The 56,524-nt window shown below is 38.5% G+C and overlaps 3 protein-coding genes and 4 long non-coding RNA genes across 9 annotated transcripts; 4 read left to right on the top strand and 3 right to left on the bottom strand.

Moving 5' to 3' along the window:
- Positions 1-908: 908 nt before the first annotated feature.
- On the top strand, positions 909-16,508 carry LOC110863153 (homeobox protein araucan). Of its 3 annotated transcripts, XM_035851568.1 has the most exons (13): positions 914-1,519; positions 2,028-2,560; positions 3,838-3,996; positions 4,079-4,219; positions 5,632-5,732; positions 8,303-8,339; positions 8,430-8,486; positions 8,562-8,669; positions 8,756-8,782; positions 8,846-8,891; positions 9,828-10,065; positions 13,426-13,788; positions 15,804-16,508. In XM_035851568.1, exons 3-13 carry the CDS (start codon positions 3,886-3,888, stop codon positions 15,826-15,828), a joined length of 1,254 nt encoding a protein of 417 aa, XP_035707461.1. In that variant the 5' UTR covers positions 914-1,519; positions 2,028-2,560; positions 3,838-3,885; the 3' UTR covers positions 15,829-16,508. The 3 variants fall into 3 exon arrangements, with proteins under 3 accessions (XP_035707459.1, XP_021968093.1, XP_035707461.1); XM_035851566.1 differs by lacking the exon at positions 2,028-2,560 and having other exon boundaries at positions 909-1,519; positions 13,426-13,808; XM_022112401.2 differs by lacking the exon at positions 2,028-2,560 and having other exon boundaries at positions 912-1,519.
- A 2,038-nt stretch (positions 16,509-18,546) lies between these two features.
- Positions 18,547-19,232, top strand: LOC110842240. Its single transcript, XR_002547321.2, has 2 exons — positions 18,547-18,923; positions 18,993-19,232. It is a non-coding gene; the product is annotated as an uncharacterized LOC110842240 (long non-coding RNA).
- Positions 19,233-23,309: 4,077 nt separating this feature from the next.
- Positions 23,310-25,800, top strand: LOC110842499. The gene is made up of 2 exons (XM_022088252.1): positions 23,310-25,728; positions 25,790-25,800. The coding sequence occupies exons 1-2, from the start codon at positions 23,310-23,312 to the stop codon at positions 25,798-25,800; spliced, it is 2,430 nt and encodes an 809-aa protein (XP_021943944.1).
- Positions 25,801-32,754: 6,954 nt separating this feature from the next.
- On the bottom strand, positions 32,755-35,280 carry LOC118434051. The gene is made up of 3 exons (XR_004833747.1): positions 34,589-35,280; positions 33,031-34,445; positions 32,755-32,862 (listed from the first exon to the last, which is right to left on the bottom strand). It is a non-coding gene; the product is annotated as an uncharacterized LOC118434051 (long non-coding RNA).
- Positions 35,281-38,339: 3,059 nt separating this feature from the next.
- On the top strand, positions 38,340-56,279 carry LOC110841764 (homeobox protein araucan). The gene is made up of 10 exons (XM_022087457.2): positions 38,340-38,452; positions 39,050-39,790; positions 40,660-40,971; positions 48,151-48,272; positions 54,565-54,598; positions 54,665-54,721; positions 54,816-54,923; positions 54,992-55,015; positions 55,080-55,167; positions 55,810-56,279. Exons 2-10 carry the CDS (start codon positions 39,785-39,787, stop codon positions 56,121-56,123), a joined length of 1,065 nt encoding a protein of 354 aa, XP_021943149.1. The 5' UTR covers positions 38,340-38,452; positions 39,050-39,784; the 3' UTR covers positions 56,124-56,279.
- Positions 42,658-43,515, bottom strand: LOC118436087. The gene is made up of 3 exons (XR_004835192.1): positions 43,425-43,515; positions 43,075-43,157; positions 42,658-43,002 (listed from the first exon to the last, which is right to left on the bottom strand). It is a non-coding gene; the product is annotated as an uncharacterized LOC118436087 (long non-coding RNA).
- On the bottom strand, positions 54,528-54,889 carry LOC118436086. Its single transcript, XR_004835190.1, has 2 exons — positions 54,775-54,889; positions 54,528-54,630 (listed from the first exon to the last, which is right to left on the bottom strand). It is a non-coding gene; the product is annotated as an uncharacterized LOC118436086 (long non-coding RNA).
- Positions 56,280-56,524: the final 245 nt, after the last annotated feature.

Here is a 56,524-nt window from a genome sequence, read left to right as displayed (position 1 = left end):
TGTGGGAATGTTGTAATGCCAACTTGTGTGTACTTGTTAATTCTGCTCCATTAATTATACACAGGAGTCCTAACACGGTCATCAATGTTGAGATATAAAGAATGTTAACGGCATTTAAAAGTGTTGAGATAACGCTCATCTGGTTTACCTCCAAAGTTACAAGCATCCTCATTAGCTTATAGCGAAACGAGATTGCACAGCCAGCTTTTTAGTAGCTCCACTGGAGTATATAGTGGTTTGTTTGATTTGACGACGCAGTGGTCCAAATCCAAAGAAGGTGACGACGACGTCGATGATGACCGGTAATAAGCAAGTAAGTGTAGAAAGCAGTTTGTTGGTTATATGTACGAACGTATGTACGAGGTGGCTGCAATAATGATATAGATTGGCAATAAAGAGTCTGTTAATGGGGATGGCATTATGATAATTAGTGGATAAATTGGGAGTATGTATGGCCAGATAGGAGAGTGTTCTGGGGTCAGGCAGGATTGTGTACAAGTGTAGGACATGTGTTGATGTGGGTGGGTAAGTATTGTATTGATAATTATTCTCGAGATTAGAATAGAATGGGATTCTTTGGCTGGTAAGAGAAGAAATAAGGGTGCGGGGTTAATAGTCGTACATATGAGGTAATTAATGTGTATAAAAAGGGAAATCGTGTCTTGAGGGATTAGCATAATCCAATGGCTGATAGGACAGCATGTAGAAACTTGGTGTCGGACATGGCCCCAAGACAAAGTACGAACAAGCTGTCCTCGCGACCAATCCGCATTCAAGAATCTATTTGGGACCACCTATTGGCTCCAAATAGAGAGAAAAGGGAGGTTTCAAAACTTGGGCTGCAAGTTCAGCCCCACAGAGTCAGCGTTTGCGTTCCTTCTGTGCTTTCATCCAACGCCAACCAACATCGAACGCCGACAAGAACCACTTTACTTGGACGTCCTGCCTGCTTTACTTTCGGATGAAGTACAAGTGCTCATCCAAAGCCAAGCTAATCACATACACACACCATTCGTGTACAACTAGTTTCAATCCATTCCTACACCTGAGGAGAACAATTCAACACCAACCACCACGAGCAGAGCACATTTAAACTTTACACACGTTGCACCACTTAATACCGAGAAGAGCACTTGTTCCGCACAATACACACTCTCAAGCCGACTTGACCAAACCAAATTATTGGCATATGCAAAAGCAGCCAGTTATTATAAGGCCGCAGAAGCAGAAGTGGTGTGGTGAACTCCTTCTCAGCCAGTTTTACTTTACTACTATTACTACAATTACTTCTCATCGTCATCATCTCCGGCAATCATTGTAGTCAAGAGTCCACACTTGGAACAAGACCAAGAATTAAACTCTTGATCATTGTTATTAGTTCGAGTTCTTGCGGTGTGATTCTTAATTTTATATAAGTTTAACTATGGCGTACTTCGGATACTCGCCACCGACTGGTCCACCGGTTTCGGCATCTTCGCTTCCTCATCATCCCAATCCAACAGCCTTCAATAACAATCAGGTAATACCAGAAATTCCTACTTTGTAGGAGCTTTGCCACTTTGTAGTAGTAAAATTAAGTAATTATACAATCCTGTATCGACAAGACTAATTACTACTTCAGCCACTGGGACAATGTCCTCTTCTCTGTTTAAATCACTCTATCATTGTAAAAAATATTGCATGACGTCCAAGAACAACGTTTTCCCTAAGCCCCACAATTTTGGAATCGCAGGAAACTATCATTTTTCACACATTCATAGATCGTGATACTGGTTTTACAACTCATGCAATATCCAACCCACATAAACTATGTATGTGTAACTCGATCTTACTTATGCTCAGTCTCAGCTTTCCCTCCATTCCAAAATTCACCCCAAATAACCAACTATGAGATTAGACCCATTTTACGAAGATAGTCCTGTCCTGTCTCAATTTTCCTGCTTTTTCTTAATGACTTGCATACCTACCTATTTAGACACTAGAATCATTACAGATATCTTTCTAACGCCACAATTTTTCTTGCACAGTGATCATCCAACGGGAACTCTCCTAAATCGCTAACAGAACTTAATCACTTATTCCAATAAATTTTCACCAAATTAAAAATAAAAACTAATTTGCTCCGCAACGTGTGCATTGACTTATCTACAATTACGTACTTACAGTTGTCGCTTTGTAAGAAAGAAGCACCACCGCACGCATTTATCCATGTCGTGGGAACGCATACATAAACTTAAAATAACGCTATAATTCAAATTACCACACTGCATCCACACTATCGCTGTGTAGACAAAATATAGCGAATTTAGAAATTATTGAGTTATATTTAGTCATCCAAATACAACCCTGCACTTGTTTAACACCGCACCAAGTGTACATTCGAATCAACCTGTTCAAGAATAAGCAACATAAATTTTAATAAAACCCGATGACTGGACAAAAAACTGGCAACAACGCCTTGTTTGAAATCCCCATCTAATAAAGCATTAAACTACCATCGACCATAACCACCACGACGTTTCTGGATCTGGAGGATCTGTTGGCCGGCTTATAAAAAATTGTAAATACTACAAGTCTTTCTATTGATTCGTACATGTAGTAGAGTAGTAGATTTCTGATGATACGGGCTTATCGGTTATCAAGGAGAAAATTCTTAATTTGCGTACATAGTTTAAAATTAGTCGTGCTATCTGTACTTAATTATTCCTAGATTATTAGCAAGGGCATGATATGTAGCTTATTGAGACATCCTCGTAAATAGTCATCATCATCCTGCCGCTGATTGTATGACTTAAAGTAATGAGCTTGCTGCCATTATTAATGTTGTTGTAAGCAGAGTAGTTACTATTAAGATGATTATTACATGACATTGTTTTTGAATTGCATGTCCAAGTGGATAATTATTGCGTGTAGTGGGTCACTACGTACACATCATTCTTCCGTTGTTTGCTGCTGTATGTATTATTTGGTTTGCCTGCTTATCAAGGCATACATTCTGAGGCGACACTAGGATTAATATTTTGACACTCTTGAATAATTGATGAAGCTCCATATTGACAAGGTTCATCACGTTATTATTACATATTATTATTACATTCGACACATAATGTCCAAAACATTGTCCCATAATCACACTTTAATCACTCCATTCCAGGAGAGTGGGGAATATTTGGTAGTTTTGTTGAATTATTTAAGCCACAAGTAAACACTTTTAATCTCTTGATGATGATGCTTGTATCCTGCATGATTTATGACTACATGACACGCCAGTACAGTAGCATGTATGTATTACTATGTACGTAATAATAAGTCGATCAGCCATGGAGTTAAATATATATGGATAATGTACACACATACATACGTCGCCCTTATGTCCTTATGCACGGTTTGTGAGAAATTGGGTTTCGTCGAGTGATGTGTAAACTAATATTTGGTTTATTTGAAATTCTTCTTGCGTGCAAATGAACGCTGTTGATGATAAAACAATTTGAGTAAATTAATGCTCTATTTACATTGTCCACTAACACGTCTCTCTACGACACAAACTTTGCTTTGCTTGCTTACTTGCCTGACATGTCCTGCTGTCACTCTAAGATAATGCGACCGAGTGAGCGAGAGTACACACATTTGGCTTATTAATTTACCATTATCTCTCGATATTTGTTTGCTTATTGGATCTGGATGACCAGCTTGTCTGCACAGCATTCATCACTTTTATTGTTTATTTGTAGAGAAGAACAAGTATACATATTTGATTGGATCCTTTGATTTGATAGTTTCCCCATCAAGCAGACTTGTCACTAACTTGTTGGTCTTTGTTTGCTTGGCGCTGATTAGTTGCTGGGATCTCCAAACTCCTCGTCCGGAGGAGGAGGTGGGGGAGGGATGAGTGCGTCGTCGCCTTCGACGTCTCCCACCGGAATCGCCTCGTCCCCCGCAATGACGTGTTGCGAAGGAGGTCGCCCTCTGGTCACTGACCCCGTCACGGGTCACCAGGTAAGTATTTGCGGTTTACAATTTGTGGGTAATTATGGCTGTTTTTAACATGCAATTTCTCATATATATGTTTGTGTGTTAGGTGTGTTCATGCCAATATGACCCGTCCCGACTGACGCTGTCCTCCTACCCACGAATCAGCCCCTACGGACCCTCACCATACCCTCCAACAGAGCAGAATCCCTACCAAACCCTCGAGTCTTCTGCCTTTTACTCACCCTTGGTAAGTTATCAAACATGATAATATATTGCACTATTATCCCAAGCTATGCCTTTGCGTCTGGAAGTGTAGTAATCAGCGAAAGAGAGAGAATTAGCGAGTGAGGACATAAATAAATGATATCAATAAATCCATAATCATTTTCTAGCCAAAGTAAGCACAAGAAGTATTAGAATTGGCCATTGAGATCATTCTAGCGTAAATCTATCCCGTATTACTGGTCACTGAGCCATGAAATTAATATTTCAGAACAAATATATGTACATATACAAAGTAAGCAAGCAAGTAAGTAGGAAGGGGACTGTGAAACTCAATGATTTGTGTAGTGCACATTCTATGTCAGCACATGACAGAGAAATAAGTAGAATGAGTTCATAAATCTCAAAGCCAATTGGAATTTGTATTAGTTTATATTGAGTCGATGTTTTCGCGATACGTGGTCGTCGTCCTTCCAATAAGCGTGTTTTGAATGACAATAAATTTGAAGGAAATAATTCAGCGTGATGAGATTTGAGTGAAGGATAAAATAACGGTAATAATCTTTGCAACATTATCACGAGCTGCATGATAACATGATGAGATGAGATGACGGGGGACTGCAATAGAATATTTATGTAGATGCTGATCTGCTCTAAATTAAATAGAGACTCATCTGCCCCCTTGATCTTGCGTATGTTTTTAAAAATTTATTGGAAAAATACATTCTCCGTAATCATAGGTTGCACAGAACGATGTTGGATTTTTGTAAGAGTTCGTGCACCAGACATGAACAGTTAATTTTTACAAGTCAGTTAGTATTTTTACGTAGGATATGTGACACGCAGGTATGCAGTTGCATGCATGACTCTCTCTACATACTCGCTATTATTTATAGCTAGCAAGGGCACCTTAAGTACTGTCCCATCTCGATTTCCTTTCGGATAGTCTTATTTGATAGATAATTTAGTGTAACGGAAACTTTGTCATAGAACATACGGTGCAAAATCACGTTGTCGCGAAATATTTGGCGAGAGCTGCTCCAGAACGTGTCATTTTTTCAATGCTTTTAACATAGAAAACAGACTTCGGAATGATGAATGAAATGAAGTTTCTAAATTGTATACCTCGAGATCTCGGAAATCGAGATGGGACAGTACTTAAGGTTCCCTTGTGAGTGGGCATTAATACAGCGAGAATAAATAGGAATTGGCTCTTGTTTGTTGGCCGAAGTGAATGTCTGAAGAAAGTGCTGGGACACAAGATTAGTATTTTAAATGAGACGGAGAACAATGAGACGTAGAGATACACGAGCTCGCTTTAAAGAGAGAGACCACAGCCAGACGCAATGGATGCTTGGTGTTTTTGGTTTTATTAGATGTAAGAGATATGTAATTCGTGAATGGAATCTGTGTGCTGATAATGGATTTGTTTGTTAGGGTGGGGCCTATGCAGGCTTGAAGGAAACCAGCGGAACTGGCGACGTGTCATGCTGGTCCAATGGCTACTACCCTCCATACGAAACCTTCGCAGCATACGGGTCAGTCGTCTACTTATTACTACTCCCACATACGTAGTTCTTATATTTCTCTCGACGTGTATCTGCTCCTCTGACCACATACTGGCCCCATGAAATTTCATGATCCCACACACTGGCTTCCCAAATTAGATTAGGCAACCTCTGCCACTGCCACTTCTGATTTATTATGACACCGATCTACCCCCACTGCCCCATTCATTAGCCTTCGACTTAAGTACTCCATCACCACACTCGTACCCTTACATAAACCACAGGCCAACAATTTACTTAACCTCGATGTCAGCCTCAATAATCCATACTGGCGACGGTGATGAGACCCCACTTCTGCGTGCAGCCTCCTCCTCCCAAGACCTCGCTGCACTTATCTGTGTATGTATTACATGGTAAACTCTGTAAAGCGAGGAGAAAAGAAGATCCGTTTCTCTTTCCTCTTTTTCTTGAATTTGTAATTAAATTAGTGGCCAAGATCAGGACACAATGGGTTTCTCACCGGGACCTCTTTTCTTCACGTGGAGTTTATACATATGTATGTGAGCATACTTCTTCTTACCCCCCAATACTCGCCCAAAATCCAATTCCATGCTTTTTTCTGCTGTCTCGGTCGTTTGATTGTACAATCCAAACCCTTTCCATCGCTTATGAGAGGGCATCGCTCCGTTGACGTGATGTAGTAGTGATCATGCTCGTAAATAATGTCCTTGTTGCATATAAATCTCAAGATAATAATATCCGTCAGAATTGTTTAAATTGATCATAAGTCACAAATTAGCTGAACAAACATAAAATCTGTTCCAACAACTTAATACTCATCATGATTCCCGTAGTTTGTGATGTTCTTGGCAAACTTGGCAAAGCTGCATGTCTGTTTCATCGAATTAGATTTCGTAGATGGGAGAGCTGATGATGTAAAATCTGATAGGGATGGATATTTTGATAATGAGCAAGCAGAGTGAACTCAACCAGAGGAGGATGGAGCCGTGTCGAATCAAAGAATTATTTTTGGCATGAAATCAACGTTTACAGCAAAGTAGGCAGAGCAAGAAGCAGTATAGGAGCCAGCTTTTTACCCACTTTTTACCCACTAAATATACAATAAGTTATCGTGGTTTGGTTGAATAGTTTCACAATTAGATTGATCACAGCTCTACCATATCGCCACTGCACTTGGATTTAGTTATTATTCAACAGCACCCTCCAACCAAGGCCACACAATGCAGCAGACCACCACTTTATTGCCTTCGTTATGTCGTCTCTTTCTCTCTCTCTCGCGACAGTAAAAGCAGTTCATAATATTTATACTTAGGCGATGGCCATAAAATTGGGGGGATTGTCAAATCGGAAATGGCCGGGTAACCAACGGATGCGGGTTTGCAGGAAATGCATTAAGGGGAGTGATGCCAAGTCGAGGTCACAGCAGGGGGATGGAGAATCAAAGGGTTTTTGTCGCCCATGTCATCTTTTCCTACATTTGCTGCATATGTATGAACATCACGCCGAACTTGGTCTCCCAGTCCGGAACTATGTAGTTGGGATTCAGAGAATAAGTTGACAAGACATTATGAATTTACTCAAGGGGTTTAATTGGTAATCGCAGAATGAAGGCTTGTATACATGGCCATAAAATTGTACCACATGCCCCATACATAGATTAGCATTATGCGAGTATATTTATGTACATGCAATTTTTATTGTCTTGTCAAATTGTTCAATCAGATTTACTCTGTCTGAGACTTTCTGCAAAACTGAAGAGTACACGAGTACGTACATGTGTAGTACATTTGCTGTTGCCAACTCGTTTTCCATTGAGATAGGTAGTAGAAGTAGTAAATAGTAATAGTAGACCAAGTTCTACGTACACCGTGCTTTTCTACCGTCCATCCACTAATTGAATAATAAATATAAAAAGGAATGGGTGGAACTATCAGATTATCAGGGAAATCAATCGTTGACCTACCTCCTCTTATGCTCACTCGATTTTTATGAAGGTGAGCCAACTGCTGTTAACAGTGCATGAAATAAAGCTGCTCCTTCTACCACCACCACTGGTCGTATGTACAAGGTGTGAATAACGCTTGTTCAAATAAACCTGTCGTTAACAAAATAATTCCTCACTGATGATGGTTTACCAAATGCATTTGTGATTGTTACAATTATTATTGATGCAATTTGTTGTTTGGTTTTAATTAATGAGAAAATTCGCACAGTAAATATAGTTAAAACGGTACTTGTGCCAAGTGGTTATGCTGGTTGCACTGCAGTAGATGGAGAGTGCACTTAAACTGCACTCCCATAATCATCATCATCAGCATGTATAATGTTCATTGCACCCATTCGTCCAACACACAATTAATTAGGATGAACAAGGCTGTTATAATGATGAAAAATGCAAATGCATTTAAAAAAATATAGAAATGAATGGAGCAGAAATGTGGTATTAAGGTAATTGAGGACTTGATGTGTGTTGTACATTTGTACAAAGCAACTAATTAGCAAAAGCCAGAGAGATAAGAAATTAATTATATTACTTTTGCTTCTATTAATTAAAAGATGAATTTTTATATAAATTTCAGATATGGAGGTGGCTATGATCTTGCAGCTAGACGAAAGGTATTATTCATAAGAATAATTAAATAGCTGTAAAATTCATATGCCTGCAAAAATGCATCTTTGTACATGTAAAATATTTTCCTCTTTTAGAATGCAACTCGCGAAAGTACAGCTACCCTCAAAGCCTGGCTAAATGAGCATAGAAAGGTTAAAGTAATTGTCACTTGTAATTATGTGAATATTCCCAGAACCATATTTTGAACAATGTTTTACACCCTGCAGAACCCTTATCCCACGAAAGGCGAGAAGATAATGTTAGCTATAATCACAAAGATGACGCTCACCCAGGTCAGCACTTGGTTCGCCAACGCTCGCCGCAGATTGAAAAAGGTTGGTTCATTTTGTAACGTCTTAGAAATTGTAGATCCTTCATATCCGTAAAAACTGCATCTAACATGACGTTATTATAATGTTAGGAGAACAAGATGACGTGGGAGCCCAAAGTAAGATAAACCTAATATTCATAACTTTAAAAACACTACTGACTAAAATTTAATTTTATAAAGAACAATAAAAGTGAGGACGACGACGATGACATCAAGGATGACGATGGTAAGTGATCCATGCGATTTTATTATTGCACTTCTCTCTCAAGTTTGCTCCGTATATGCCGTGCGTATAAGTGACCAAAAACAATGATAACTTTACCATGGTCTTCATTTTTGTTTTCGATTCTTTCCACGCTCATCTACTCCCTTTCGTAATACTAGTGACTAGATATTCCATCTCCTATCATGTTGAGAATGCTGGACGAAGTCAATATTTGAAATCAGGTTCATAGTGTGTATGCACTTGTGTGTGTGTGATGAGCGATAAAGTGAGGCAGTGAGTTTTTAAGAAGAAGAATCAATAGTGCATAAATGGGCATTGTGAATTGATTTGTCGTCTCTTCACTCGGAGAAGTTGAGTGAGTGAATATTGAGATTTGAGAATAAGAGGGGAATAACTACCGACGTGAATAATGGAAATCCTCGAGATGTGATTGCAACCTTAGTCAAGTTGAGTAATAGCGCTGGGGGAATATAAAGGGTAAGGGTTAGCCATACAGGACTAGGGCGGATTATTATGAGATCCCCCTTTTCATAAGGATTGCTTTCAGAGACGAGACTCGACTCTCATTTCAGTGTCAGTCAAGCAGTCGCCCAATGGTGCGGACACGTACTTTTGCATACGATGTATTTATTATATGCTCACATAATATCATCATCGTCGTCATCCCCAACACCAGAGCATTATTGTGTTATCAGAATCCTGCAATGAAAAGGCACATCACTCTACATAATCCGAGCTTAATCAAAATGTTGCACTTTGCGCGACTGGCTTTGGGTTGCGCATTTGTATTTTTGTCAATTGGGATATCATTATTAAGCTATTTATTTTGACTTTATGATGATAAAAACTAGTGCTAAATTCGCTCCAATCGATACACACAAAAGACTACCTATGTATAAACTTATGTAACAAAATTGATTCCATTTTCCTGATTAGATGATGACAATTCCTCCACCGCCCCAGCCAGTTCTCCGGGTAGCAACAATAATAGGATAAAACATGATCCGTCAGACCTTGACACGACCAAGATGAACTGCGCCAATTCCAAGCCCAAGATCTGGTCGTTAGCCGAAAATTTGCCTCCAAAAGCTAGGATCTGGTCAGTGGCGGATCTCGCTGGAAGTGGTCACGGGGGTGGTGGGCGTCATTTGCCCAAGGGTGGGCAAGATACAAGGTAATGTATCTTCAAGATACTTTCTTCAAGATACTCAAAATTAAGTTTCGAGATACGATACAAAGATAAGATACTTTTAATTCTCAAGATACAAGTTACAAGATACTTGTAACTTGTATCTTGATCGAAGATCTTGTAGCGAAGATACTTAATTTTTCATCCAAGATACATTACATGTATCTTGAAGATACAAAGTCAAGATACAAAAGGAATCTAAGGTGTTTTTGTGACACCATGCTTCATTTTAGCATTTTGAATTATTATGCATTATTGACCCTAATTAAAAACTTTCTCCCATGAATTCAATCACTTATCTCTAACACTTCTGGTTCAAAGTTTCGTACAAAGTCTGTTATTTTTTTAACTGTTAAATTGACAGGTTATTTATGTGATGTAAAACTTAGACAGCAGAATTTACAGTTTTATATTGTAAATGCAGCGATAATCTGTTGCCGTGTTGACCGCAACACTAAAGTTTTGACCATCGACATTGTACGCACTGCCGTCAGGGTTTCAGATTTAAGTATCACTGTGGCACAATCACGTCTAGCGAAGCATAAACCTAGTAGAAAACATCCAAAAAATTAAAATTCAATGCATTCACCGATGACCTCGTCACCATGTCGTCATGACCTTTTATCTACATAGTCAGCTACGAATTTGTCCTTGCCATAAAAATTAAGTGTCGACATCCGAAAACACACACAAAATATTTACCACTCCATGATTTATAAACGCACATTACACACAGATACATACATACATAAATATGTATAGAGAGAGGTTTCCGGTAAAGCTGTCAGCCGTTAATAAATGTTTAGTTCCCTCATAACGAAATATTTATGCAGCATCACTAAGCTATTAACTGTCTTTATGCGACTAATTAAAATGAACACTATTTAATTGTGCGTAGCATACTGGAAATTGCTCCATTGAGGTATGCACAACGGAACAAAATTTGGTTTCGTCAGGCAAATAACTAAAAAAGTAACTTTGTATCTTGAGTCAAAATATATTCTCAAGATACAAGTTACAAGATACTTTTCAAAGTAAATATGCTCAAGATACAAGTTACAAGTTACTTGTAACTCATAATTCTCAAGATACAAGTTACAAGTTACAAAATGTATCGGAGATACTGTATCGCCGATACATGTATTTCGAAGATACAGTATCTTGCCCACCCTTGCATTTGCCCCACCACCACCCTCCCTAACCGGCACCGTTTTTACTCGACATTCCGAAGCAATCTACTATTTGTCCGACAATCCATAGTTGATCCGTATCTATCCTCCTCCCATTACCCTTTCCAATTTTCCCAAATATTGTGATTTCAGTTCATTCGCAGTATCAATTATCATTGTATCTGTACAGCAATAAATACAAACTCGTTTTATTACTAGTTTCAAATAGCCGACTCGATTTGCTGCTTTTTGTCCTTCGATAAGTTTCAGAATGGCATTTTTCATTTAACTCATATAGAATAAATATGTGCGACAGGTATACATATATACATTTGTATATAGTCCAACGATTAGTTTTTAGTTTTTAGTTTGCTGTTCCCGAATAATAGGTACACACTAATTGTACACAAGTAGCATTTCTGACAAGATATATAATAAATAAAAATAGGATACACAACCTCCCACGTATAATTAATCATTTTTATTGATAATTAAGAAATTTAAAACAAATTGAACTTGTATCTATTGGTCATTGTCTTTCTTTAACATTTCTTTGTGTTGACCAGCTTCACAATGTCTACTTATTTGGTTTGTATGCAACGTTACATAGTTACAAGGTAAACAAAAATACCAGACAAGTATTTGATCAGCGTTGTGTTTCACAGAAGCTTCATGGTTTTTCCAACCACTCATTTTATTGGTTGAGTACAAACATTTTGTACATTTAAATCTGGCTGTTTGGTCAAAATTCTGCTTATTCTGGGTACAACTTTTTCTGTGGATTTGGAATTGTTCCAAGATAGGTGTAGTAGCTGGACAATCAGGACATTGTAGCATACGGCTTTCAAAAGAACCTTTACATACACGTGCATGAATTTCAATTGCCGCTTTGTATGCAGACCTGAAACCGCAATCTCTTTCACAAACAAATGGCTTTTCTCCAGTATGAATTCGAACATGTCGGATCATCGCAGCTGGTGTCCGCGTTGTTTGTCCACAATTTGGATAAGGACATATCACATTTCTATTGACACGTAAATCCGGGACAGCGCATGTAATTTTTGTTGCTACATCAGCGGACGGGTATTCACTCGACGGTTTTTTGATCAAACAACTGATATTTGAGTGATCGCTAAGATAAAAAATTGCTTCATCATAAACAGGTTCATTTCTGTGATGAAATTGTAAGAACTTCTCTGATATTATGATATAATCCAATCGAGACGTTACCATTTTAGTTACTGGAGCTGAGTTAACTAAACATTTGCAGATTCCATGTCTAGTAAACACGTCATCCACCCACATTATTTCGGACATGTTGGAAAAATTGTGTTTTTGAAATACGGCATTCATTTTATTATACAGTTCACATCTTGGATCGGTTATTTTCATATTGGGGGCCAATGTTTGGTTATGGCGCATGGCGTTGAAATCACCCACCCAAATGGATAACTTTTTAGCTAATTTTTTGGCGACAGTTTCCATTATTTCCAAGCACTCTGATCGTTCCTTTGTTCTCTCGCCTTTTGGATCAGACATGTGATGTACGGGAAAATATAGATTTACAAAATATGCTGACCGGTTTCCCAGCATTTCATTACTTATACTAACAATCATAAGTCTTTGTGGATAATGTTTCTTTATTTCTGGAAACACATTTTCCATTTTCACGTGACTTATGTCAATTCCAATTTTGAAAAACACACTAACACCATCCCTCCAATAATCGGTGTACTTAATATTTACAGCTGCCTGAAAAATGCCGCCATATCCATACTCATTTTAATAGTTTCAGGATGTCTTTTTCCTTCGATGGGTTCAACTTGGTTTCCTGTATGAGGATAAGATCACTGTTAACCCATGTCGAAGCCATCATGCTTCTGATTTTAAATTCATCAATTCCGTTTGCATTCCAACTGTGGAAACGGAAACCTGACTCGTCTGTCATTTTATGTCTTTTAAATATGAAAAAAATATTTTAAAAAACACAAAGACTCGCTTTTACTGCACAGAGCAGTTTATATTTCGACCGCACAAAGCAAATCTAAAATTGAGATTATGTTATTTTATATTTAGTAGTCCATCAAACTCTCGTACGATCTCTACACCAGATAATGTCATGTGTATCATCACAAACATTGTCTTCTTATATGTTTATCCCAAATTCTCAAAACAGTTCCAAGACGCCCCCACCTCACCCCCCATCGCACCTTCTGGGACATCACCATCCTGGACTTTATCACAACCACCACCATGGCCATCCAATGTCACACCATCCTGGAGGACCACCCAATGGTCCTTTGCCACCCCCAGTGTCATCATCCTGGAGCTTTGCGCTCCCAGGGTACCGATATGGCAGCGGTTTTATTCCTGTGTCGAATGACGGAGTGGGAACTGATACGCCTCCAACCACTCCACCCACGAAAGTACCCTTGCTGCCTGGTAGCTTATCTCACTTCGTACCGGGAGCAGGAAACCATCCTTCAGGACTGAGCTCAGCAGACCTCGCTGCCACTGCTTTCAAACCTGTCCTCAAAAGGTGAGAAGCTACAAATTTATGTGAGCAATCAATCAAATTATTCATAATATTCGGCTTAATGAGTGTAGTAAAATAATAGTTGAAGAAATGTTGGACTTTTCATTCACGCTCATACAGCTCGCACATAAATCAGCATTATTTTTGCATTTCACAGTCGAGTTCTATTAACAGTTACTGTATATGCACATACATACGTAGCTCCAAAAACTGATGCAGCTGAACCAAAGATATGCTTGAGAAATGATGATTTGCAGCTGAGAAGAAGTCTCATCAGTCGGAACTAATTAGTAATGGAGAGTTAGAGTGCTATGTACATATATGTACAGATAAATATATTTATTTTACACGGCTGGGTTTTTCATTCATTCCATTCAATGCAAATTTTCCGTATTTGAAAATTGATGGGTAGCATAAACACCTTGTTATCTTTTGTGGAAAATTGGACGGAAAAGTGGAGAATATGGGTGTGTATACATATATGAAACCTATTTTTATTAGTAAAACTGGTTCAGCTGAAATAGAAACCTGTTTTTAATCCTAATTAATTCACACTCCCTGAGTATTAAATGCAGCATATTGGTATCGTTGATTCAGTTACAGGTGCGAACTATGCAGGATTTATTATTGTGCTTGGAATAGTTAGTTGGTAGCACTCGTGTTAATCGCGAGTAAAACAACAGTAACTGGCTGTTGCTAGATGCATACATATGTACATGCATTGCACTATTACGGGTTGTTCTTGAGCGGTTCTTAGGGTACTACATACTTCTTACATCATGATACCTAAATTTCTTGATGGACGGATGGACAACCAAAACTTATTAAAAAGGGTAGTAGTAAAGACGTCGACTTGGACAGATATCTGTGTATGCGGCGTATGTACATATGTACATTTATTCTCTTCAAACGAGTTTCAGTCTATCTCATTCATCGCTCTCTCGCTGGTGTCTTTGTGCAGACAGTTTTTTATTAATAAATATGTGCATCAAGATTGTTTAATTAGATGAGTATTACAGAGGAGCATTTCCAATAATAGAAGAGTTGACGAGGGAGATAGACAGGTAGTCCGAGTAGTTGTTTTGCAACTACTCTGGTGTGACTGATGTAATGCGAGTAATAATACAAGTTGTTAAGGCCATTGAGATTTCTTCAATTGAACATTCAGACTGTGTAAACTACTTTGTAAATGGACATAATAGTCATTCAAATCTTTGTATTACATTACTTATTATGCATATGCATCTTGCATACAATTATTTACAATTGTTCACATGATGACAGTTCAGCACAAATGAGCAAACCAACCAAACTGCACAAACTTCTTGTTATTTTTTGTTGGATAAAGTCAATTTCAAATACAAGCTGATTGCATTAGTTGCTCCATTATCCACCCCATTAAATTAAATTAAACATTATTCAATGACGACAGAGCGAGAGTCTTCATTCAGTTAAATTTCTTTGTTTGGACGTTTAATGGTTTTTATAGCTGCTATCTGCTATCCGTCCTCTTTCCCTCCTCTCCTATCTCCCTCCCTCTCTCTCCCTCTTTCAGGTTAGTTTGCCATGCATTTATTTACTCACATTGCAGGGCATTATTTGTAATGGAATGAAGAAAGCAAGTCATGCAAGCCAAGGAGTCGTATGCAATGTGTGTACAGCGCAAAAGCACACGGACAACTCAAGCAGTGATTAAATGGGAAAGCATGAAGTGGCAGATAGACACAAAGGGCTTTGACATGACATAAATTAATGTTTCAATGTTTGAAGTTTGAAGCATGAGAATCAATGATAAACACTGTCCACGTCACACGAGTGAATATTGTTGCCCGTGAACTGTTCATCATTCCATTTCCAAGCAATCACTGCATCCAGGCTCAATCTGTTTGCTCTCTTTCTCAAGTCTCATCCTCAGAGTAGGCCCTTCAAGGGCAAGCGTATATTGGTTCGAATGATAAGAGAAAGGTGACGAAATACGGAAAGAGATGATAATAAATTCTTTGCTTTGATTTTGGCAGCTCATCTGGAGGGTTCTGCATGTGATGAGATGTGTCAACCCACACTTGACGAGATGATAAGAAGGAGCAAAGTTTGCACCATTACTACGATAGAAAGTACTGCCATCATCAGTTATACTACTACCACCACCACCCCCACCACCAACAACACTTGTGACGTGCAAAACAAAGCAGCCCAGTGAAATGTGACGTGGTGACCACCCTGTGATATACAACAACAAACAAACCCGAAAAGCCATGCAGCCTCGATCATCATCATCCGACGACGACGACAATGAGTGGGAAACATACTTGAAAATGTGAAAAAAATACTTTGAGCTATCACACCACGTCAAACCATCACAAAAAACTACTAATTACTAGAGACAAAACCGATTTCTTATTAAGTTCGTCAAGTGGATGAAGCACATTACCTTATAAATAAATAACGCCACAGACATAAAGCTACAAACTAAACTAATTGTAAGATTAATATACGTTAAATAGCTTATTTAAGTATTATTATTACATTCTACTCGTTATGATAAAGATTTTTAGACAATCCTTGAAATATATACCAAACAAACCATACTACAAGCAATGAAGTAAATGTACGCGAAATGCAATGAATACTTACAAGAAAAACATAAAATGAGTATTGCTTATTATGTACTATAACGATAATAAAAGAATGGGTGTCGTGACCACCCCCTTTCAATATACATACAATATTAGGTATGCTACTCATTGACTTTCTGATAACTATTTTCCTCATGGGCATTGTGAGATTTTGTTACGAATTGGTTCATCATTGACTTCCTATACATTTTCCATCAGTGTGTAGTTGTGTACTGTTCCATTAATTCATAACTCGATGGAAATAGTGTTGGAAATAAATAGTTTGAATGAAGGGGAAGATCAACAGTTTTGGAGTAGAGTTACAAAACAACTGAGAAAAAAATTTCGTCTCACTGCACACAAACAGCATGGTCTGGCATATTTCTCTATTAACCCAAAGTAACCCAAAGATTGGGTTTGAATAGAAAAAGTCTTGAGAGCCCCCCGGATGGATTTCATCGTAAACAATCTTCTTTCGCCCGTCTCAAGTTTCATGTCCCCTTTTCTTAGATAATATGATTACAATATTAGACGATATTAAGTGTAAGACCAATGTCGACAGATTTTTATCAGATCACATGGACCAAATTAAGCGAACAACTAAACTATTTCGCCCCTTTGAAATATCATGCACGTTTTAGCATGAAAAAATACAAAGACGGATGCCATCAGGAGGTCAGAGAAAGGGACACATACGCAAAGAGGTAAACTAAACAAGTAGCTCCATACATATGTAAATACTTATCAACGTACATTTTTAGCACATTTTTAGCACAAAACTTGTCCTTAGATTTAATGTGAGATTAAACGCAAAAATTGACGTATATATCTAACATCCGAAATACCTTGTACGTAGACCTCCCTAGCCTAAATTAAGGTTAATTGTCATTCGTGATTAAAGTTTTTATTGTTCGCACAACCTCCAAGCTAGTTAACATGTTTTTTAAATTTCGATAAAAGTTTGGTTAAAAATCAAATAGCTTCCAAGTGTTGATCATGAATATATGGGTGCTAAGCTTAAATCATACATAGAAAAAATATATTATGCACAAAACTGCTCGTATTTAGCAGACGACACGGCATGCCGAAAGCAGACGCAGGTTGACAATTTAAACTTTGCAAATCATGCAAGTTATCTTCTGCTCCCATTGACAATTGATGTCAGATTTTGATGTCATGTGTGAACTTTGGAAGTGACAAATTGTATTGCAATACACACGATTCAAACATGACGAAAACAAGTGTAATTCTTATCATTCTCAACTTTACCGAATAGACGAGCCAATATCGCAATAAAATCAATCAATTTCACTGCCCGATAGTGTGTCAAGCAAACATTCAATCATACAAAAATTGATTCCTGATAAGAATGAATGCAGATTGATTCAGGTTACAACAATCAGAATTGGAAATTTGTTGTAAACAACCTAATTTATGCCGACAAAAGATGTTGGACGTCAGTTTGTCAATCAAAATGCTTAATTGATTGCCTATTCATTGATTACGTGAACCCTGACAAGGTGGTTGCGGTCGCAGTTTAAGAGGAATTTCCATTTATTTTGTTGCATTGTCTATTAATACCTATGATTAAAGCTTGGTCGGACGTATAGTTGGCTGACAAATGTAGTCGGAACTGATAACTTTGAAATTGTCAGATCTCAGATACGCTAATGGAAATAATTTGATAACCTAGTTTCATAAACACACGACGGAACTAATGTGGTAACATAACCACATCATGGTCATGATCGTCACGAACAATTTGTCAGACAACCTGTGAATAATAATGTGACATTAGTTAACGATGAAGGAAATTGACTGACGATGATGCATGTGAGTGACTATTATTATTTTTTAATTGAAAAAATACATGTACATATTACGTGAAAGTAGCTAATCAATACAGACATGTGTGCTTGTGTGTGGCGTAATTGAGGTTGTGATACGTATGTATTGTGAATGTTTGATTGGAGAGACATAATTTGGTGCTGATCATGTATTTGAAAACTGCTCACCAGTGGATTCAGTGCAGGTGATAAGTGAATGTACACATTATGAAGGGCAATAGAAATAATAACATGTACACAAGAGTGTTTGTCGGTGAGGAGTGTCATTGGTAAGTGGGATTATTCAATAATGAGGAGATAAGATGAGCAAAGGAACCGCCACGAAACTGTTTGGATAAGAGTTAGGGAGTCAATCATTGTGTGTGTTTTTGTCATTAACCGACTATGTACAGGTGTGCATTTTGTACTTTTGACTTTGCCCACTCACTTCACTACCATTGCATATTGGCTTATTGGCTGGATCACCATATCATCATGGTCATGATGATGACGAGCAAAAATCATGGCGGAGGAGACCTCTTCTGCCAACTTGAAGGTGGAAGGAGCAGAGGGAAAGAAGACAGGAGACAGACGAACGGTGGGGAACCACCCCCCAAAGGCCCCACGACATCCAACTCTTGCAGTGACAAATGCTCTTTGCGTGATAGGTTCAAGCGCTGCTTATTGGAATCAAAGAGTAAGCACATGCAAGATTAGTTTCCTTTCCTACTTGAATGGCATATCATATCGTTTGGGTCGATGATAGGATGGGATGTAATTTCAGACTGGGATATTTCGCAGCAGCAGCATTACAAATGTACGTCATCTTGTCCAACATCCTCAAACAATCTCAATACAAGTGAATACACAATCTTGAATAACTTCTTCCATTACGAGTGCATGTATTTATTTGACCTACTCAAACATTTTACTGGTATTGATTCTCTCCTTGTAAACATGACGCAAATTTAAAATATCAGTGTCATTATATCCTTACATTCCCTCCTCAATCTTGACGATGAGTTTATTAATAATTTTATACTGAGAATCAGTCTTCTTTATAGACATTAGACCACGTGCAATGTGTATGGTGAATAATGTACACGGATAATGTATGTACTTATACACATCCATAACTTCTTCCCAAAGTCTCAAATGGTGCAAGCCTCGAATCGAAGAGGCATGGATATTATGTGGGAGAGGAGAACTAATGGATGGCTTGTGTGCCATGACGAGGTTAAAATTAGTTGAACGCTAGCTGAGTGACACGGTGAACGCAGTTGACACTGTCAGTGACGAAACAGTCTCGCGCAACGTCACTTAAATAGACCCAAATTGTTCCAAGAGTCTCATTAGGTAGAGCTAGGTTGTACATTTATCAAAGTTACTCCATTTGTCTTCCCTGGTTGACATGCTGAGGGATTAAACCATCCACTGGTCACATCAAGGTTTCGCCTTTGCCCAGAAGCAGACAGTATTCTGGTCACCACCATGATTTATAACTTGGTCTCACTTGTATGGACAGCTTGGCAGACCAACCAACCAACCAAACAAACATAAAACTATACGATGTAGATCATTCTTCAACGGCTAAGGCAAATCACCAGTCACCACATTATTTCCTTCTTCGCTTATTTCCTATACTTATCATGCACATATTTGTGTATATACGCATTATTTATCGTTTGTTGTGCCGCCCTCAGGATTGCTTCCAATCTAACTGATTTGCAAATTAGATTCATTAACAACCACCTAAAATTTGTTCTCCTGGTTGCCATTTGACGACACTGCACCAGGAAGATCAGTATGTACGCTTGCCATCATTAACCCTTCTACGTAGATGCATATATTTACCTCGGGTGAATGTATTTAATTTAACTTCATTACCCTCTTTTCATCAAATCAAGCCATGCACAGTGTTTATATTAAATAACCAATCGGACCAATCTGTCTAATAATGATGAGTATATATTTAGGTGATAAGTAACATATTTGACTTGAATCTGTAACTAAAACTATCCGAAACACACGGACCTGATAAATCCACTGTAATCCATTTTTGCCAGCATGACACTACCACCTTTATTAAACGGAGAGCCAGTCTAATGTTAACTAGACATTTTACCACAGCATGACAAGAAATGCGTAGGAAGGAGACACCAAACACTTAAGTAGCAAAATATTTCTCATTTTTCTCAACCCACAAAACCAAGCTTGGTTCCATGCATACATGAAAGATGTGTAAAAGTCTGGGCGTATGGATGAACCTCCACTTGAAATGAACAACCAGGCAAAATAGGTTTCAGTCAAAGGAACATAAAATGTTTTAGAACTAAGTTGACAAACTCGGTGGCAGATTGTGAATTAGTTTTTCTTACATAAAACTTAGAATGTCAGTTATTTGGGGTTAAAAATAAATGTAGTCGAAAAGCATGGTTGACATTTGTAGTAAAACAGGTGTAAAATTAGCCTGTCACATGTGTTTTTGGTCATAAAATTCTCTTATTTATATTTGCGGTTCAAACCTTACTCACAACACAACATCAATTTTATTCAACAGTTCTTGCTATATACGCGGAGATGCTGCAATGTGATATCGTCGTCTACAGTCACAAAATGAAATGCTGAACGCAATCCCTCCCTGCTTCTCATTTTGTATTGTACTTGTTGAGATAAGATGAAAATTGAAATCGCTTTTCTGTTAAATCAAACAAAAAATAAATAAATGATCAATAGATCCGAAGATTTCTCATTGAAAAGTTATATCATGCTTGCTTTTTGACGTGAAAACCTACAATCAATCGCCAAGCCATGTTTTTCATGATATCGACAATCAATGTACATAATTGTATGTTCTGTGTTTGAACATCTTGCTACATATAAAGGCGGACAACTGATGATAGCACTTACATAAATAACTGTACATTACAATGTTATTTACAATGGTTAACAAGTCAGTCAGTTATACTCACGTAATAATTTATCGCGAAAAAGTAAGTGCAAATTTTCATTTTATTTAGAAAGAATAATTTTCCCAATTAAAACGTTGAAATATTTTCCCCAACTTTTTGAAGCACATTATTCATTTGCTCATTATATGGAAGGGTTGACATAACAGGGATCATGATGGTGCGTATTTGATTGATAAGATACAGAGGAAGTGGATGAGAGCACTCTTTGGGCAATGTATTAGCGATAATAAGCTCGTTAAAGCAGTTTCGGCAAGTCCTTTTATTACAATACTCGTAAAATCAAGGATCAAGTACCACTTTGTTTGGCAGACAACAACAAGGAAAGCAGACCTTTTTATCCGACTTTGTCTGATAAGTTGTTGAAAACTGAAATTCCCTGCAGCAGCACATTAAGTACCCTTGAAGGAAGACAGTCGAGATTATTAAGAGTCTCATCCAGTTTCATCCAAGTCCTTATTGTTGTCCTGAGTGTTGAGTGTGTATGTCTAGTGGATATAATAATTCCAACTCGTGACACTATAAATTAGGTCGTTTAGTGTGGACCCTTTGACTTTAATGTGGGGAGGAGAAAGGGTTGTTGGTTTCACTGAATAGCCGTTGTTAAAACAAAAGAAACCAATCCATGGTTGATGGTAGTGGGATGTATTTACAGATATGTAGCTGGAGATCAAACATTGATGGAGTACATGATGCTGGTCGTGGTGGTGGAACAATGGGATCCCTTGGAGCGAATGTCATATAAACAGACCAAGAAGAAGACGACGACGACGACGATTCCAGAGTCCAAAGGGGAGGCAATACAGTTGACAGCTGTAGTGTTCATTAAGAGGAACGTAATGAGGTGGCAGGAGTGGATTGTTTCTTGTAGCTATGAAGGTAATTAGCATACAAAGGTAGAGGAGGGGTCCTGGGCTCAGCCAACCTTAACAAACTTTAGTTTTAGGTCTTCTCCATCGAGAGCCTGGTCGTCCTGGTACTTTTGGTTGGCGATCCCTATCAAAGTCTCTCTCCGTCGCCGTCTCGTCGGTCACCTACCCAGTGACGAGGGTAAGAAACAATAAAAAATTGGTAGAGCTGTGAGTAAATGCTCAAATGACCCTGCAACACATGTCACCATAGTTTGGTTAGGTTTCGTTGGACAAGACAAGGACACTCTTCTTCTTCGTCTTCTTCTCATCTCATCTGCTCCCACATACTATTTATCACAGGCTGGTTGGAGAGTGATACCCTGACTGAGCTCAACGATAACTAATAATCCTTGACTTTGTCTCTTCTTGACAAGTCGTAGGGTATGTTAACCAACGTCTGAGGCGATATGTGTGTATTGCAGAGACCAAATAGAACGTTTTTGTTTTAAGGGATAACTAATAACACACTTTTTCATGCTCTAAGGCCAATTTACACAAGAAGTGCAAGCTTCCTTCACGCTCCATGCTCTATCAACTCTGGTGACAAAGATTTCTGACTTGTAAGAGAATTAGTTTGAAATTGTCCTGTTGGTCGTGGCTGCACCAGTCCTCGCAATCTACAGTGTTACTTGTTAATGTCGTAGTACTTGGAATTTGGCAAACGGGCTTCTACCACAATTTATTTATTTATGGACAGTAGAATTGTCATTTTGGTACCCAATATGTAATTCGACCAAAGAAACCACCCAGCCGTGTTAATAGCGAGTTACGTAAAGACATATGTATACATACATATTATTTTATCACACACACAGACGTGAGGTTCCTGATGTTAATCAACCCACTCATATTCTGCAAAGATAACTTTACTAACAAGGGACACTCACGACCTGTCGTTTGAGTCCAGGGTACCCACTATGTTTTTTAGAATCTACTAGGACCCCTGATGAAGGATTCATTCATATTTCCGTGTAAAACTCATATTTGGCCCAATGGCGTGGCGCCAAACTTAAAAATTTTTTTTTTTATAAATTACGTCCAGTAACCAAGTAGCAAAATGTATAACAGATTATCATATTTTTAAAAAATAAGCAATGATTGTGATTTCCAAAATCTTTGTACATGCCTGATGAAGATGACTGTGGGTCACTGAAAGCTAGCAATTTTTCAATAAATCAAGTATTATCCTCGAAAACCGCAGAGATGTCTACTAATAATTATGTCGGAGGATGGAACAAATTCTACAATATACTTAGAAGGCTTCGCGGTGAAGCAAGTGAAGAAGTCATTGGAAAGATCAAGAAATTGGAGTCACTCTACAAACAAGAAGTCCATTTAACAAACAACACTATTTTTCTACGACGTTGCAAAAAATATGACATTATCCCAACCGGACTACTACTCAAAGATTTCTCCATAAGATTCGGACCTCATGATAAGATCCAAAGTTTTCAAAAACGAACTGAGTCAAACTTATTAAACTGTCTTATCAATGTAAACTACACCAAGCAAAATAAAATTCAATCAGAAATGAAGAAATTAAGAACAACCATTCGAGAGTCAATCCCTACATTATGGAACTGGCTATGCAACTTAATGAACAATATGAGAAACTCCCTTCATCTGAAAATTTCCAGCACGCAGAAAAATAAGTTCAATAGACTTATGGAGAAAAGAGCCGAAAATGTCTGTACCACAGCATATCAAAATAATAAAGATTTACTCCAGAAACCAACAATTAAAAACTTGTCATCCCGGCCTCTTTCTGCATTGGAAGAAAAATTACTCAACCTAGGACTGAACTTTTCTCTTCCCATAAAAAATGTTGGAAACACTATGATTGACACTGCAGCGACCCTGGAACTTCGAATGATGAATATGGAACTGACAGATAATGACAAAAACAAAATCAGAACCGGAGTAGCAAGAATAATGGCCAAACACATTAAAAAAGAACAAATCCAACAAAGATGGGAAAAGTGGATAAATAATTCAATCAGATCCTTACTTCAAGACACGACAATATGTATTACTAAAGCGGACAAAGGAAATTGCGTGGTCATCATGGACAGAGAAACGTATAGAGAAAAAATGGCTGCAATGATCATGTCTGGTCCATACACCATGCTAAACCATGACCCAACCCCACTTCATGCGAAAAACGTTGCAGAAAAGTGTCAAATCTTGAAAGAAAATGAGATCCTGCCCGAAAATATTTTACCACAATTAATAGAAAAGAATCCTCGAGCTCCAATAATTTATGGTGCTCCCAAAATCCACAAGTACAACATCCCGTTAAGACCAATTGTGGATTACAGATGCTCTCCAACATATAAATTGTCCAAATATTTAGCAAATATTCTAACTCCAGTCGCCTCAAAACATGAATTCTCAATCAAAAACTCTACTGAACTCGTCAAGGATCTAAAGAAATTAAAATCAAGACCAGGTGACATCAAAGTTTCTTTCGATGTTACCTCTCTCTTCACAATGGTCCCAATACCAGAGACTATAGATTACATCAAAGAAAGATTGGAATCATATCCACAACTCGCGGAATTAACAAAACTGTCCGTGGAAGATATCATATCACTCCTAAGATTATGTACATCCGCTTCATATTTCCAATTAGAAGAGAAATATTACAAACAAAACCATGGGACGGCGATGGGGTCTCCTCTTTCCCCCGTGATGGCAGAGTTTTTCCTTCAAAAACTGGAATTAACACTTATCAGAAGCAACCCCCACATCTACTTTTGGAGACGCTTTGTGGATGACATATTGTGTATAATCAGACGAAGGAGAAAAGACCAAATATTACAAATGATCAACAATTTTCATCCATCCATCCATTTCACAATGGAGGAAGAAATTGATGAAAGAATACCATTCCTTGACATTTTAATTTATCCTAAAAATGACTTTTCTTTAGGCCATTACATTTACAGAAAACCAACTCAAACATCCCAATATCTCAATTTCCGGTCATTCCACCCTCGTGCTCACAAGATTGGTGTCATCGACACACTACTTACCAGAGCCATCCGACTTTCAGACGTGGAACACCTTAATGATGAAATCAAACTTACCAAAATCATACTAGAGAAAAATGATTATCCTTCATCTCTTATTAATAACCGTGTGACCAGGATGCGGATAAAATGTCAACAAGATCAACGGGAAAAAACGGTTGACATACAGAAAAGGATCATTCTTCAGTGGGCTGGAGATGTAACGTCAAAAATTGCATCCTACTTACGAAAAACTATGGACGTGGAAATAGCATATTATCCCGGACCGAAACTGGGTTCAATTTTATGTAATGCTAAGCAGAAGCTGAACAGACCAAGAGCTGGAGTGTACCAAATCAAATGCAACTCTTGTCCAGATGTGTACATTAGTGAGACCGAACGAGACTTTTTGATAAGAATTAATGAACACCAAAACGATATTAGAAGAGCCAGTATAACTTCTCCTGTTGCACTACACATGCTGGAAAACAATCACGAATTAGACACAACATCCTTCCGTCTCATAGTTCCTGAACACCGGAAATTCTTTCGCAAATTTAAAGAATCCCTCTACATAAAGAAAATGGACAACAAAATGAACGTTTCCAAAGGCATTAACATCAACCCGATATGGTGCGCAACACTATTAAATTTTTTATAAATTACGTCCAGTAACCAAGTAGCAAAATGTATAACAGATTATCATATTTTTAAAAAATAAGCAATGATTGTGATTTCCAAAATCTTTGTACATGCCTGATGAAGATGACTGTGGGTCACTGAAAGCTAGCAATTTTTCAATAAATCAAGTATTATCCTCGAAAACCGCAGAGATGTCTACTAATATTAAAAATTTGCATTTTCGACCAATTTCAAACCCCCATAACTTTTGCAGTTTATGTCGGATTTTTAAAATTTTATGCTTAAAATGATCAGAAAAGTCGAAATTTTAGAGAAAAAAATAAAAATAAAAAATTTTAATTTTTGAGATATTTTTTAGCATTTTTTTGACGAACCCGAAATTTCGAAATTTTGCGAAAAGTTAAAAGCGATAATTTTGGAAAAAATTTCATAGAATACGAAAGTTGAACTCCTTGTCATGATTTTTGCCAAAAATTTTGAAAATCCGTCCAGGATTTCAAAAGTTACGGCGGTTTTAAAATGAAAAACCTTCAAATTTGGCGAATTTGGCGCCACGCCATGGCGCCAAATATAAGTTTTACACGGAAATATGAATGAATCCTTCATCTGGGGTCCTAGTAGATTCTAAAAAACATAGTGGGTACCCTGGACTCAAACGACAGGTCGTGAGTGTCCCTTGTAAGTAGCATAGTTAGAAGTACGTTAAACCGGAAAACGAGTAGAAGGTGTGGATCCATTCCTCATCCAAGTTTTCAATATCTATATGAACGCAACCCCACACGGCGACGAAGACGTGGACGACTGCTTCAATGTGATTCAATTTTCCATGCCCATATAGAATCCCATTAGTCGTTGTCCGCCGACTGTCGAGTTTCATTTATAATCCTAATTCTATTTGCACCATACGTAAATATGTTCATGTTGAGACATGTTGTCCTATTATTGGAAGTGTTTAAAGAGGGCATTTCTCTGCAAAAATGTGTATTTGAGATTTACAATAATTTTGTGAAATAACAGCAGAGCTCTGGAGCCATGTCCTTTGTAAGATAAATATGTTGGGAAATGTATTCTTCAAGAAATCCAGTTGGATTATGTGTTCTTTCTGGGAGGGGAAAGTGGAATAACGATTCACTTGTTGACAAACATGTTGCACCCTTCTCCCCCTTCATTAACTGCACATTATCATTAGCTCTCTCCATGAACTCATTTATTTGTATTTACATGCACCTTATCTTTTTCTTTTTCCCCAAGAAATTTAGTTTCTCCACATTTAGAGAGCTGTGGAATTTAGTTTGGACTTGAAATGGGTGGAAAAGCGTTGACGACGATAATGAGCATTGCTTGCTCCAGTTCACCCTAAAAATCCTGATCCACAAACGTCAAACTTGTGATAATGATGTTTAGATGACAGGGAATCGATTATGAAACAGCAGGGACACATGTATATACAGCAGCATTAATGAAAAATACAAATGACCACAAGAAAGTTTCACATTGGAACACTTTCTTAATTGATCCAACATTGTGTAATATAATACAACTAAATATGTATATTTTTCTGACATATATAATATATTTATACAATGTAGTTCAGTGCATCAGAGGAGAGAGGGATTTGTGAGTTAAATAATGACGACAGAATTAGGAGAAGAGACCAATAAGTGGCTTTCGTCTGGCCCCACAAGTGAACCCAGAATTAAGTGCTGGCTGTGCGAGATGAAGGGATTAACGGCGCTGGTTGGTATTGTTTCAGAAAACGAGAGATTTACTGTTAAGTTTGCTGTTTTCTTTGGCCAGAAATCAGATTTTGATTGCAGTGTCGTATCAGATGGGCGCAATGCAAGTGAGAAAGTGCTCAACCCTGTGGGTGGAATACCATTATGTACGAACCACGGCGTTTAATGTTGACTATTGGAGTGGAACAAGTTCGAAAGAAATGTAGGCAGACCACACCCTATAGCGTCGGACACTCATTAGTCTTCCAGATTGAGACACTGATACTTCAGGGACACTTTAATGGCTAAACCTTGCTTACATCTGTCTACTTTTCATCTGTCTCAGCTCTCTCTCTCTCTCTCCGTGTCCATGCACGCTTCCCAGCCCATTTACCACTTTGACATCACCAACTAATCAGGATCCAATCAAAAAATTCAACCCTGTCTTCAACTCACGGTCCGTTGGCGTAATCAATTTCATTAACGGGCAGCCCTTCTCATTTAAACAAACTATCAACAAAACCAAGGGAAAACAACAATGGTACAAATAACAAGCTCTATTTTTCAGAGATCAGTCAAGTATCCAATTAATTTACTTCCGAACTTGCGAGCTGCTCTTCCTCCAGCGTGTATATGGTTGCAGGAAGATTCGCTCGTAGGACGACCAAAGTTTTGGAGGACTTTTCAAACCAGACAGATATTTTATGATTTTTGTACATGTACTTTTTGGGTTTGTATTCAATTATTTTTTTAAGAGAAACAACTTCTCAAAGTAGGAAACAGCATGAAGTGCATTACGCAATGCAGGGGACCGGATAGATGCCCTGTGGGTGTAGCTCTCTTGCTGTTCGTAGAATGGATAAAGTCGGAATATGATTCTCAAATCCTTTAATAAACTGCGTGCTGGATAGACTAGACTTTCACCACAACCTTTGCTCTCGTTTAATCCCAACCCTTTCCACTTGAGATACATGCATTTTTCCATTCAAGAGACCCAGTGGCAAACGTCTGCTTTCGAATTGTCTGCTTTCGAAACCAACCACAAGCTTTGGGAGGGAGTCTAATAAAATCATCAACGTTTCCGTCATCCGTCAACCAGCCGTATAGCAAACTTGCTACTCACAATCAGTGGATGTTCAGTATCGCTCAAATAGTGGGATAAATTACAACTATTGTGGAATAATTTAAATTAGCAGTAGATTAAGATTAAACATGTTTTTTAACTTCTAAATGCGTAGACTCATATTGCTGGTATCTTTTTCCAAATCAGGGTGTTTATTTCACTGATTGTTCATATTTAGACTGGGAATCAGATAAGTTTTACGCAAGTTTATCGCAAACTACGCAGACCCACACTCTGACTCGGGTTAAAAACAGAGATCACCCGATCGGAGTTTAAAGTAGAAATAATTTATCTTCTTGGTGGCTGATAAATAATGAAATATTCTACGAAACAGATATGTACATACAACCCAGAGAGCTCCTTGTTGAATAAGACAGCTTAAAAAAATGAAGCAGAAAGAAGGCAACGAGATTCTTAGCTTTGTGGGTACATGTATGTATGCATGTACGAATATGTATCTTGTTGTCTTTGGCAAACTCAAAGTTAGGTTGTCGTTCTTGTGAATTGAAAAAAAAATCAATGAAGGAAACTAAATGCTCCCAGCAGAAAGTATTTTGTGTGTAAGGCATGGTTGTCACTCGAATAAATTACCAGATAGGAATGCACAACTGTTTGTCGGCTTTGAAGCATCCCCGAAATATTGCTGGACTCATGCTGTGGCTAATGGGAAAGTAGTAAAAATTGTGATATGGAATTTAGCGATTGAGAATATAGTACATAGTCAGGTTTGCCATTTAGCAGAGTTTACTTTACAGTCATCAATGCGTGTTCCATTATGTATGTACGTACGTAAAATGAAGTTGTCTTGATAGAGAGAAAAAAATGGGAAAATTGCCTACCGGGACACACCACCCGTCTAGCACCACTAAAAGCCTACAAATAAAGATTAAATTCCAACAAGTATTCGTATAGTACAATCCGGCAATGACAGATGATCCAGTTCATGCCGGAAAGAAGAAGAGCACGAGCAAAATAAATTAAACATCTAGTCACACAAAAAATATGTGGATACACATGACGAGAAATGAAAAATGTTACTGCAAAAAAAATATTAATCAACCAATATACGAGATTAACGAACATAAATTAATAAATATTTATTAACTTTCAGTTTTTCTGAAAAAGGCTTATCTCCAATTAAAATTGTGATTTTGTAGCGGAAATTACTGCCCCTAATATCTAATAAGATAGGTAAGTATAAGGGGGACCGAATATACGATGAAAGATGAAACAAGAATCTCATTTATTTACAGTCACCCGGCGAATACCAATGCTCGTGAAGAAATCAGTTATTTGTGGGTTTGATGAAGAAGTGCAGCAGTTTCATCCGAGGATTGTGTCAATGTCAGTATTGATTGTGGGGGAAAGAAGAATAATGAAAAGATAATGAAGGTGGATGGTTGGTCTTTCGCAGTTTTGGTGAATACCACTTCAACAACCTCTCCCATTGTTCCTCCACGTCCGAATTGACTCTGAGATCTCTTTTCACTCTCGGCTGACTGTGCTCATCCCTTGGGGTTATTATTTGCAGAGTGGCTTTATCCTCTCACTTACAACCAGAAGGGAAAAGTGCATATACGGAGAGTTGACTTGTATTCCAGCCACACACGCACATAGACGATACATTTATTTCGTATTGGGAATTTGGTTCAAACGCCAATTCGAATCTCTTGAGCCGATGGCATTCGACAGAAGGAGGAGAATCATGAGCGTGTGTGTGTATCGCGGATGGAGGAATGATGAAGAGAGAGAGTGGAACACCATTGAGGAAAAAGAAGACGAAGAATGAATGTACACATTTCAGAAGAGTGTTACTCAGAGTGAAACAGCTTTTTAACTCCCCTCTTGTCGACGTGAATTTCTGCTGATCCCCGATGGGGGCCCTTCGTGACTTATATTCTTTTGTCTCCTCCATTAGTAACCCCGACTTTTGGCCACCGCACCACCAGGAGGATTCATTCCGTCATCTCCACTCTCACTATAAATCATATTTCTAATCGTCTTATTGAATACTCCACCACGTTCCCTCCTTCACTTCCATTATCTCTTTATGATGATTCCTCACAGTTTTTGTCCGATGATCTGGTCGTTCGTCCATCCGCCTCTCCTCCCGTTCCTGCCACGACGACTACTTCACTTTCAATGGGGTCCACAGGCAACAGAGATTTGTGTCATAAAAAGCATCAAGACAAATCCAATATGTTTTTCCCATTGTTATTATCGTGTGATGTGATGGCGATTGCAGTTGAAATGTGTGCTTGTTCAATTGTTTGGGTTTTCAAACTCCGGCTGACCGTAAATAAGCTTGTTCATGGTTCAATCCTACCAGAATGTACATAAATATAAGTATCGACATGTGCATGATCTGCAGTCAGCAAGTAGAACCAATGCATGTAAAATTTATTCAATAAGACGACGACGATACTACATGGTAGTTGCACCCCCAGTAGTATCGTCTTCAGATAGTAATAGACGCTAATGTAATGCATATGTGCTTGTACAGATACATACACATGTACAGAGCAGACGCAATTTCTCATTGAATGGTTGATAGTTAATATATTGTCAAATTGCCGCTTTTATATCATCCTTTATCCAAACTTTAAATATTGTCATTAAAACCGTGTTTTATGACCAACGCCACACCGCCATTCGTCCCCCGGATTTGGAGGAAGGGTGGTTGGTTAGCTTACAGGGTTGATGAGAAAGAATAAATAAGCAATCTGTCTCTCACATGGCTCCATAAAATACATGTGTTGATATTTAATTTCCATTTTAAAATGAACTTTTATATCAAGTCCTCTGCGAAATTAAATGTTTTTCACCATGCACGAAACTTGACATTGACACCATTTGGGTGTTTAAACTGCTTTATTTCAAGAGTTGGAGCTAACCCTCTTCCTCTCGCTCCATCACTTAGGGAGCCCAGACGACATTGGCGGAGGAAGGCTTTGATTCCGACAAACTCGCTCCCCCTCTGCCTTCAGCCACTAACACACTCTAGTGCATAATACCCCTGAAATTTATGCATTAATAAAGAGTATTTCGTGTGCGAATGGAAGTGAAGCGAATTATGACTCAAATTTTAATATGACGGCGACAGCATTTGTACAATTTAAATAAGTCAAGTGTAACCTCTCTCTCTCTCCTGTCGAGAGTTTGGGAACGAGATTTGACAATCTGTGAATTGGACATGGACGAGAAAGTTTAAATGAAAACGAGAGAAAGCAAATGGATCCATTATTGAAACTCTGTTCAAGTGGGGAAATGTTGCCTTCAAAGTGTGTATACAACTGCATATAGCCACGCATATATTTCCAGCTATGTCGGAGTTTGGTCCTACAATCCCACGTACTAATTCTCCTCTGTCCTTGTGGTTGTTGCTTTTACCTTTTAGTTCGTACAAGGACTAAAGACAACAGTGCAGTGGGAAAGTTCCTCCTTGCAAAGTGACATTCATTTTCACACTGCATTTATTTGGCAATTTTAACAGATATTGTATTTTATCCTGTTGTGAGTGCAGTGAAAGCAAGAGAGAGAAAGAGGGTGACACATGGTGCGAACAGCGGTGTGGTGGGAGTCTCTTTTCCCTTTGTGGAACTCCATCACAATATTTTTAATAACTTGGTATACTTTAATTTAATATTTCATCTCGATTGTTATGCCCTCAACCTTTTACACATTTCCCTCCACTCTTAATCTGAGAATGCAACTGGAGAAAGTTGGAGGCTACGACGTTTATGCATACATTTATACAATCTGAATGCAGTACCTCCCTAATGAGGCGTGGATAATTATACACATGTCCACACGATGTAGGGACTAATAAAACTAACTTTCTCAAAACTTCGTTTTATTTATTTCAGTAGAATGTTGCATTAACATGTGTATATTCTGGATTTCATATCTTATATATTTATGTATACACATAAATGCTTAAATAAATATACGTTACTAACTATAATAAAATAGAATCAGCTATTGTTCACATCACTAGAATCGAGTTTTGAAGACTGAAATAATGTTATAAATAAAAATGTTTTTTGTATCGGGAATTATTGTAAATCTGGGAATAAAGTAAAGTTGGAATTGGAACTAAAAGAAAATTACTTTGGAATAAAATAAAAGTTTTCAGTACAAACGCGATCGAGTAATAATACAAATCTCTACTTTTGTCTTGCAATATAACATTTCACAAGTTTCACGTTGGCATCCTCCTCTAAACTGGATGGAAGAGCGAGGTGGGGCATGTCAGTAACTTTTTTCTGTAGAGAAAAAGACATTTCAAAAAGTGTACAAGCTCGACGATAAGGAAGCGCTGGGTGATATGTTAACTTTTCGGAAAGATTTATAGCCATTATGTACCATGTACCAAGCAAGACTCAACTCGGGACTTGCAAAAATATTGTAAAACTTGTAAAGTAATGGAATACCTTGCTCTGACTCATCGAAAGCTCTTTGCCACTACCCATGTAAACTCAAAGTATAAAGTATCACATGTTTCCCCTCTCAGGTATTTTGGGAGAGGCAAGAAATGACGTGAATTGCATGAAAATCTTCAATCGAAACCCTGCCTGAGAAGAGCCCTTGAGAAAACCAGGAAAAGCGCAATGGAAATCGCCCAGTCCGCAAAACGATAACTGTCGACCCTTGGCTGACAATTGCAGTTCGATGATGATGATATGGTTCGGATGGGCTTGGTTGTGGTCGGTCGGTGGTGCCACATTCTCTTGTGTTCATTTTTTTATATCCAGGAAGAGATATCTTTCCTTACAAGGATGAAGTAAAGTAAAAGTGCACATCCACGGATGGATTGATGGAGACTGCGAGAATAGGATTCCATTTTGTTCCCTGGAAATGAGAACATGTGAACATTTATGTTGACGTTGTTCGACTCGAATAAATAAATGTGTGAGCCCATCTTTTCCTTTCTTCCCTTTAAATTCCCGTTGGGAAAAAACTGTCAACTCGGCTATTTGAATATCATTGAATTCCCCAGTGGCTCTCCTTTTAATTATCCATTTCAATTTACTCGCCTTTACTTACTGCTAAAATATTCCCTCCCGTGAATTTCCTGCTCCCTGTGCCACTCCCCTCCACTCTTTTCGCCCCGGCCTCCCAAACGAATACTTTTATGCACTTTTTACTGTTTGCATTGCTCACGTAAGTACTTTCAAAAACAGTCGGAGATTTCCCTGGGTCTTCATTTGGAGACGAGAGTGCTCCGCACATACAATTAATGTCGTTTCATTACTGGAAAGACCGTTATTCGCAGGCATGACTTTATTAATTATCAACGTCGTTTCGGTGTTTTTTTTACATTTCATTGAATTTTAATATCTGAAACTGAGATAGATAAACCTAGTTTGTGTTGTCATTATGTAATAAATATGAACTATTTATTAAACCTACTTATTACTATTAACAGCTTTTGTTAAATGGTTTGTTCAATTTTTATGATCAAAAATTTCTTGATAATCACTGCAATTTGTGAGAAACGCAAATATTAAAAATCTGGAATCTTATAAACCTGATTACAAAGTAGAAAATCAACTCCAAGTATTCACAGATACGTAACTATTACACGCATAAAACGTCCAACTTGCAATTGTAATCTCTATATTATAAAAGACAGATAATAAATACAACGATGGTAGCTGTTGTATGAAAAAAACACAGTTTTTATTCAAACTGCCAGAACTGCAATTAGTGCAATTATCTCTTTATTTTATCCGCAAGCAATCTTCGTCAAAGTGACAGCTTTTCGAATGATGAAGAGGGTTGACTGATTTAGTTTGATGCACATGAAAGTAGCAAAGATAGGCGGCGGCGGCGAACTCATTTTCCGCTGTGAAAATCAGCTCAAAATTAAAAAAGTACAAGTTCAGAAACTTGTAGTAAAAAATTGATATCATTATTTACCACTTTTAATTTGACGGGACAAAAAAGTGAGACAACAATAATTTTCTTTCTGATGTTGTCTGTACTTACATGCATATTAACATCCAGGATGAAATTATGTATGGACCACGTCGATCGGTCTCTGCAACGCCTACTGGAACTAATTGACGTTATGTTAATGGCTTAGTTTTAATTAGAAACATTGTCAAACACAAGAGAACGCATGTTGCAATTGAGTTGGCTTGGGCAATTTATCCGACTCGAATCATTGCCTCACATTTGTTCGCTTAGCTTGGACTAGGAAAGAAGAAGGCAAGGTTTTCTGGATACACACATATTTACAAGTTGCTCTTGAGCAGGACAAACACACAGCAGTCGTCAACAGTGAGTAATAAAGTGATATTATTATTCTCTGGTGATCTATCTCGTACAGCATAGGCTTTTAATTTCCCCAAGGTTTTCAATACTATCGACATAAAAAAATGCTTCTTCGCCCTCTCCGTCTTTCCTAAATACACGTTCACAGTGTATCTACCGTAGTATTTTTGGCTTTACTGGATTATAGTGTCGAAAATTTAATTTTTCTAAAAGACTATCATGAAATCTGAATTTAAGTTATAAATTCATATGCTATCTAGATAAATATTAAAATTCTTACAGATCTGCGCAATAACACCGTTACACGAATTTATATTGAACTATTGTTCTCTTCATGTCAGTCACGCCAATTCGTCAGCGCTTCAGTTGCATATCCTTAAAATTACCAGTTTACATACGAGATTTGTGAGCCTTCTTTTCGGATCGAACTATGCAATTAAATATTTTGTAAGTATAAATAAGTCTCCCAGGTACATATGTAGACCTACCTATGTAAATATATATGACACCGCTACATACATAAATTTATACAACTGACGAACTAAATTATTATTTGTGTCTGAATAATTTGGACACATGTGATGAATATTGTACTAAACATTCAACATCGGATCGATCGTTTACTTAAGCACGAACAATGAGAAGAATTGCATGAGAGATAAATCAACTAATAACATAATTGTGTAGTAGTACATTGAATGTAGATTGAGCCAACGAGATTTTTAACGAGCTCATAATTAAGGACAGCTACTGTGATACACATAATCTCAAAAAATGTAGCATAACCCAAGATAGCAATTAGTATTCGAATCAAACGGTAGAACGGTCTGGCTGGCTTCTTGTTTTCGTGTTGTGAGAAAGAACAACCACATATGGATGGCATGAGTAGGAGATGCTTTATTTAAATGCAACAGATTTTACGTGAATTCATAAAGAAACGATATCTCAACTGGCTGATTGCTGACAGAGATGATCCTCAGTCCTCGATCGAGAATATCAATTGATCGTTTATGCCAAGCAGGTAAATGGAAGCTCAATAATTAAAATTAACCTTAAAATTGAACCAATAATTTCTGTTATCCTCAATCAAATTACTCTCGTGCATTAGCCAAACATGCAACACAGATTTTACCAGCCAAGCAAGATGCTTCCTTCCAAATGTAAATCGTGAACAAAGTATGATTTACATTTGGTGCCAGATTTATTTTTAAAAAATACTTGAAAGTATTCAATTTAATTTTGAACTTACTGCGTGCATGATAGTTCAAAGGCATATGTATTTACATATATTCTTCCATCTAACGGTGAATAATTTGATATTTAAAAAAATGTTTCTCAACCACAATTTGTTTGAATTGAATAAGTATTTCCTTTATTGATGATGTGGTTGTAACTGTGGAGGGAATATGCATAGTTAGTATTGTGGCTTATACGTAATGCATAACTTTTCATATCCTTGCAACATAAATTCGACTAAAAAACCTCGTCTATTTCCTGCAAAGTCAGCAAAAATCACAAATTTTATCCTCTTTAAACGATAAACTAACCGACAAAACTCATTCACATAAACATAAATGCAAAGAAATTGAAAATTCTGCATTTTACGAGCACTTTCATGAATGAATACTTTACAATCATCTGCCAAGATCATAATTCAAACACAGTTGAACCAAATGTAAATCAATATAGAGAAACCATGATGGCCATTTTTTGAAACTTGGTATAAACTTCCAATTTAATTTGACAAGAAAGCGAGTTTCAAATATTGGACATCTCATGGGACCCCAAACCACTACATCTTGATCCCTTGTTCATCCAGCATGATAACAGAAATGAAAATGAAATCCCAGAAATTCAATCCGATATAATCCGAGTAAAACATGTTTGGGGTACTTTCCAGCAAGTGCAGCGGTTGTCGTGTAGCGATGGGCGAGGTGGAAGAGGGAGGAGGAGGAGGAGAAAGCAGACGGAGAGCTGAGGCTGAGAAAGGGAGAGCAATTCACAACTGCCGATTCGATGGTTAAAAAATGGAAATGTGAAAGCGATACGAACGGAACAATGAGCATCAACAAGAGCTCACGAATTCGGACATGGACACGGGTCGGTCGAACATATCTGCTGCATGGATTTCTGGTTGACATGGGGTCTTGAGAGATCCTTGTTCGTATGTACATATGATTCTGCTACATCCATATATGAGCTGAACCACCACGTTGCCGAGGCAGGAGAGAAAGGCAACTTATTGAAAAGGGAGTTGGTGGGGAGGTTGGTGGGAGCAGGGAGATATTGTTGACTTGGAGTGAGGACAGACTAGCGAAAAGGTCGATTTCGACAAAAGACACACAGCCGAGATGTACACAATATCGTCGACCACGCACGGACTCGGTGGGCCTCGTAATTCTTTTTTCCTCGTTTTGTGCTGTGAAAAAGCGAGATAAAAAGAGAAATGTGGGAGTAACTTTCTCCTCCGCTACTGAAAGAAGTCTACAGGGATTCATCCACTTGGCTTCTCGCATTTTATTTGGCGTTGTTCCCAATCCAACTAACATCCACTTCTTGGCGATGTTGGATTGGTGTAGTTTTGTCAGAGTCAGGGTGTGCTAATATGCTCGTGTATGCTCATGACACTCTGCTCTATATGGGATAATATACACATGTCCATGGGTAGTAAAAAGTTCACAATTTTCCAGCGCACATAATGGATGGAGAAAGAAGAAGAAGACATGTTTCGCTTTCACTTCCGGAAGAAACAACAATGACCCGATGAAAGTGTATATATAGTGAAAGTCAACGTATGAAACTTTGGCTACTGCAGACCCTACTTGCCTACCGTCACGATATCGAAATATTGGGGCAAAGTGAGAATTTCTCATTTCTCCATATCCAACAATTGCGGTTGCTTTCTCCACCTATGTATGTAACTTGTCGAGTATGTAGAATGATTAGCAAACCATGTACAAACGTGGTATTAAAAAAGGGTTGAGGATGGATGAGGAGCAACAGCAGCGGAGAGTTTGATGGTGTCAAGTCGGGGGAAGGTGGGGGAAGAGGGTAATTGGGTGAAATTATGAGCGCAAGACGACCCGGGTATTGCATCGGGCAGTTATTGCTGCTGCTTTTTCGTTTCGAGAGAGAGAGATGCTGTTGTGTTATTGATTGACATGTAATGTAAGTGAAGGATGGTATGGAAACATGGGTTGTACAAGGGAGTGTAACAAAGGAGCATAACCATCCTCATGTATCAGGAGCGGCGGTCGTGGGGCCGGGTATGGAGAGGCGGTGCCAGTGCCAACCAACCACTATGACGCTGTCGCTGTCGGTGTAGAGAAAAATCTAACCGAAGTGAAGTTCCCTAGAGAGAAAAACTCCTATCCCCACCAGCTCTGTCCTATCCCCACCAACGTTATTGTTCCAAAGACATGATTATGATTGGCCAAACCCTGGAAATGCTTGTTCCCACCATTAGCATTCGACCCGACAGTAACAGCGGTAACACTGGTAGTGCTTGTCCTAGCGACTCCTCCATAAGAGCTGAACAAACTCACGGCAAACAACAGCATTATGGACAACAACCAGGTAAGCAGATCCCTACATATGTACCGACATTACTCAACATTACACAATACACACACAACATTGATCCTCTCTCTCCCATCCATCTGTCTCACCTCACCTCCTACCTCACTCACCAAGCTACCACGTTAGAGACCTCATAGAGACCTCACCTTATACCAACAACTCACCACTTACGGCTACACTCGTTTACACTGCCATTACAACAATCACGTTTAAAATCATTGATCATGTGACCCCTCAAGACATCACTGCTCCTGTCATCCCCAACTACCATCATCTCTCCAGGCCATATTCTACCTCTTCACAATTAACAAGCACCTCTACACGCCTATTAACACTTGTCATAGCCACAGCTCCACAATCCAGTAGCACTCCTCTACAAAGTAACAACTACTCCTCCAATCCAATTCCCTGTCTAACACTCTCTCAAACAACTTATAGGCTCCCCACCACAACATTTAGTCCACAGTGTGATTTACTGGCTCATCTCAATTCCACTCCCATCCACTCACCACACAACAACTCACCACATTTTTACCCAACTCTGTCTAATTAAGAAAACCACCTTTGGCTCACAACCCTTTTCTCTCGCCACAGGTGAAGACAGATTTCTTGGTTCCAATAATCGCAACGCAAATAGTCGTCGTCTGCAAATATCACGAGCAGACCACTCTTCACACCATCTCCTCCACATTGTCACTTCCGAAGAGAAAGTTAACCAGAGTTTAAATCTGAACACTTTCAATCTACAGTGATTACTGCAAAAAGAAATTGCAACTGCTAAAGTAACAAAAAGAATGTCAAAAAAGCAAGTGTGAGACAACTCTTTTTCTTGTCAATGTGAGAAATTTGAACTGAAAACTAAACTGAAATTCAAAAGTAGAATGAAATTTGACTTTCTCCACATATTTCTGACTCGACGTAAAATTGTGAGCACATGAAGAAAGTGCGAATCGCTGTGTGTGCATGTGTGTTGTCTGTGTCTGTGTGTGTGTGAAGGTGTTGTTGGAGAAAGTTTGTAATCTGAGGCCGATAGGATATATTCAATCCGGAATATCCCAATCCACTCAAACTTCACTCCACTCTCCGAAAAACCAACATCCGAAAACTTTTCCCGATCCATCCACATATCGAACCGATACAGTTATCGTAGCAGCTCAACAGTGCTGCTTGGTTTGTGTGATACTGGTCCGTATATTTTGACCAGATCACATTGCCAAACTTTGTCAAGAGCAAATTGAATATAATCAGAAAGAGTTTTACTTTGACTTTTTCTTCAAGTGTTTTTGATCTCGGCAACGACGGAATAAAATACCGAAATAACAACAAACAATGAATGTACGTGTATATGTAACACAACTTTTATTGATTTATAGGATAAGAATTTGTCAAATTGGATATTTTTAGAATACTTTTGTCCAATATATTTATCAGAAAGCAAATCGGAATGATTCCCCTTGAAGAATACTTACATTTACGTAGATTTGTTTAAAAGTCCAATGTTTTCAATATCATTTCATAGAAATTATACAAAAAATATTCCTTGTTTCATTCATGCGATAAATTTCTTTAAAGTCTAATATTCCCCGCATAGTTTATACAATGCCAATAAATGGAAATAGGTATTAAACACATCGTGAAAACACACATAAACTGTTTAATTCAAAAGAGCGATAATGCAGATTATCATTTCCACTAATAAATTCAAGGCTTAAATCCTCTCGCGATATGCAAGTTAATCTAAAATGGGAATCTTTCATGCCGAGGCTTAAAACAAACATTAAGCTGGAGATAATGGGGTGGTTGGGCAGTTAGGCAGAAGAAATGATGAGCAACGGAAGCAGGGTCCTGTCCGGTCCACGTTCCGTTCTTCTCTTCATGTACATACAAACCTATAATAAAAATGACGAGGCTTCTTGCAACTGGTGTGTGCATAAAATAAAATCTACGTATTCATCCATCTGTCCATTCACGGCTCATCAGAATGAAGTAATTAGTTCCTCTTGGAGGAAGGAAGTACAATAACAATAATTAGGTGGAAGATGCAAATAGGGCGATTAGGGTCTTGGTGATGAAATCGGGCGATACGTTATAAATATTTCCTGACTCCCTCGCAATTACCCAGTCTCATCTCTTAATTATTATTACGCAGTCATTGAACCATTCTCGTGAATAAAATGATTTGACTCATGTTTGTGATCTTGCAGAGCGGGAGTGAGAAGAGCGAGGATGGTGGGAGCAGCAGTCCTCCGTCCACTGGGGCAAGTGGGGGCGGGGGAGGCTCGTCGGGGGTGCCATCGGGCTCATGTCCCCAGTGCCGCCAGTTGCTGTGTTCATGCGTCAAATCTCCGGCGGACTTACTGAACTACCAAAGATTGGCCCCATCCTTGGTTTATCACGGAGGAGGGTCGTCCACTCCCTCAAATCCGTCGTCAATGCCTAATCCCACGGCGTACAGTCCTGACCAGGTTGCGTACCTCGCTGCAGCCGCGGCCAATGCGTTTTATACGATGAACGGGGTAAGTCACGCGCTAATTTATTACCTTTAATAAATAATGTGGCGGGCCTCAGCGCCTAGCACCTCAGGCCACAGCACCTAGCGCCTACCTAGTTGGCCACAGCGCCTAGCCCCTAAATAAGTGGGCCACAGCGCCTAACGCCTAAATATGTAGGCCGTAGCGCCTAGCGCCTACTAAGCTGGCCACAGCGCCTACACTCAGCGCCTATGGGGTAAATTGAGAAAGTCAGAGAAACATCAATACGAGACTGGCAAAATTATAGAAAATGTCATATATAGCTGAAATACGGGGATGAATTTTTTGGGGTAAAGTTAGATGTCTGGGGTAAGCTGAGATTTCTAGTTTCTAGCTACTACTAGCTAGCTTTCCTAGCTAGTTCTTCTAGCTAGCTCTCCTAGCTAGTTCTTCTAGCTAGCTCTCCTAGCTAGTTCTTCTAGCTAGCTCTCCTAGCTAGTTCTTCTACCTAGCTCTCCTAGCTAGTTCTTCTAGTGAGCTCTCTTAGCTAGGGTGCAAGTTAACCATTTCCGCCTACTTAGTAAAACCTAACCTGCTCGCTTCGCTCGCTTAACTACGAACAGTACCCCAATACGGGGCATAGCTATAATAAACTTTGATATACTTTATCCCAGAGTCCTAACAATTTTCCGATTTTTTGAAAAACGATTGGAATTCGATATTCTACAAAAAGAAACTAGAATTCTCGTCTTTCCCCAAGATTTTCCATATTTCAGCTATATATGACATTTTCTATAATTTTGCCAGTCTCGTATTTATGTTTCGGAATACAAGCAAAACGATCCCTCTCCAATGGGGGAATGTGATACACAAATGTAGGGTTTTTCACGCTGAGCAAAAAGATAAAAAATTTTTTACCGGCAAATGTATATTAAGGTCACAAGAAGAGGTCAAAGTTAAAAATTTTTACTGAATTTTTGGACGTTTCAGAGAATTCCAAGACTTTGTCTCACTTTCCCCCATGGCGGGAATTTTTTTGGGGTGACATGATATTTCAATGGTCTAGCTAGGACTGCTAGCTAGGATTGCCAGCTAGGATTGCCAGCTAGGACTGCTAGCTAGAACTGCAACGCTTTCCGCGTACCTAGTTTAACTAACCTAACCTGCTCGCTTCGCTCGCCTAACTACGAACAATTCCCCAATATGGGGCATAATTACGATAATAGTTGACACTTTTCCCCAATATTCTAGCAATGTCCAATAAATTTGCCTCTTTGCGGCAAAATAATTTGCGTTCAATATTCTACGACAAAAACTATAAGTGTTATCTTGCCTTAAGGATCTCATGTCACCCCAAAAAATTTCCCGCCGAGGGGGAAAGTGAGACAACTTGAAACTTCCAAAAATGCATAAAAAATCTTGACTTATTGTGACCTTACATTTGCCGGTCAAAACATTTATATTTTCGTGATCAGCATGAAAACCCCAACATTTTGGTGTATCACATTCCCCCATCGGAGAGGGGTCCTTTCCCTTGTTTTATACCGATGTTTCTCTGACTATCTCAGTTTACCCCATAGGCGCTGAGTGTAGGCGCTGTGGCCTACTTGGTAGGCGCTAGGCGCTACGGCCCACTTATTTAGGCGTTAGGCGCTGTGGCCCACTTATTTAGGGGCTAGGCGCTGTGGCCAACTAAGTAGGCGCTAGGTGCTGTGGCCTGAGGTGCTAGGCGCTGAGGCCAACGTCATTAATAAATAAGGGAACGCTTTAGCCATAATTTCCTCTCTTCCATAATTTCCATAAATGGAGATTATTTTAAAGAAAATGCACTTGTCCAACTGCGAGTAATCTAAAATCATGAAGGAAGGAATGAATGTCATGCAGAACTAGTAAGCCAACGAAATCTGCCTATGTATGGGGTCGCATATCTATCTACATATGTAGGAGTCCTTCCTTGTAGAATAATTTCAGCCTCTTAAGGAATTTACCTAATTGGAGATCACGTCAACATGTGAATCTTGTTGGTAATATTTTGTGTTGTTTCTTCATGTCAAATCCTCCCCGCTGGTGTGTTTACTTTCCGACAAAAACAATCAAGTAGGTAAAAACAGGCAGTAAATAAAAATATACATGGAATAATCAAATTACCACCAACAACGTCGGTCAAGGGTTACACAAAAAATTGCTCGTTGCAATTATCAGATTCTCAATTTCCCACTGAGTAACAGCGTCTAAAACCCATTCAATTTTGTGTAATAAGCATAATAACTCAGAAGGTAGTATGAAGTCAGTCGTCGTTAACATCAACAAGCTCATAAATCACTACGCAAGCAGAAGAAGAAGAAAAAGCACAAGTGGCAATATAAGCTAATACACCAACTAGAATTCCACATATGTACATATCAAAAGAGCTACTACTGCTTTTCTGGGGTGAATTAGTATTACTTAAAAAAACGTTGTTGCTCATATTAAATTATTATTATAAAACATGAACCCACCACTTTGCTAGACAAAGTCATTCTTATTTTCCTCTTGTCTCGGCATCCATCTGATACGAATAAACAGGAATCAAGAAATCACACGAGTCAGACTGTGGAAAAAAATCAAGTTAAGTAATTAAAACTCAGTATGTGTGTGCAATTTATTCGGTAACTTGGAGCAGTATAATTTTTCCAACACTGTTAAGAAGATAGGAAAAGGTACAAAATGAAAATTAAATAATGAGCGAGAAGATGGGCGTCCTGCCTTTTTAATCTTTCAATGGGTTTAAAACAATAAACATGCGAATGTACTTCATGGTTACAAGTTGACCATTATTACAGTAGCAGCAGACGAGAGGAGAGTGTATCTAGTAATTGTATGAGTTCTTCTACCCCTTGCTTACATGCTGATGAACATTTAGATTTCGAATGATATGTACGTACTGCTGTGCACTGCTGTGGTCGAGTTCTGACCATTAAAGATAAATCTAATAAGCCAGCAGCTACTAACAAACGAGCACCACAAACAACAACCAAGTAGATTTTGCCCAGTTTACAATGTCCAGTGATCCACCACTACTAGCAACAGGATCGAGCATTATGTACATACATAATGCCTCCAACCACAATTAATATGTTTATCATTAAAATTTCGCGTAATGCCATAAAATGTGTTCAACAACGGAAGGGAGAAAGAACGAAGAAAAGTGTATTTTCCGTGGTCGTTTTTTGTTTGTTGTATTAACGAGTGGTCAAATATTCAGCATCTGATTGGAACATGGTATTTTTTCTTGGTCTCTAATCGAATAACAAGATAGCCAAAATCTGATAAAACAAAGTCTGCAGGCTTTCCTCGTGAAACAATGCTGTGCTTTGTTAGCGCACTTTTGATATCACTCGTAGACAACAACGGGGTATTCATCCAACCATGTCAGACGATTGTTTAAGCGACCAGAACAGCGGAAAAAGGGATGCTTATAAGTCAGATAAAAAGGTTTAATCACGATGACAAGATCTCGTCGTACCGGTTTCTCTTGTTTTACATTGTATCTCATTACCCCAACCTCCCCTGTTATTATTAAGTCACTCTTGTGTGTGTATACAAACAGCAGCAAAAAACAGGGTAAACTTGGGATTTGGAATAATATATTGGAATCAGATTAATACGTACTTACGACCGCATTTATTATTATCACAAGTTGGATGGGATATATGAATTCCCAGGTAGCAAATCTGTAGACAAACTCACTCGGAGTGTATGCACACACGTACAAGAAATAATGTTACATGGGAAGAAGTTTCGGTTTAGGTGGTAATAATAATGACACGATGAACAGTCGTCACGAGAGATTTAAATAATTGGAGGCAGACGATGTCGAATGAAGGACATAACATTGCCTATGCATTACATTCATAAGGTAGCTTCATTCAGCTTGCATTTGCATTTCCTTGCAATTGTGGAGCTTATGAGCGAATAAAATATCTACTGTCCGTGAGACGCAGACAGGTTAGTGTATATACACTCGAGTATTATTATAAAATGCATGTACATTTGTGGCGAAGGTGTTCACTCGTAGTTTTGAATGACTTTCATGTAAATTATAAATTAGAGACGTATGATGATCAGATAGAAATCAAACAATGGTTTTGACCCTTTCCCAGTATTATGTGCATATATAGTTAGTCATATCTACCTTGGTGTTGATGCTGCTACCTTCTAGTTCATCGGAAGAAATATTATGTTATGATGCGTATTTGTTTGTGATGGATGATGTTGGTGGTTCTCGACGACTTTAGCCAGCATTAAACGTGTAGGAAGTACGTACAGATTTTTACATTTATCTAGCAGTAACATTTTTTGATTTTACAACATTAGTTTTATGCTGTTTGATAACACAAATAAATAACTGCAATTTGAATCATTGCTTTTGTACTTGAAATGCACTGATTTTATGACCTCACGTCATGTTTGCCCTCGGCATACACGTTACACATATTGTTGTTTTCACGTGTGTATTGTTATTGCTGGCGAGTCGAGAGTGCTCGGATAAAGAAAATGACTCCAAAACGGAGAGAGATTCAACGGATAGGGAGATGGGCGAATGATTTTATTTAAGTGATTTACAAGCGTATTGTAAAAGTAGTAAACCAAATTTATTTAAAGCATAAAAGTCCTTTCCAGCTAGAAAACAATATTACTTACTTACGCCATTAAGCCGAAGAATGGCATTACCATTGTACAGGCTGAAGGATAATTTAAAAACCAACATCATTAATCGTTCCGTTGCCCTGTAATAAAATCACTTTTTTTGATGTTGATGATCTGAATACAATGAACACACACGTGAAGAAAGGAAAGAGAAATTACGTGAAAAATTATGCAAGTGTTGTGTACTTTCTGTACTAGGAGAGATTCGAGTTATGATAATAAAAGGGATGGTGGTGGTGGTGGAGTGCCACACAATCTGCTGCAAGAAATCTACATAATAACAATATTACTTATTATTTCGGTTACGACTTGTCCGAACAGATTGAATGATTATGCATAATATGTGAACCGTGTATACAGAAGACTGGACCAGAACTTAGCATAATGGACTTGTACTACATCTCACCTATGTCAGATAAAATTGGCTGATATGAAGTTTGCTGTTTCTTTGTTAAATCACCAAACAACAAATATCGAGCAGTCAACAACATATCAGCAGCAAATTCGAATTGGTGAACATGAGAGAGCACGGCAACGGGGGTTCTGTGTTGATGGTTCTGTTTTCTCGTTTAATTTGTGTAATTAATGGTACCTCACCAACACAACCAGAGCATTAGATCCTACCTGTGCTACCTATGCATACAGATATAACAGCTCGGAAAGCTAATTCCTCGCTCCCTGCACACGGCGAGTGAGTGGTGCAAGTTCCAGTGTTAAAAGTTGTCATAATTCTACACTTTTAATGCTGCGCAGCCATCATGTCACGTAGGAAAGAACCTCCAGTTTTACTACCAATTAAGGAAATGACTATTTTCAACGTTTTTTCTAATCGACGCACTGAGGCTTCGTCGCCTTCTCTACTTCTCTTAATATGCTTGTCGACAGTTTTGTAAAGTATTATTGTGATTGCAAACTTTGTTTTTGCCCTTTCACTGAAGTTCAAGGCGCAAATGACCATTATTTATTATTACTTATAGTATGTGTTATTAGGAATGGTTGTTATTTTAGAAAACGGCATTTCAATGCATACTATTATTAATATATAACTCATTAGATTTGGCTTTGGTCGTTGGATTAATTTCTTTATAAAATAGGTGCTCTTGGGTTCACTTTGATAAAAAATAATTATCCTTTAAGCCTTTGTGAATGTAATTTATTAGTTGAAAAGCGAGAGATAACTAATGGAAGGGGGAGAATCAGTTACTCTCCTCGGATAGTCAATATTTTGACAAGGCAGATCTAACCTTTCCATCAATTACTATTATGGGGTAAACTTTTCGGTAACCAGCTTTTCAAACAACGACACCACCGGAAACGTTGAGAGTATTCGAAGAACATGCAAGCATTGTGGGTGATTCCTCGACAACGTCTTATCGGATATATTTTGTATAATTTTAAAAGTTTTTCAATTAACTCGTGCGCCATAATAATACTAAGATTCTGTCCTTGGAAATTTATATCACAGTCATTTATCTACAAGTGAATGAAACCTTGTTTAACTCAACACAACAACCCCTGCACCTCGGTTTCATAGGTATACGTACACACGTAGAGTGTACATACTTGCTCAGAATGTGTGTTGAGGAAAGAAATCTCAAGGGACCAGTTTTCTAGAGCACGATTTATCTTAGAAGATGAAAAATGGACAGTTTGTGGAGTCTCTGAAGGGAACGGAAAGCGAAAACAGATACTTTGGATTGGAACCAGACACAGTTGTGAATTACGCTTACATGTTAGAACACTAGAATCGATTTGAAATTATAGTTGTTCCCATTCTTGTTTCCTGCTCCACACGATGGAATCACATGTATGGCACACACAGACCCAAAATCAAGCAGACCAGAATAACACTCTCCTATGCAAGTAGCGTTATACGTATGTACATGCACTCGTACAGAGAGATACAACAAATAAAGGCTTGTTGTCCGTAGTCGCAGCAGAAATGTACAAGTAATTCATTGCTGGGTGAGACACGCGAAGAAATATTTTCGCGTGGGGAGAAAGAACAGCGAATAAAAGAGTAAAAGAGTTTTTCTTCATTTGTTCCCTGTTACTTTCCCCATTTCCGAGTGTTAAAGAAATGGCTGTCTGAGGTGCTGCTGCTGCCTGCACAATGCTCCCACGAATAAACTTTCCCTTACATGCATATACTATATCTCATCAAAAATAATACATTTCACCGGAAAACTCGCTGCTGAACCTCACTTTGTGCTTAACGGTCCGCAACGCACCACATCACTTACTTATTTACTTACCAGCTTGTTATTTTCTTTCAGAGAAACAGGGTGGGCATTATTCTATCTATTTTCGTTAAAGCTTGGGTCACAATGACCAAAACCTACGTCTTCTTTTTGGGGAGATCTTCCTTTGGTTTTTCAGTTGGGACAAATTGCCAACGAGGAAGAGACAGGCAGATGAGCAATTTACTGCATAGTTTATCTTTGCTCTTCTCTTTTGTGTCTTTCTTTAGTGGGAAAAAAGTGCATGGTGTGAAGTAACTTAAGCTGATGTTGTGACTTTATTTATTTTTTTCAGGGTGGAGGAGACATGAAAGAAGGAGGACTAGGACCTTGGGGTGGGGTTGGTTATCCTTCCATGGGTTATCCGTACGACCCGCATTTTGCTGTTGCAGCAGCAGCAGCTTATCCTTTCAATGGGTAAGGCATCCAAATACATTTTGCTTGATTATGATCGATGATATTTTGGGTTTTGTTGGATGTGAATGGTCACCACCACCACGGCCACATTGACACTGCCCCCCTCTCCACATGCATGGAGAGAAACCGAAACCCATTACACATTGTTCCCACCGCCACCAACGACAAAGTCCCCTTCTTGCTCAATGCATCCTTGTCTTGCGGTCGTCCTCTAAATCTCTCTCTCTCTCTTTGGGCCATTGATCGTGCCATATATTTGTGTGGAGACTCATAATCTGGCATGTGCACCTAGATCAACAGAGATACAGGGTTTGATTGGAGAATAAAGGGGAGAGGAGATATAAGTCATTCTGGGGTTTTAAGTAATGACGAGGTTCAGAATCTCAATGAAATATTGAAAAGGTTCCCTGTCCCAAAAGACATAATTATGATCAATGAGTTTGCTTTCTTGGTTATTCAAAATTCAACGGACATAGTGGGGTTGTGTTGTCTATCAGTGTTTTGCTGTTGTTGGCTGTGTTGCACTCCGGGAAAGCCTGATAGAGCATTAATTGATGTTGCTATGTAAGCTTTACCTTTGGTTCCTGACAATATCCATTTTCCACGGAGGCAGTTCAGCAAATATTTATCAGGAGACAGCCAAACCTGTAGTTCGCAGTTACTTAGTTGACTGCCACCGACTTGTAGGTTTGTTGTTAAGCCATTTTGCCTCATGTGTCAACTGCATATTTCATAAAGCTCTAATTCAGTTTGGTGGTTGGTTGCGACTAGATGTGGACAAGCGTAATAAATGCACCACTTACTTATTATGAGCTGCTCCATTTTCAGTTGTGGTTTGGCTGATGGAAATGGACGCTGTTCTGTTTATTTTGTAAGCAAACACTAAATGTAAGCCCGAAATGTAAAATGGTAATTAGGGGAAACGAACGTGGAATAGTTAAGAAAGAAAATGAATGTGTGGCTGCTTACACTGATGGAATTCCAAACTTGCGAGTGATTTATTTGTGGGGTGAGCCTTAAAATAACGAAGGAAAAGTGTAGAGTTTGGTCGTCGGAGTCGTCGTCGTCGTCGAAGAGAATTTGTTTGTCAAATAAATACTGTTTGGTCGTCCCAGCAGAAATAACAGAAAAATTACATGTGTTGCAATAGGAACATACACCCCGGCCATCTTTACTTTAGTACGTACATACATAGTTGCAGCATCAGCATCGCGTGGTTAACCGAGGGCTCATCACCCGCTCATATATTTTCTTCAGCCCAATGACACATGAACGCCAGCAAAAAATTAACTAAATCTTTTATACGTACGTCTGCCTTGCATTCCACAAGAAAAAGTTATTGAAACGGATGTAAAATTTGGAAAGACTTTAATTACAAAGTCACGGCTGCGAATGCTTTATTCATTCCTTATGAATCAATGATGCTGCCCCACTGCTATAATGTCTTTGGTTAGACTTTAATTAATTTTCGGCTGAATTAACATGTAAAACTGAGCAAAGAATGCATGTTGAACTGCGTGTAGGTTTTGAAGTGAGCAATTTTTATTGACAGAAAGCGGCCACATTCGCTGTCACCCTGTGGTATTCCTGATAAATGGCGACTCCTAGAATTACGGAGAAAACAGATGTAGGCTCCATAGACCAATAGATAAATACATATCCGTTTACATACTGAATCTTGTCGTACAACATTATTACCAAACACTTACACATTCCTCGCATGTGTGCCAATTTTCATACCCTCCTCTGACCTTTGACTTGCAACACAGTTTCATGAAGCAGGCACAGCAAAATTGTTGTAAATCTTGCTCGCTATACATTATTTCCAAGTATCGTGTACACATATAATTTATATGCATGTACATATCCTAGTTTTTTATTCGAAAAGTTAACAAAATCACCTCGAAAATGTTGAAATGAAAATGTAACAATAAATCTCATCCTGCAAGAGATGGATACATACGAGTAAAATAAAATATTTATTTATTGTGTAAGTAGTTGTGTATGTGTGTTGGTTATGTGTTGTTTGAGCTGGAAACAGCTTCCCGTGTTCATCAATCAATAAATCTTCATCATGGGAGGATGGAATTACGAGAAAAAGTAAAGCCTACCCTGATACGATCTTTGGCAGTTATGTAAGTCGTCGTAAGAAATATAATGCGAAGAAAAATAGACCTCGAGTCTCTAAATCTCAACTTGATTTCTGAGCCAAGACAGCTCCTACTTCAACTAATCCTCGGCAATGAGATAAAGTTAAGTAGAATGCATGATTGTGTTGAAAGTCTCTTCTTCTCCTTCGTCTTGGCATTGCTTAACAAATGGTAGCTGTTGACAAGAGCAGTCGTGGTGGTGAGGTGGAGAGAGGAAGCTTAAGGAAATCTCAAATTCCACATTCTACATCATCTTATTTCTTCAGGAATGGACGCTAATGCTTGACACAAGTCGTAAAGGTAATATGAGAGCAATAGAATAATCATAACGAGAAAGGATGTTGAGGAGTCAAAATGAGACGCGGGCGGTGGTCGTACATATCTAAATATGCATTCGTATATGTGCTCATGTTATACGTGGTGGCGTTGTTGGTAGGGAGATTCTCTCCAGCAGGCAGAGCGCCCTTATAAATTTATCCACTACACATATTATCTCTCTCTCCTCGAAAGGAGGACCCAATCTGAGAGGAAAGAAATTAGATTTTGAGAATAAAAAAAGAGTTTCTCGGCGGCGGCGGCGATAGGATGTACATAAGCACGACGACGTCTCTTTTAATACTGCTGCGTGCGGTGGTGCCTGGTGTGAAATAAGCAGTCGAGTAGTCGAGAAAGAAGTGATTAGTACTTTGTGAAGATCGATAAATTTCACTAATGTGGCCATTTATATGGGGAAGAAAAATGTGATTTTAAATCGGAAGATTTTCTCCACGAAAGATTTCTTGGTTACTGGCAATCGATTCTCCTCCAGTGCGCATTGCCTTAATCTATTTTCTTATGGGGAGCTCATATCTGCGCTATGCTCGCTAAAGTGCTCTGCTCCCTCCGAGACCGAGAAAGCAGAGAAGCGAGAAGATGGAAAGTGGTAGGCGTCGTGGTCGTATCAAATACTTTGCTTCCACACCAAACCTGTCCCTCCAAACTAACAACGGGAATTACGTAATGTGGAAGCCAAGGAACAAGTTGTGTACGACGACGACGACGAGGATGAGGGAGAAAAGAGAGCTCTTTCTTCTTGGCTTGTGAAAAATTTCACGCCCCACCAAAATTAAGTTCCCCTCTCTCTTTCTCTCTCCATTTCACACTCTTCGGGTTTCCTTCTTCACGCCATTTATAATACAGTCTATTAAGACAGAAATGTCCTCAAACACGATGGAGTTTTTATGAACCTTGTCCCTCATTCCGAAAAATAAAGAACAACGTTCTTTTCGGCATCACCCTCAACAAATCCTTTTTTCTCAGTAGCGCCAAATAGCATAGGACAGAGACACTTTTTTTTGGAAATTCAACCACATCATCATACGTATTATGTATGTATGTATGCATGTAGAAACGATTATGGTTTGGCTTGGAAAATGTACTGTGGACTTTGCTTAAAAGAAACACGTATTCATTTACTACCTGCTTTTTCACAAAGACGGGAATCATTAATGTACATATATCTACAAAGGATTGAAAGTCTTGAAACATGTTTTGACGAAAACAAAATTATCCGTTTAGTCTCGTTAAAGCTAAAATTAAAATTAAGTGCATATGTGTACTTATGTATGTATGTTGTACCAAATACAATACTTGCAAAGGAGGATCTAGCCAGGTAAATGTATAACTGAATTACACGCCAATGCTTAAAGATCGATGTATAATTCATAAGAAAAGTTCAAGTCGACTTACACTTTACGGAAAATGACAAGTAAAAAAAAATACAAACGAGACTTACTTGACTTGGCGTTTACATCAATATGCATACATATTTACATAGGCACACATTTTATGAATATTTTAGACATCAGTAAGCAGGCAAACGACCATAGCCGGGTTTGATAATAATGCTTCTAGTAGTGCTCCAGTACATGCGTGTATATTATTGGATAAAAAATAAACTTAAAGGCAGGAAAGGCTTAAAAATGAGGGGGAACAATAAGTTTGGGAATAATTTAATGCCATCATCGTCCTTCTTGACTTTTTACCACGTTTTATTATTATGACCAGATAATATTTGGTTCTGTTTTATGCCTGAGGATTCTACGCGAGTGAACACGCGAATTCCAATTGTGTAAACATTTTCAGGGGCGAGTCGTTTGGGGATTTTTATTCTCCATAATGCATACATGGTTGATAAACTGCACACAAAGTGCTGACGTTGCCATTTTACACGCTGGTCAAAATATCCTGAGCCCACCTATCAAATGGGCTATTTAGTGGACATATTTTGTGGGCATGTGTAATCATGAGCGAGAAAGTCAACGTTGCATCGCATGTAAGACTCTGCTGAGTACCTGTCTGGCATGGCATTCTTCACTCGCCATTAAAAATTAATTTGATTTGGAGGAACCAACTTTTATGCTGAAATCGTTATGGCTTCCAAGAGAGACTTGCCACCATTCGCTTGCTCGCAGAAAGATATCAAGTCTGATAAATAAGAACATAAAGTTTTTTGTAGACTACAGAATTTTAGACACCATAAAACTTTGTTTGATAAGCTTTTATACATGTAATAGCACACGGAATGATAGTCTTCATTATTTTTCATTGTTCTCAGACTTCTTCTCGTCATGCACCCAATTTATATTCCACAACGACGCTGTTCACTGTTTGCGTTTCTCATGTTTGCATGAAATCAGCAAATAACGACCATTAACTCCTGGTGTGTATTTCACCTCCAGAAATCATTGAGTCAAGTTACCTCCTCCATGCACAAGAAATTAGGTGAACTTTACAACAATTGACAACAATGCATGGAATCTCATTAGTGAAATTGTATAGGTTTTTTATATAATTGTTTCAACTAAACTTTCCTTGTTCTATCTGCCACAGGATGGGAAGAATAATTGACCGTTTATGACATTTTATGGATTATTCTCCATGCAATTGTTTAAAATTATATGCGAGCAATAGACGAATGTGACGAGGGTCAAATTAAGCTAATTGAGAGATTTAAGCACACAGTGGGAGGTGATTATTACAACAATGCAATTACACACTGATGAGGATAACCTGTGATGATAATTTTTCCCCATATCGCATGTTAAACATTACCACATGTGTACGTACACATCTACGTTGTGCATAACCATACATACATATATTCTAAAACACCTTTCCTTGATCCGAATTAGTTGATTTTTCCCAAGTACAAAACTATTATTTCATTATTACTACGTGCTAAGCATTACATAACTATTATGTATGCGCGTTAATTTACTATGATTTTCTAAGGTCACAAATGTTTCTTTGCAGGCAGAAACAAATGGTTAACACCACTTCTGCAAAGTGCTTAATGACGCTCGGGTATCGGCATAACGAATCTGTTAATTACTGGCCACAAAATTAAGGATATATACGTAACAGTTATGCCAATGCATACGTAATAATGCACAGACGAAATAAATGCTTGATACAAGCTCACAAAACTAATTGTTTCAAAGAAGGATAGTACTCGCATACATAAATATGTACGTACATACATATGTATTTTCGTCTGAGCATTTTAATCCGTGAGCCAAATTTAATTAACACAAACGAAGTAAGTATATGACTTCCAGAATTGAGTGGGTATATGAAACCAGGGAATAATGCACGTATTACACATCTCTGAAAGCAAGGGAGGGAATTATGGGCGAAGGGATGATGACGGAAATAAACTGGGATAGATAAATAATCATGTAATAAAAGCATTTGAGCTTTTAGGAAATGTGTGACAAAACGCATTGGTCCGTGGCTTGAAGAAATGGGATGTAGAACGGTCTGTTATGATATGATGAGATTTAATGGGGGTGAGAAATGCATTAGAGGAGGTCAGGGAATATGAAATAGGGTTATAATGGAATAAATGCATTAAGGAAGGGCTTCATTGTTGACGGTGGGAAACGGAGTGACACGAGTCATGGGACATGGAAGGCTGAACCGACTCAAATCCTCTGCTATTTACGATACGAGTGAGTAATGCAATGTGTAATGCATCCCAATGAATAATGTTCACAAACCCTGCTGCCTGCCCTTGTGGTGGCCAGAGAAAGAATGAGAGAGAGAGCGGAGAAAGGAGAAGTGGTTCAGATTTTTATTGTGCTTTTATTTGTTTCGTCTAGATACGCCGTGGATGTGAACGGGAGTCGGAGGAAGGTTAGCTTTACAACAATGATGCTCATGAATTCCTAAATTACAAACAAAATGAAAATATTTTTTTAGAATGCTACACGAGAAACCACAAGCACGCTCAAAGCCTGGCTAAGCGAGCATAAGAAGGTTAATAAATATATTTTATAGTATAAAATGCATGCATAATACATATGTACTACCTGATGTCTTCATGTTTGCTATGTTTTATTGTACCCTACAGAACCCTTATCCCACGAAAGGCGAGAAGATAATGTTAGCTATAATCACAAAGATGACGCTCACCCAGGTCAGCACTTGGTTCGCCAACGCTCGCCGCAGATTGAAAAAGGTTGGTTCATTTTTTAACGTCTTAGAAATTGTAGCACATGCTTAAAATGCTTTAAAATGTTATTACAGGAGAACAAGATGACGTGGGAGCCTGTTAGTACTAACAGTATTAAAATTATTAGCGATCTAAATTAATTTAAAAATTAAAAAATTATAGAGAAACCGACCTGATGATGATGACGACGTCGATGTATCAGACTCATCCGAGACGGAATCGCCCAGCAAGAAAAATTCTAATAATCAAGGTACGAACATAAACGTTAGGTAACTCAATTTTATGACGGCGATATCACATTTCGAGAAATAATGAGTGTCGAAATGACAATCCAAAACACGCTTGCTTGAATGTCAAACATCATAAAGTTGATCTATCTCCTTGCAAATTCTCAAATTGTTAGTAGCGAAGGCAGAACCATATGGGGTAAGAGTGAGACCATAAATCATAAGGGGCATATGCGGTGTCGAATCGTTTTTGGAATGAGAAATGCACACTTTGTGATTTTTATGAAGTTTGTTTAAAAGCAACCAGACCCATAAAAATCTGTGAGTATGGTTTGTACACAAAAGACCTTTAATAAACATTTTACGACTTTTTTATGAACATCATTAGGAAGGGAAATAGATAAAGCCACAACTTTGTGCTAAATTGCGTGCGAAAACGACCAAGTGTTGATATATGTATGAAACAGCGAGCATGCAGATGCATGCACACCTACGTACGTATTTAAATACACACATTCGAACGGGGGTGATGTGGCTATAAACCGCAGAGTTGGAAATGGAGATGCAGAAACAATAAAATAAAATAAACCCATCACCACCACGAACAACCACAACAATTAAAAACTAACTAGCCAACTAACTTGAAATTTTTTTTTGGTCTGCAGATAATAGTGAGCGACTAGGAGGGAGTACAAATTCGCATCATGTCCATAGGAATTCGTCCCCACTGTCGAGTTGCAGCGAAGGGAGCAAGGAGCCACCCCCCAAGGCTCGCATCTGGAGTGTGGCCGACCTTGCCAATGGTGGGTCAGGTGGGAGTCATAGTGGTGGAGGCAGTGGTCGTCATCATTTGCCCCACCACCACCCGTCCCTCCCTGGCTCCGCGTTTAGCCCCCTCAGTCGACATTCCGAAGCAATCTACCGCGGACTGTACCCCTTGTCTCATCCCCCATATCATCACTCCTCCGACAATCCATAGTCGCAGACCCACTTCTTTTCTCCCCCTCCGCCTCTCACCCATCATCCAATGTCCCCCCAAATATTGTGATTTCAGTTCATTAGCAGTATTAATTGTCCATTGTATCTGTACAGCAATAAATAAAAACTCGTTTTATTACTAGTTTCAAATATCCGACTCGCTTTTTGAACTCGCTTATTTACTTTTTTTGTCATTGGATGAGTTTGACAACGGCATTTGGCATTTAATTCATCCCAAATACATACATACGTGCGACACAAAGATGACAGGGTTTAATTGCAAATCAATGCCTTATTATTCATGCATAAATTTGTGCTCACACATCAGAATTGAAGTCAACAGGTTGTCCTTGTCTTGATTCTCTCCTCCTTCCTAGCATACGTATGTATACACATATGTAC

This window comes from Folsomia candida, unplaced genomic scaffold (genome assembly GCF_002217175.1).
Source record: "Folsomia candida strain VU population unplaced genomic scaffold, ASM221717v1 Fcan01_Sc001, whole genome shotgun sequence".
Lineage (NCBI taxonomy): Eukaryota > Metazoa > Arthropoda > Collembola > Entomobryomorpha > Isotomidae > Folsomia > Folsomia candida.
Note: the sequence above shows the minus strand (reverse complement) of the source record. Positions and strands in the feature narration are given on the sequence as shown.

Excerpts from the sequence above, each read along its gene's own strand:
- LOC110863153 (XM_022112401.2), top strand. The coding sequence starts at position 1,424 with ATGGCGTACTTCGGATACTCGCCACCGACTGGTCCACCGGTTTCGGCA. Across the intron at positions 8,487-8,561 it reads GGCTAAATGAGCATAGAAAG|AACCCTTATCCCACGAAAGG; the intron begins GTTAAAGTAATT and ends TACACCCTGCAG. Across the intron at positions 10,066-13,425 it reads AAGGGTGGGCAAGATACAAG|TTCCAAGACGCCCCCACCTC; the intron begins GTAATGTATCTT and ends TTCTCAAAACAG.
- LOC110842499 (XM_022088252.1), top strand. The coding sequence starts at position 23,310 with ATGTCTACTAATAATTATGTCGGAGGATGGAACAAATTCTACAATATA.
- LOC110841764 (XM_022087457.2), top strand. Across the intron at positions 40,972-48,150 it reads CGTTTTATACGATGAACGGG|GGTGGAGGAGACATGAAAGA; the intron begins GTAAGTCACGCG and ends TATTTTTTTCAG. Across the intron at positions 54,722-54,815 it reads GGCTAAGCGAGCATAAGAAG|AACCCTTATCCCACGAAAGG; the intron begins GTTAATAAATAT and ends TGTACCCTACAG.